At 37.0% G+C, this 72,089-nt stretch overlaps 3 protein-coding genes and 1 non-coding gene across 8 annotated transcripts; 1 reads left to right on the top strand and 3 right to left on the bottom strand.

Annotated features, from left to right (window-relative positions):
• Positions 1–25,448: 25,448 nt before the first annotated feature.
• Positions 25,449–25,520, bottom strand: trnah-gug (transfer RNA histidin (anticodon GUG)). The gene has a single exon. It is a non-coding gene; the product is annotated as a tRNA-His (tRNA).
• A 2,215-nt stretch (positions 25,521–27,735) lies between these two features.
• On the bottom strand, positions 27,736–32,748 carry psmd10 (proteasome 26S subunit, non-ATPase 10). Its single transcript, XM_006632747.3, has 5 exons — positions 32,569–32,748; positions 32,333–32,431; positions 31,071–31,217; positions 28,994–29,160; positions 27,736–28,501 (listed from the first exon to the last, which is right to left on the bottom strand). The coding sequence occupies exons 1-5, from the start codon at positions 32,680–32,682 to the stop codon at positions 28,348–28,350; spliced, it is 681 nt and encodes a 226-aa protein (XP_006632810.1). The 5' UTR covers positions 32,683–32,748; the 3' UTR covers positions 27,736–28,347.
• Positions 32,749–32,890: 142 nt separating this feature from the next.
• nxt2 (nuclear transport factor 2-like export factor 2) lies at positions 32,891–37,037 on the top strand. The gene is made up of 4 exons (XM_006632746.3): positions 32,891–33,084; positions 33,422–33,508; positions 34,980–35,124; positions 35,841–37,037. The coding sequence occupies exons 1-4, from the start codon at positions 33,070–33,072 to the stop codon at positions 36,023–36,025; spliced, it is 432 nt and encodes a 143-aa protein (XP_006632809.1). The 5' UTR covers positions 32,891–33,069; the 3' UTR covers positions 36,026–37,037.
• A 1,877-nt stretch (positions 37,038–38,914) lies between these two features.
• Positions 38,915–70,955, bottom strand: acsl4a (acyl-CoA synthetase long chain family member 4a). Of its 5 annotated transcripts, none has more exons than XM_015351387.2 (16): positions 70,869–70,955; positions 59,214–59,275; positions 56,140–56,728; positions 55,273–55,450; positions 54,726–54,835; positions 53,929–54,067; positions 53,193–53,343; positions 52,378–52,501; positions 50,638–50,709; positions 48,044–48,183; positions 46,905–47,077; positions 44,968–45,042; positions 44,345–44,533; positions 43,326–43,440; positions 42,423–42,580; positions 38,915–41,396 (listed from the first exon to the last, which is right to left on the bottom strand). In XM_015351387.2, the coding sequence occupies exons 3-16, from the start codon at positions 56,488–56,490 to the stop codon at positions 41,239–41,241; spliced, it is 2,133 nt and encodes a 710-aa protein (XP_015206873.2). In that variant the 5' UTR covers positions 56,491–56,728; positions 59,214–59,275; positions 70,869–70,955; the 3' UTR covers positions 38,915–41,238. The 5 variants fall into 5 exon arrangements, with proteins under 5 accessions (XP_015206873.2, XP_015206875.2, XP_015206872.2 ...); XM_015351389.2 differs by having other exon boundaries at positions 56,140–56,376; XM_015351386.2 differs by lacking the exon at positions 70,869–70,955 and adding an exon at positions 61,588–61,903.
• Between the last annotated feature and the right edge of the window lie 1,134 nt (positions 70,956–72,089).

Here is a 72,089-nt window from a genome sequence, read left to right as displayed (position 1 = left end):
TTATTCTTAATCTGCAGGAGTGCACCTTTGTATAATGGTCTTTCACCAGCACAGATGCTGATGGAAAGGTGGTTAACAGGCTCTTATATAAATCTCCCTTGCTCTCTTCTGCCATTCCCCTTACCTCTTCACTGTTTCTAGTGATCTTTCTAAAACACAGTTTAATTCTTGACAAATTCAAGTTTAAACTCCCACTCCATTACAAACTTTTTTTAACTCAGTGTTGGAGAACTGCGGACATCTATCAGTGAAAACTTCTTTAGGAACTCCATGCCAAGTGAGAGTTCATACTGATGATAACAGCTTTACTTGAAGTTGTTCAGAATGAATAATCTGTAAATACAGCTGCAATCCAACACGTCTATACCTACTTTATGGTAGGATATTTCTGTCACTTCCTGAGGACACTGGCTGTTCTTGTTGTCTAGATTTGTAGGCGAGGAGCAAATCACATATTACAGTCATTTGTTGATTCTTGACCAGTACATGATTTCTCTAGCCTTTCTTCAAGACTTTTTCCACTCTTGGGAAAATGTCTTTCATTTATGCTTTTTTAGTTTTTCCTCCCAAATTCCCTTCATGTATGTTTTCTGAAGAAACACTTGTGTGCGCTTGTGTTTCCTTGTGCCACATAAAACTGAAAAAAGCAAAGGTCTCAAATAAAAACAAAAATGTTTGTTGGTGAGAAATGTTACATTGTGACAGCTCCCCACAATCCAGTTGTCACTCTATTTTATAGATACATCAGAGACACACAGCCTGGAAACAGTGCTTTAAACTCTTCTTTCTACAAAACTGGGGCAAAAGGTCAAAGAACATACTCTGATAACAGTCAAAGAGATACAATAAAATTACAAATACATATCATGTGTATGTACAAATTATGAATGTCATTGTTTCCTATCTGCCATATTCAGATGGAAAACCAAAACCAAATGGAGGTGTCTATTTGAAAATACACCTTTTGTACATAACACATAGAAATACTTCACCCCTGGTTACTAAATATATTTTTTTTAACAATGCTAAACAGTTTTGTTTATGTACTCTACTAGGTATTTGAAATTGAATCAGATAGCATTATTTTGAAGAGATCTACAGAATAGTAGAAAAATGTTCTAAGAATTCTTAGTCAGGTATCTGGAGTTCTAATAAAGCCCTTTGTTGTTCTTCAGTTTTACCTTTTCACCTTTATTTCAAGGCCTTTTCTGTTTTTTTTCTGCTTTCTAATCAAAGTGTTTTTTTATTATTTAAGTTCACACACTAAAGTTATCTGAGTTCACATTACAGGTCATTTTATTGTGAATACAGGATTTGCTGACTCGGATAGGATATTTAGTTTTATTGATTTGGTCATGTTATCATTACAAAAAATGCACACTCTATTATTTCCATTTAAAATGATTCTTTAGTTTATTTTTAATTCTGAATAAGAATACTTGTATCTATGAAACCAAACTGGGAACTTGTGCAAAGACATCAGCAGAATATAATACAGAAAGGATGTTATAGGAGCTAAATCAAAACAGTTTACAGAAAGATGAAAAATAAAATACTTCAGACATGGTGAAACTATAGTTCTCCACTAGGTAACACAATGTCATAGGTAGCACAATGTCACCCTAATCGAGTGGTGAGAACTATGAACAGTTAAATACAAAGCTCCTTCTAAAACTTGAAAGCCCAAATTTTACCTTGAGGAGTATGTAGATAATACATACATGAGGGCAAAGACCTTTTTATAAAGAGGATCATTCTACTTTAGTGTTCAGTGTGAGAGTGAAGATCTCAATTTCTGTAGCAATTTGTGTAGGTGGAGTCCTGAGTATACCAAAGCTATGACATCAGCGGTCAGGTGTATAGTCTCAGAGGAAGAGATCAAGAACCTGGCTGCTGCTGTGTCAGGGGAACTACTGGTGATTATCAAAGTGTCCCTGGCCAAACAGGATCAGCTGGTATAGTTAGTACTAAAAAGAGTGAATGGTTTCTTGTAAAGAGCATGCACTAGGGAAAGGTGAGGAATGAAGAGTTGAAAGAGAAAAGCTGATTGAGTTAAAGTGATTAAATTAGCAAAGATAAGGTTCATGAAAAGATCTGAGTGAGTAAAACCTTCCTTAAGAGAGGGTCCAGTGATAAGAGTTAGGAGTCCTGAGTGATTCTGCCTGAGAGTGACACCACTCAAAATGTGGAAACCTTAAAGCTGGATATAGTGTGGTATGTGTGCGCAGTGTTGTTACGTGGACAATATTAGTTCTTACTGTTGCAAAAATAAGAAAATTCAGTTAATAAAAAAGAAAGCAGTGCTTCAGTAGAAAACCTAAAGCATTATCTGTTTTTTGCCTCATTGTAGAAAAGTGCAAAGCCTTTCAAAGTAAAGAAAGGACTCCAATAAAGAGTTAGGTTTTGTTTTGATTCCTTTTTTGTACTTTGGGAAATTTGGCGTCCTGGCCAAATTTCCTATTGGCCCTTACCAATCATGGCCTCCTAATATCCCAATCTATGAACTGGCTTCATTACTCTGCTCTCCTCCCCACTGATAGCTGATGTGTGGTGAGCTGCTGTCACATCATCCAGGTGGATGCCACATTGGTGGTGGTGGAAATGAGTCCCCATTACCTGTAAAGCGCTTTGAGTGGAGTGTTCAGAAAAGCACTATATAAGTGTAAGCAATTATTATTACTTAAAGGGATTTGTAGGTCTGTTGGGAAATAAAGTGATCTGACAGTGAATATGTCCTAGAACAAATGTAAACTTTGTTACTCACTGGCCATCTGACACTCCCATATAGTATAACCTCCCTGGCTGTCCAATAAGTAGGGCATTGTTTAAGAATTTGATGCTGTTGCAGCACTCCTAAGTATTTAATACGCCAAACTCCATCACATTAATATTAATGTCTTTGCCATCAAAGCTTGGTTTTAATCTGTGAATTAAATTACACATTTCTGGTGTACCTTTCAGATTAACAAGGATAAACATCTTCATCTGTCTCTGATTTACAACCTCCAACTATGCAGCTCCTATCATCATTTCCCATGATGAACTGACGTCTGTGAGATGATAGATGAGGCAAAAGCAAATGCTATGAAAGGTTCCATTTGGATGTGTATGAATGCCATCCATGCAGTGGCTCAACTAAAATATTTCATTATGATAATGAATTCTATTTCCCCAAACCAGATCATTATACTTAATCCCTAATCCTTCAAGACAATCTCAAAGAATAAGGAAACATCTTTCAGCTCTAGATAAATTAATAAAAAATGTTTTCTACATACCTATATACAGTGTATATATCTTTCTATCTGTGCTTACATACCCAGCTTGGGTGATCAATTTAGACAGATTGAATGTTGAGGAGCACAACACTTCATTTAATTATGAAAATGAATAAGCAGAGGCTGCTGTGAGATAGAGAAGGCATTCATCAAAATCTTTTACATGGGTTTCAATACAATGTCAACAAAAAGTGTAAAAACTATTGCAACCAGATTCAACAAATTTCTGTTTCTTATCAAACTCCTCATAATTTTCATATTGTACATGGCATATACAGTTGTAAAACTGACCTGAAATAATTTATATTCATCCTTTTAAAACTTAAAAATACATACGTTTACAAGCAGTGCTTTGGAATTCATAACCTTTTATTTACAGTTGTTCTGGACAAAAATAGCCTTCAGGTTTAACCTATTACATTTTTACACATCAGAGATTAATACTACGTGCATGCTTTTTTTCTTGATGTATTGCATTTTAATAAGATGCACATTTTGGCCACTCAAATTAATAGTCAATGTTTGACTACTGTAGATGCCAGTCAATTACCAAACAGTCAGAGGTGATACATGTGTGAACGTGCAGAGTTGGTGTGGACCAGACCTGGAGCAGAGGGACAGAAAGGAAACAAAAATGAGAGAAAGGAAAGGACGCCTAGTAATCTGCTCACAGACATACAGTACTTCTCAAGCAGCCCTGGTTGTTTACGCCTGTTTTATGCCTGTGAATACCTGGATAATCCCATTCCCTGATTCCGAGAATGCCCAGTTCCCACAGAATAGGATTGATTGGCCAAAATGGATGTATAAAGCCTGATCTGTACAGATACTGGGGACTGTCTCTCTATTGCAGATAGCCAGGGCAAGGGAAGGTCTTTCTATGAGACTCCATTAGAAAATAATATTTGGTTCAGGAGAAGCAGGACAAATTAAGGAATTAGTGACACACAAAGGTGCAGTGCTTGGAGAAAATATGACATTGGTGCTTCTAACATTAATGTTAATGTTAATGCTGGCCGCATTATCTTTCTTGAAAAAAACTAGGGTCCTCTGGAAGATTTCCAGATATACCCCTGCCACTGAAGTGAGTGTGCAGAGTTCTTTTATTCTTCTCATTCTGAACAGGGAACTTTGTGCTTTTTCTCACTCTGCTCTTTTTGTGCTTTTTTGTACATTTTTTCTTCTTCTTCCTTTCTTTTTTTTTGACTTGGTATCCCTAAACCTCCATCTAGACCAATTCAGATGGCAAAAGCCACTTACTGTGATGTGAACAGAATTACTTTTATGAGCTGTTTTTTTTTTCTACTGGGGAGGTCTGGGCTTACTGTCCGGGTGATCACGAGGGGAATTCAAACGTAAACCACTAAGGGAAAATGTGTGGCTTGTGTCTGCAGGCTTTCCTTCCTCTCTCCTTCACTTCCTTTCTGTTCCTTTGTTTCAGGTGCTCTCCTCAATGGCTAAACCACACCCCTCACATGTTGCCTCTGTCTGTGAGGTAATTAACAAGCATCTTGTCATTTAATAGCTCAACGATTGCTGTCAGATGTATTGTTTGTGCAAAGGGAGCAAAAATAAGTTCAAAGGAGAGGGAGAGGGAAAGAGAGAAAAAACATATACCCAGCAAAATCACTCAAGTCAACTTAAGGTCCAAACACCTTCCTTATTCCCACTTCTGTAACTGATGTTCAAGTTTATTTGTCATTCCAGCCATATACAAGTATACAGAGGAGCAAGGTTCTCCAGGTCTACTGTGTGAATACAGACAAGTCACTGATCAGACAATGCTATAGATAATGTAGACATAGACATTTCTGACAGGGTGTAGGTACATGAAGATCAATGTGAATAGTGTAATTTACTTTACAGGTTTGAGCAAAGAATTGTGCAAAGCATACATCAGACAGTATGCCTGACATTAGGCAAAAACGAAAGAAAAAGAAAAGTTTCCATATTTGGAGTAAGTGCAGTAGGTACCAGGAGCTTGTTGAGGAGCCTTATGGCCTGTGGAAAAAAGCTGTTACGGAGTCTGTTGGAGCTGGCCCGTATACTGCGTTACGTTTTACCAGATGGTAGGAGGGCAAAGAAGTTGCAGGAGGGGTGGGAGAGATCGTCCACAATACTGGAGGGTTTGTGTATGCAGTGTTTGTGGTAGATGTCCTGAATGGACAGAAGGGAGGCTCCAATGATGTTTCCTGCCGTATTGACAATTCATTGCAGGGACTTGCAGTCTGAAACCAAACAATGATACAGTTTGTCAAGATGCTCGTGATGGTACCTCTATAGAATGTGGATAGTATGGGGGGGAGGTTTGTCCTTCTCAGTCGCCGCAGGAAGTGGAGACGTTGTTGTGCTTTTTTAGCTAGGGAGGTGGTGTTGATGGTCCAAGTGAGGTCATCTGTGATATGCACACCAAGAATGGTAGTACTTCTTGCTGTCTCCACTGGGGAGCCATTAATGTGCCGTGGGTAGTGATCAGTGCGGCCCCTCCTGAAGTCAGTTATCATCTCTTTTGTCTAATCTATACTCAGAGCCAGATTGTTGTTTAAACACCAATCCGCTAATTGCTCCACCTCCTCCCTGTATGGTGCCTCATCGTTGTTACTAATGAGGCCCACTACCGCTGTGTGATCAGCAAACTTGATGATGTAATTTGCACTGTTTAGCAGTGCAGTCATGAGTCATCAGCGTGAACAGGAGCGGGCTGTGTGTCAGTGACACACATGCACATTCGGAACCTCCTTCAGGGGAATCAGCAGCAGAACAATGTGTGGCAATGAAAGACAGCATCAACAACAGCAGAAGGCACTTAATAAACCTAAGAATTTAATGCATTTCAAATTTATAGACATTTGGTGACAAAATGCTGCAAAGAGAAAAATACATTTTGCAAAGATCACATTTTATGTGTTACCCCTTTGTTACTGTAGGGAAATAATTGTGTCTTCTATGTCAGAGTGCTATCATCACAGGCTGATGTGTAGAGAATGAAGTAAGTGGGGGGGATTTTATTATATTGCCTCTGTGTAAACAATCATATTATGAAGATAACAAATGTTCTTTCTCATTTTACGGTTCTGGATAAACCACCTGTCTGCACATGTTTGAACCAGGAGAAAGAGTTATATGACGGTCAAGTCTCTTAAAAATCCATGTGTCACACCTGTATGATTACAATATCGTAAATAACCCAGATATGATCATTCTGTTATTGTAATTCATATTATTGGTTGCACTAATGATGACAAATCCCTTCATCATCATTCATGATTAACATCTTGCTGAGTCACAGTGAATTACTGCTTATGTACGGTAGTGTTATGGTAACAATACATGTATCTCTGAGTCCTGATAACTTTAATATCCTAATACATATGTACAAATTGTAACTCGGAATTTTGAAAATTTTTATGACCCTAATGGCTTTCCATATTTTTAGTTTATTTTAAATAACTGATAGTGGAGTTCATTTAAGAATACTGTCCACTAATGGTTGTATCTGAGAATTTTAAATAGTGAAAATTGTACTTCTTGTGTCACATACATTTTAAAAAATCTACATATTTATATGAATCGTTTTCATAATAGCAGATATTTGTGTTCCTTATGTTTATGTCATTATGATCTTTATATTATGATTATCAAATAAACTATTTTTATTCTACTTTTAAACTATTTGAAGAAGTTAAAAATCCCATTTTCTCATTGATTGTTTTCATTTGGAAAAAAAAATATTTCTGAAAACATCTCTGTGTATTGTTTCCAAATGTCATCTTAATTTTGTTTACTCTAGGTCACCATTCGCCTAAGTGATTGCGCACCTTACAATTTAAGGCCTAATTTATCCATTTACTGCAAAATGCCTCATCATCTTTTCGTGTTTTTGCAGATTTGTTCTCTTTATCACTGTGAGGAGACTATGCAGTTGAGTTGCCCCTAGGATACCTGTAGGAAGCAGACATTTTATCTCTTGTGTGAACCAAGAGTTTGACCTCCAAATGCAGGAGCTGCTTCTGCTTTGTATCCGACTATGCCACCTAGCAATTATAAAAGGGGTGTGGACCTTTTCCCCCACAACAAGACCTTTTTTTATCTTCCATTACTATTAATGGACTATTATGATTATGTGAAGAATATTATCCGACATAATATTCCATTTTATTACAGTCTATCAATCTACCCAATCACACTAAATTATATAACACCACCCAACTCTCCAGAGTCTATTTCTACCTGGATGGATGTGGCCTTAAACATCTTGCATTATCTTGGAAAGTATAGACAGGAGAGGCCTGGGTTAGGGTTTGAATTGAAACTTTGGAATCAAGTCTGAACCTTCAGGCTTTTATATGTCTTATAAAAAATCTACCTTTGAAAGAAATATCCAAAACAAAAACAAAAAGAAAATTTAAGCACACATAGCATGGCAAAATATTTCCCAGACTTCTCCAATATAGTATGTCTACTACCTTGAATACACATTTGAGACTTATTGAACAAATATAAAAACGTATGCAAAAATGTTTATAAAAACATGACCTTGTTTTCTTCATGTCCAAAAAGAATGAAAGAAATAAAAAATCCATTATTATTACTACTGCTGGCCTACAGGAAGTGTTAGAGAGGCTATTTACAGTGTTACTGTATAGTGTTTAGGCTATGGAAAAGGCTCCTTGCTAGCATTCGGGTGTGTAATTTTACAATAAACAATGTGCATGCCACCCCTCCCCCACCCTGTGCAAAGCCCACAATTTAAAAAACCCTGGCTTAAATGTAGGTTTAACTGATGCATAGTTATATGCTTTTATAACTTCATAGAATAATGAGTTTATTTTTAATTTCATGGATGACAGCACTGGATTGATAAATGGATAAAATAACTGTTTTTTCAGAATGGTGTGTACACTGACAGGCTAATAACTGAATCTTTTTAGTCTTGAAAAGAAAATTGTACAGAGGAACTTGATTCAAGTACTCAGAATCGACAAAGCCATTGTTAATATCTACCCATTGGACATCTTAAAATAGACAGTAAAACATGATCCAGGCGAAATTAGTGAAAACTACGCTGAAGTGCATTTAAAGCTGAAAACAGGAGACACTTTTTTCTGTACAAACATCTGCAGGAGTCTTGGACATGCTACTCATCCAGCTAAATTTTCTAACATTTTGAGAAATTAAAATTCTTGACAAGAGATATTTCTAAGATAAATATTTCTCTGAACATAGTAAAATATACAGCATTTGGATTTGGAGTATTTTACGTCTTCAGAAATGCTGTAATTTATATACCAATCAGATAACTGATTTCTAGGCTTGTTATCACCTGTATAATCTTTTTATATCCTTATTTCTTCTTTCGAGATGTAATGCAAATTAAAATAATGGAAAAAACAGTGACTTATCTTGTGTGAGCTTTTGTAATTAACATCTGATGGTGATAATAATATTTAAAGCATTTTAATATAGCTGTTTTGTCTTTAGTATTCTGTTATACATAGTCACCTTGATTTTTTAGTATTGGAGGTTTAGATTGAATTGAATTGAACATTTCTGATTAGCACAATCCTTTTAGATCATTTTTTTTGCAATGTTCTTTTCATACTGTTGACAAGAGATGGCTTATTGTTACTTAGTGTGCTAAATATACAAGCACGCTTACATGATCATTAGTAAGATTTGCACATTTCAAGCTGGGTTAATGATGTTCAGTTTATAAGCTAGGCAATTAGATAGAATTGAGAGTTCAACAAGATTCCTGTGCCTTTTTCAAGCATATTACCTGTAGTCTTTAGAATGAAAACTCCTACACTGAAATAATAAATGACTTAGTGAATTGAATATCACAATAAAAAGTATACATGAGCAGGTAGTAATGACAACTCAGAGAGTTACTGTATATACTATCCATAGCTAACTAATGTGACACAAAAAAGCAACAATAATTATAGTTTAAACAAATACAGTGAGAGGGTTTTGAGAAACCTTGAATAATAATAAAGCTACCCAACTGACAGTTAAGCCTTTGACATACAGTGATCAGAAGTATAAAAACACCTGATAACAATTTAGTGTATTCATTTTAATAATTTTCAATTGTCATACAGGTCTACCTAAAGGATTTAATGCAAGAAGGTCATAGAAAATTGTAGTAGCTTGCTTCCGACAATAACTTTGCAATTTAGCTTATATGTTGCGAAAGAGCAGTGCAACATTTAACTTACCATGAAGTCAAAACAGGTTATAGGTATGTAGTGTACAGAGGCATACACAAAGCACTGACAGAACTGTTTGATAAATCCTAGATTAAAGAGTGATTGTTTTTTCATTAAAAACTTATAGGTGATCAAAAACAACGAGGAAGAATGTGACCATTTTACATGAGGAAAAACAGAACTTTGTGAAATGCTCAAGTGAAATTCAATAAGAAGTTAAATGTTTGTTTTTTATTTTAAGCTAGTTTTAAGTCCAAGGAGCTCAAGAATCGACCTTGCATTATTGTAGCCTTACTCACTTCCCTACAAATAATTAAAATAAGAGGATTATAGATGAAAATCCCAGTAATTAATTCCTCAGGGCTAGAAACTGAGTGCTTAAATAGACATAGACCTATCTACTGTGACTTTTCTCAGGCTGTCACCATCCGTCCAGCTGTATGTCTGAATCTGCATTTTTTTTTTGGCTGAGATGAATGCAATGACAAAGGCTTTTCATTTCTTGACCTTCTGCATTAATTTTCTTCACCTGTCAGTCACCTGGTCATATATGGTCAGTACAAAATCGGATATCTGAACTTGAGTGTTTTAGAAAAACTTATGCTGGGCTCTGGTTAATTTCATTCTGATAACAGGAAAACAGAATTGGACTTCCAGTGTGGACTGATTGATTCTGCTCCTGTTTTCTTTCTTTCTCAAAAAGAGTGCCTTATCTCCTCTTTGAAGATATGAATCAGAGCTCATCCTCGAACTGTGATGTTACCACGTACTTTAACTTTTGCGGCTATATGAGGATTATAATGATAGTTCCAGGCTTGGGTTTAAATGTCTTCATCTTCATCTCGACGATAGCCTGCTTGCTCAAGAAGAACAGGAAAATCAAGAAAAACATTGCAATGTTCATCACTGGCAGCACAATATGCAACATTGTGAACATGACATCGTGGCCTATAATGATTCATTGGCGCATTGGTCGAAAATGGTTATTAAGTTCCATATTTTGTGAGATAATGGTCAGCATAAAGCAAATCTCCAGCACGGTCTCTTTTCATTATGTGTTCAGCATTTCATTCTCCATTTATCTCACCATTGTATTTGGATACAACAGAATCGTTGACCACAATATGTTTCTGGCCTTTGAGCTAATTTTCCCATTTGTCCCAGTGGTCATTAAGGAGCTATCTGAGCACTTTCTTCATCTCAAAAATCCGCATTATGATGCTTCCAACAGAACCTGTTTCACCATCATCAATGACAGACCAATGATGGTGCTAATGCTCATAAAGATTGTTGGCTTTTTACCTCTGACAATATACTTTTATGCCCACATCTTGCATACAGTCTTTAGGAGTGCACAACAAATGCACAGGAGCCAGAAGGCTAACAAAAAACTAGCCACAGTATTTTCTGCCATTTCTCTGATCACATTTGCTGCACACACTCCAGGTAAGAATCTTATTATTTTATTAGGATTATAGAAGTAATTGCTATGCTTCATTCCTGAAGGGTAAAGCTAATGAAATTTGTGTTATACCTGCAACTAGTTTGCCTGCAGCCAGATCCCATCCCATTATCAAAGCCACAGCAAATCTGCTGCAACACCGAGACAGTTGTTTGTGAAGCTATAAAATAGCATTAATCTCATTGATTATATGTTCTGCAGCTGTTTGCCATTTTCTTCCTTTCTGTACGGTTACTACAGATACTAATATTATAACAAGATGTTGTTCCTTGACTAAAAGGACATTGTGTTTCTACCAGAAGTACATTATCTTACATCAATATAAGGTATTTCTCTACAATAGTATCAATAGCATCTAATGATATATACTGATGGAAAAAAGAAACACAACATTTTCTGAAATGAGAATACTATAGTCGAAGCTTATGTACTTTCACAAAATATTGTCAATTTGTTTTAAGCCCTCTGACCAGCAATACAGTTTGTGCAGTGAGGTATTGCAACTTGCCAATCACAAGAAAGCTCGTAAGGTGCACTTTTACTCAACAAGGTCCAGGTGGAACAATGCCTGATCAGGTCACCTTTAAAAAGGTCTTAATTCAAAGCTTAGGTCACTGCAAGAAAAAGGCCACACTTCGTAAGTTTTCTGTACATTCCATAATGCCTCGAATGTCACCAGAAGCAAGGGAGAGGGCCATTGGCATGCTGCAGGCAAGTCATGTGCCAGCGATGTCAGACACTATGGAGTAAGCCGCTCCACTGTGTCTCAGCTACAGAGATGGTTTCAGCAGACCGGCAGGACAGATGATTGTTCAAGATCCGGTCGCCCTCAAGTGACCACACCAGAGCAGGACCGACACATCAGACTGGTCCATCTGAGAGATCGTATGTGATCTGCCACCCATACTGCTGCTGAAACTGCCAGCAGACACAATGCCCGCATCAGTGACAGGACAGTGAGGATCCATGCTGCTGGTTTTAGAGCAAAACGACCTCTCAGAGGCCCTCTGCTCACACCTCCTAGACGTCACACCCAACAGGCTTGAGCCAGACAGAGGCTGTGATGGACTCGTCAGCAGTGGCATCAGGTCCTCTTCATGGATGAGTCACTCTTCAGCCTGTTCCATGAAGACAGGAGGGCCAGAGTGTGGAGGAGGAGGTGTTGTGTTTATTTTTCCATCAGTATATATGCTTGTTTGTAAAAATTGTTATAAAATGGTTTGGTTATAAAAGATATTCTGTCACTATAAAACAAATTGTCGTTTAAGACATTGTTACGACCCCAAGTGTCTAGGGGAAAAGGGGTGTAACATTTAGGATAATTCTTTTGGAAGCAGGTGGGTTTTGGTGAGGGACTAGGAAGCGTGATAACAAGAGTAAGGAACTAGAGTGGTGCCATAGGAAAGAAAATAACAAACAAAAATGGAGCTGGCTAGGACAGTGAGGGAAAGCTAATCTGACTACAAAAGAAAACCCGAAACACAAGGTCTTCGGCGTCTTCAACACCCTAGCTAACCTGCACTGACTACCCAAAACCATACAAAACAAACGGCACTCACCCATACTAAACTAGTGTACTAATACAAAATCAACTAAGTGTACCCAACAACCTAAACTAACCTTATATACAAAAGTTCACACAAAAACACAAGTGAACCAGGAAGACAAATAAGGGAAAACAAGAGTAATAAACAGGAGCAGGGTACAAAAGAACACAAAAGTTGAACATGTAACACTGGGGCAAGGTAATGGCAAAACAAGGATGAACACACAAACAAACAAAAGTACAAAGAAACTAACAAAAAAAACAACAAAACAACAAAGCCGAAGCAATACGAAAATAAGCGATAACCAGAAGCGATAACCAGAAGCGATAACCAGAACCAAACAAGACCAAAGTCAAACAAAAGGCCTCTCCTTGCTGAAAACCTCCATGTTATATAGTGAATAAAATGTGTTCTGATTGGCTGAGGGCTGATTGATGATGACATCATATTGAAACAGTCGTGTGATGGTTGGCCAATGGGGAAGGGAGAACAATCAAGGGTCAGCAGTGTGGACATAACAGAAAAAAACACACACAGAACACACACTGGGACATAACAGGCATTTTCATTGAAATTGTTTAAATTATCTACAGCTACATGCAGATGTGAGGTACTGTACCAATCCTTTTAATTTTGCTTAAACTCTGTTATTTACTGTTACTTATTGGTTATCATCAAAGAGTTTTATCTCATATACCAGTTGGTTTTATCAAAATTATGCTTTCCTTTTGCCTTTTCTCATTATTTCAGGGGGAATTTTGTCCCTTGTTGCAGAACATAACATTTGCTTTGAAACTGCTACCGAATTCCTCTTTGATCTGCCACTCTTTACCAGCCCAATCATACTGTTTTGCATGAACAAAGAGCTGAGAACTCAGTGCTTTAAATTCCTGAAGAGGACGTCCATTGCCTTGGCCGAAAGAAATGAATTAACTAATACCATTGCTGGACAGCATGAGAATTATGCCAGAGGTCTTGGAGATAAAACAAACATAAGTGGACAATGAAAAAATCTTTTTAAAAATCCAGCCATCTTTGAACTGATTCATCCAATAGAATGTAGAACAAGAACCAAGACAGGATACAACCTGGACAAACTGCCAGTCCATCAAAGGACACACACGCAGAGACACAAACACCCATAAACCAATTAACTTACCAGTATGGCTTTGGACTGTGGGAGGAAACCCACACAAACATGGGGAGAACTCCACGCAGGTGTTCCATCTGGATCCAGAGCCCCAGAATTGCAAGCAGCAATGCTAACCACCTTACAACTTTGCCACCCTTTATAAAAATCATAGAAGGAATTTCTCTCAGGCTAAAACTTTGTCTTGATATTGAACAAAACATGACACACTTGGCAGAAGGTTTTGAAATATTCGCAACTTATTCCCATTCTATTTTTCTACTACTTTTGCCTTCACTTGAGATTGTAATGGCACAGAAGTTATGAAATAAATTATAAACAAGCTGTCCATTCTACTGGTCTTTTTTAATAGTATTAAGCTATATAGATTGTTAAAGCCAAGGAAAGTGATTGAATTATGTCTCATGTGCCTCTAATCCTCCACTCAGACTTTATTGAGACCATTCATTTGGTTGGGGATTCAAATCAATCAGCTGAACCCCTGAGTCTTATGCCTCTCCAAATACAATATTTTGGCAAATTAGTTTGTATTTTGGTTGCAAGTGAGCATTTACCTTGAACCATGAAATCAAAATGGTTAATTTGCACAAACCTTTGAGAATAGTAAAATAGTATAAACCTTTTGTGAATGGTGTTACTGTCTGCATTATTGTCACTGTTAGATTGAATGTGTTACCTCAAAAAACAAGATGACACCATTGGCATAATATTACATTTCTCGTGAATTCAGTGAGACCATGGCTATAGTCTCTGAGGAACAGTTACAGCTCTCATGATATGTAAGTTGTAATACTTAACCCCGTTTTTAGAGGTTGGTCTTGTGGTGAAAACTAGGAAGGAACTCACCAGAGGCAGAAGGACTGACCAAGTGATTGTGGAACCAACGAGCAGCACATTTTGACCCAACACCTGGTTCTTTCTACCAAGAAGCTCAAGACTACCTGAAAATGCACATACCAGCATGACCTACATCCACATCAGCAAAGGGATGCTTACCTGCACACAAAATAAATATTGTCAATTGGCCATTTCAATCTGCAGACCTCAATCCAATTGAACATTTGTGATTTGAACTCAAGATGGCAGCTGACCAATGGAAATCAAAGGTTCTGAAGCAAATAGTCATTGAGAAATGTTCAAAAAGTTCCTCTCTGAATTTTCTGAAGCTCATATTACACTATGGGAGGCATCTAGTCAGTGTTATCCCTTCCAGGGAAGGGTTTTACACAATATTAACTACAGGGGTGTGAACAGATGTGACTCTCTTATTTTCTGGCCTTTAATTATTAAAAATATGACTGGCTTTGTGCAAATCTATTCAGGTTACTATACAATATTTATAAAACTTGTTAAGTGAGAAACATTATCCAATATTAAAATATTTTTGTTGTTTGATATTTATTGTTGTTATTGTTCCATCAGGAGTATGACTAAATCTTTAGGGCGCTATACTTGTATGAATTAATACATGTTACTGCGAAAACATACAGGGCTCAATTCAATAATGATGCATACACAGTTTTTCAAATATAAGGTTATTATTATTTTTTGATTGACTCTTGGGGATACTCAGTTGACACAAATACAAGTTAAGACACCATGGCCAGATTTTGATAAATATATTAATGCCTAACAGTCTGCTTGATAACTATAACAGCCGCAGGATTGCATTCTCTTGATACTGATCTGCCATCTGTTTAATTTTAAATGCCGAGCACTAATAGTGGTGATTGGCTGTCAGGGTGGCTGCAGGCTTCCCAGCTTAGTCTCTGGTTCCAGAGGTGCTTATTTCTCCTCCTGAAGCCATATGCTTCTGGTTTCAAAAACAGGACAAACTAGACGCCCTTTTTGTTTTATTGTGAAGGTACACAGTCCAAATTTAATCACAAAGCTTTGATGTAAGTTATTTCAAGAATGTTTCTTGTCCTTTTTCACTTAATTAAAAGAAAACCTGATGGTTATCAGACTACAGCAGTGCAGGGCAAAGCAATCAATATTTTATTGAAGCTTTGTGTAATAAATGAGGTTCATGACAATGTCAGATTCCTCTAATTGGATGTATAGTTTTTGCTCAAAGTCAACTACGATTACCCACTCAATTCCCTTTCCTGATCTACATCATCGTTCAGTTAATGTGGCTACCTGTTACATCAGGCACCTCAATGGCATAGTGTGTAGAGTTATAAAGATAAGATATTTTGAGTCTGATTGCCAAGGATGTACTGTATATACCCTCATAGGACTCCACAAGCTTTGTCTTCATAAAATATGGCTCTTCAGTCCTTAGTAAACAGGGGCATGTTTCTATTTTTGAAGGAGCACCTATAAATTTTATATACAGTGCCTTGCAAAAGAATTCATATCCTTCCCTACGGTGCTCCATTTTGAGGTATCACAAAATGATGCAGACAGATTTTATTTAAATTGATATTTCATTCAAAACCCGAATACCCAGACTGAGATAAATTACAGTAAAAGTCAGAAAAATCTAAAGCCAACTTAAATTGATTGATTGATTGGTTGGTTTTTTGGTTGGTCGGTGGAAGTTACAACCAGAAGTCTTTTTAGTCTCCACCAACATCGGCTCACAGTCCAAAAAAACTCTACCAGCTTTGCCCACCTTTCAAGCTCTCTGAAGTTACAAGGAGATCTCTTATGGCCACTATTTTTCAAGATGTTCCATAGATTCTTCACATATTTTGAGTCAGGAATTTGACTGGGCTACTCCAAGACATTCATTTTCCTCTTGTTGAGCCACATCAGGGTAACTTTGGCCTTGTGATTTGAATTCAGCTTTTTCCTTCTAAAAGGTGAATTTTTAAGTGTTTCCCAGACTAAAACAGGTTTTCCCCCAGTATTTGCCTGTACTTTGTTTATTTTCATTTTTCCATAAATCCTAACAAGCTTTCCAGTACCTGCTGAGGAGAAAAATGCCCATTGCAGGATGCTGTGACCACTATACTTCACTGTGGGGATGGTGGTGACGGGGTGATATATACCATCAGATGAAACACTTCCCATTTAGACCAAAAATTTCCAGCTTTGACTTGTCTGACCCCAGACCCCTTTGCCGTCTGTCTGCAGTATCACTTAAATGCTTTGTTGTAAAGTTCATGCACGATTTGAAATGAATTTCCCACTCTGCCATAGGCATCTCAGCCATTGAACACTATCAACACCATGTCAGCACCTACATATCAACACAAACTCCTCACTATGGCATCCCAAACCATCTCCCCTTTGGAGGGACAGCCTGATCTTGGCAGTGCCTGGGTTCCGTTCACTTCTTGATAATTAACTTACTTAACTGCTGAAAGAGATGTTAAGAGTCTTTGAAACATTTTGATTCCCTTCTCCTGATTTGTGCCTATATATACCTTTATTTTTGGGTTGTGTTGAAGGCTGCATACAGAGAGAGGTCACTCAACTAATTCTGTGGCTTGTTATGATAAGTAGTATGTAACAGATACATTTTGGTTTTCACAGCAAAGGTCAATCCTGACTCTTCCAATTTTATTTCCATTTATTTTTGTTCCTTGATTTAACATATTGTAAATTACTGCTTCCAAAGTCTCAGGACTGCAAGATTAAAGCAACAGAATGTAAAAAGGGTGCAAAGATCTAAATATGTTTGCATTGCACTGTAGGCAGAAGATACCTAAGAAATATCCCTGCTATGACACTTAAAACTTTCTGTGTGGTATATTTTGATATTTCTACCAGTTGTCACTCAAAGCATACAAAGTTAATTAATACAAATATTAATGCAACACTACATTTTCTCTTCATTTCTCTTTTCTCTCTGTTGTAACCTTTAATGTGTACTGCATTAATGTGTGGTATGTTTTTCTCAGCTTTGTTGGGTTTTGTTTGTAAGTACTTGGAGAAAAACAATTGCAATCAGTTTTCTGTCCCACTCAGTTAATGTTCCTGCATGGTAAATATGAGAACTGGGTTCCTCATATTTTTGTGACTGCATCTGTATAGGAGTTATTTGAGTATATGTGTATGCTTCTGCTTTTCTTTAGAAGTAAACTGAATAATCAAAGTCAGGAACAGCAATATGAAAGTAGATGTTCCACATATGAAATTCTTAAACATGTTGAGCCCATCGTTTATATCCTTGATAAATAATTAATAAATAATAATTCACAGATGCTAGTTATTTGTAGATAGGGTGATTTATTGAAGGCTTTTAATTAACTTGCAAATTAATAGGATTCTTTAAGAGGGAAGTAGGGTAAAAGTATCCACACCAAAACTTAACATACAAAAAATCGTGCCAAAATAATGATGAATCCTCTTAAACTGACACGTAAAAAATATTGTTGAGCATTCATTTGAATATATATATCAAGATATTTAGGAATGGCTTGTTTTCAAAGAGTTCTGACTTTGCAGGATGACTATATTGTAGGAAAATATTATCTTTTTTGAAAACCATTTAAAATCATATTTTGTGTAATCACGATGTTTCAGTTTTGACTTGCAGAAGTCATTCTCTGTGGAACCTTTCAGTATCAGTAATCATTACTCAAGCCATTTTTGTGGGGCATTAAAAATTGTCCTTGAGGCCACTCAAAAAGAGACATCTGCACATACCTTGTACAATAGCTGCTTCTACTCTGTAATTGCTTTTCAACAACAAAATTGTCGTTTTGGGCATTGATCATGAGCAATGCCACCTGCTTCCTCTAATTAAGCAATGAATCTTACAACTGAAAAAATTTCAATGAAAAAAATGCTGCAGTTCCTGGCAAATCCTTTCATCCTTTTTGGCAGAAGATACGAGGGAACACAAATACTGGATGAAAATGAGTTCAGCTGGAGTGGAGACAAAAAAAATTGGACATGGTCACCGAGTCTTAAATTTCCCTACAGCAGGCTATAACGATTTTTAATTTCTTAGGAGGAATCTGTAAGCCTTTTCTACTGTTATTTGGAAAGCTACTGAAATTCATTTTTTGTTTCTTGGCTCTGGGGTAATAAACTCACTTAAGGGGGTTATCGCTTGTGAACTGCCCACTGCCAAAAAATGCACAAGAAGATTTTTTTTTAAATGTCTATAGCTCCCAATAAAGTACTTCACGGTTAAAGAAAAGTGGAAAAAATACTTCTTCAGGCATGTTAGTTTAACTATTTTTATGCACAGGGGCCTGAAAAAGCAGAATAAAAACGATAGAGCGAGTAAAATATATTGTATAATAATGCCTCTTATATGCTATAACATGAACGATGTCAAAATATCTTTCATTGGTGAAAAACAGATGGTAATCACAACATTTTCATTACGCTCAAATCAGTTGCCTGATTAAATGAGGGGAAACTGTGAAGTTTTGACATCTAATCAGCCCACTACGTAATATTAGGTGGAGTTTGTGTGAAAAATGTGATGAGCTGTTTTTAATTGTGAGGTAGGATCAGTGCAAAAGGACATCCTACTTGTAATTAATTTTTTCTTTCTTTGCTGTTTCAATAAGTAATCATCTTTATCTTAGTTTGAATGCCTGTTAGTCATTTTCAGGAGCAATAGTGTAACGAACAGTTCTTTCCGGACCCTATGCGGAAGACACAATCCGACGAAGTGGGGGAACACTGGGGAAACGTCATGCAGGAAAACGGGGCTGAAGACAGGGGGGCGTGTCCAAGGTGCGCTGGTGCACGGGGGAGGTGTGGCCGAGGCGAACAATCCAAGAGTAATCCTTAGGGAATATCCAAAAACACACGAGTAAGTCCAAAACCAGAAGATCCATCAGAACAAGATAAAAACCACGAAGACCGGGTCGGAACCGGCGGACAGGGACAAGGAACAGGGGGTTAAAACCTTAACGGGACCAGGCGCTTCCTGGTCCCGGACTCGCACGATATGGAAATCAGATGCAGAGCCCGGAAGAGCGTCAGCGCCTGGCTTTTAAGGTGGGCAGGGAATAGGGAGCAGGTGCATGGAATAAAGTCTTGAGTGATAGGGCTGGAGCACCCTTAAGGAGGGGGAACTAATATCGTGACAAATAGGTGCTATACAGAGAAACAGACAGATTTCATCATGAATTATATGAAGCATAACATAACCATTACAAAGGAAAATGCTTTCTTTGGGCAGAATAACACTTAAATCATTAAACAGAACCACTGAGAATTTTATTTTCCTTCTGATACTGCTCATATTATAGGAAGAGATATAATATTCCTATGACTACTATGGTTTTAAATTATTAAGATTCCATTTAGTCCCATGATCCAATTTTGTGTATACATATGGCTGTCTCTAAATATTATTTTTCAATTTGAAAACATTGCATTATGTAAGTTCAATTAAGTGTGTCAATGATTCTGGTCACTATGGTATGGTCATCGAAACTAAGAAATTGTACAAATATACAAGAGGACATACAAAACTGGGCTCAATTACAAAGTGTATCACATAGGAGAAATATTTGTGGAATTGTTTCCTCAACTAAATCGATTTATTTCAATATGATTTGATAAATAGCTAAATTTAAACAAGCATTACTATATTCAAAAACAAGTGATCTTCCTCAAGGCAAAACCTGTCACATTTTAACAAAATAAAGCAAAATAGTCTTACTGTATATTGTTTTTGGTATTAGGCAATGATTAAGCGTTTAGTCCTTTTTAGCTCAGCCAATTAAAATATATAATTTACTTAACAAAGGCAAACACAAAATATTTTTAAATATTTGGTAAAACGTGGCTAAAGTGAAAATGTTTCTGTGTTAACTGATGTGCCTGTACCTCTCTTGGGTTTCCTTTATACCCCATGAATTTGATAGACTTGCTGGCGTCTTGCACTAGCATTCAGACCCTGAACAGTTCTGCATGTTGTTGCTTTAAAGCTTGCAGTCATGACACTTTGTGGTACAAAATAATATCTGTTACCTGTATATACACAACCTAATCCACACTGGTTCACTTTTTTTCCATTCAAAGGAAAAACAAAACAAAAAATAAAAAGCAGGCAATATGAAAGAATAATTGCATATGTATTCACACCATTGTATCCAAATCTTAATTAATATAGGTGCACAAAACTACCTTAATGACCCACACAGTTAGTTGAATGGTCTCTATGTTCACAAAAACTTGTTCACATCAGAATGGCTTTAGCATTAATATATCTCTTTCTGTAAGATCCCTTTGAAGGTAATTTAAAGTTAAAGGTTCAACCAAGACGAAGGAACTTTGAAACCAAATTAAAGGGTTAAGTTGTATAAACACACAGATGAGGAGAAGGAAGAAGTGTGGCACCCAGCACTGCCTAATGCAGGTTGTCCCTCCACACTGGGCCTTTCTGAAAGGAGGAAAATGGTAAGATATGCCACCATGAGACCAACAGCGACTGTAAAAGAGTTGAAAGACTTCATCGGCTGAGATGGAAAAAATAGGTTCAATAAATAAAGTGGTCCATGGGTCACAGATATTGGGGAGTTTGCAAAAATACATGTACGTGATACCCCAAATAAATGGCAAAGGTTTGTGTGGTCAGACAAGAAAAAATCAGAACTTTTTGGTCTAAATGGGAATTGTTAAATCTAAAGCAAACCCAACAAAGAGCATTGAAAGTCAGCACCATCCATACACTCAAGCCTCCATACACTGGCAGCCTCAGCAGGGACTGGAAAGCTTTTTAGGACTGAAGGAAAAATGGACAGAGCAAAGTACAGGCAGATACTACAGGAAAACCTATTTCTGTCTGCTAAAGACATAAAACTGGCGTAAAAATCACCTTTCAGCAGGACAACGATCTAAAACACAAGGTCAAAGCTACACTGGAATGGGTGAAGTGAGTGTCCCTCAGAAGCCTGATTAAAGTCCTGACATAAATCTTGTTAAGAATCCTTGGAAAAACTTGAAAACCACTGATAAGCGATCCCCAAGCAACCTGAGAGAGCTTGCGTAAATCTGCCAAGAAGAATGGGCATTGCACTAAGCCAGTGTGCCAACTTGGAAGAGACCCAGGAAGACCTATTTCTGTAATTGTAGACAAGGTGCGTCCATCGAATTTTGAGTTCACTTTTCTGAACATGTGTCAGTTTATTTTTTTAGTTTTTGCTGACAATACATACTGTATATTACCTTTAGAACCTTCACTTTGAGCATTCATGTTTTCAATAAAATATTAAGTCTGAAAAATGTGTATGCATCATTTTGTGATTTCAATAAATGAAACAGCATAGGAAAGGGTCTGTATTCTTTTGCAAAGAATTGTATGAGCACATAGTATAGATATAAAGGCTCTCTACAGTATATTCAGTAAAATTCATGGCTTTGTTCGTTAAAAAGAGCTTGTTTTAGCTTCTAGGGTGCAGGTAAACATACAGTCAAGGATTGATTGTTTTAATTTGCCATGCTGTATACACCTCTGGGATGCTCAGTGTGAGCACACTGCCGCTGTTTCATTGCAACATTCTTTCCAACTGCAAATGGTATTGATTACACCATACACTTTAAATAATTTTCCATCTAATGTGATTAATTCTGCTTGAGTGGCGATGCAAAGACTCAAACCTGTATTGGAGACATTATGCATTAAAGGAACAAATTAAAATGAATCTGTTATTCTCACAAGGAACCTCTTTAAGGTATGGTCTGCTTTAGGAGAATTCAGTAAACATGAATAATTAGAATAAACTTTAATCATCTCTTGTTATTTTATACTGGTTTTTGCAATATAAAACCATATTTGGCAGCCAAACAGTTGTTATTAGGGGTGACTTTATATACAGAATTAGATGTCTAGTCTTATCTGCTGAATTAGATTTTTTTTTTTACTTTTAAATATTGTGAAAAAAACAAGAAAACTCATGCACATGCAAAACGCATGTTATATCCACAAACACGGTGGCACACTGTTTAGCATGGCTACCTCACAGCACTGGGATGCTGGGTTCAGTACCTGGGGTGCTATCTGTGTGTAACTCTTATGTTCTCCCTTGGTTTGCATGAGTTACCTCCAGATGTTCTGGGTTTCCTCCTACAGTCCAAAGACATACTACTAGATTAACTGGCATCTGGAAAAAAAATGGCCCCGGTGTGAGTGTGTGCGTGTTTGTATCGGTGTCTGTCTGCTCTGTGATGGACAGGCGTCCTGTCCAGGGTGTACCCTGCCTTGTGCCCACTGCTTGCCATGATAGGCTCCAGCTCCTACACAACCCAGAATTGGATAAGGTGATTATGAATTGGATAATAATAATAATAATAATAATAATTGCTTACACTTATATAGCGCTTTTTCTGGACACTCCACTCAAAGCTCTTTACAGGGAATGGGGACTCCGCATATTTATAAGAAGTGTGTATTACAAATATGTAGTATGTATACATTTGAGAAGTATTCAATATCATACAGACAACTACTCAGTAGAAAATGATACTAAGTTTCTTTTATCAATTGTTGGTGACATGAAAAAAACAAATAAGAAAACTTGTTTTAAATTGCATATGAGCACAAGTTCAGGTATTATTTTGTCCTCTACCATTTACATGTTTCCAATATTGAAATGTTAGTGGGCTATATATTTACTATAGAGAAAAGGTTTCCTAAATGTCAACATATTCCTGAATGCAATTGAATATTCTTTTTCACAGACATATTTTAATTTAAGAAAATAATGATATAGGACTTAAAGCGAGACATCTGGCTATCTCAAGTTTCCAAAACAGTCAGGTAGCAAATTTACACCCCAGGCTATTTGTTTTATTATACAAAAGTGTGAGTTGACATGTACAATAAATGAAATATGAAATGCCTATCAGTTCCTGAAGGTCAACTTCATATAGAATTGCTAGCATTTCTATTTTGATAAATGCATTTATTTAGAAACAAAAAAAAAATTTTTAAAGTATTTTTTACTGCAGGAGGTAACACCTATTAATTCATGCAGCTAATTATTCTGAATTAATCCAAATATACATTACTAAATTGTTAAAAGGATACTGTTTACAAATTGTTTTCCTTAACTACATCTTGATATAATAATGTACATACTGAAATATTTTTGTTTTAAAGAATAAGGCCATAATTTATATACCTTATTGTACTGTACATACTGTACATCATATTCAAAATGCATTATATACATAAAATAACGTGTTATTTACCACGACATATTTCTGATTATGACTATGCAATGCTATTTTTGATACATTCACTCCCATTATCTCAATTTATCTTAAAAAAACAATTATGGAGCAGCTAACTCTTAAGTAACTCTTTTTTTTTATTAAATATACTATATATCTGGTAGCATGTGTTTTCTCAGTGCAGAATGTTTCCACTCATCAAGAAACTGAGTATGGGTTCTGTATCAAATTCAAAGATGATTTTGCTTTGGCTCTTGTGTATTATTTCTGGCAGAGATTAACTTTCCCTCAGTTCTCAATCCATACGCTCCCTGACATGTTTAATGTTATTAATGTCAGGACACTGCAGGAGCTGGAAAAGACACTGCAGCACTTTCTGTTTCACCCAGCTGAACTTTGTGTAGCCTTTTTTACTCCACCTCTCTATTGAACATTTAAAAGAGTCAGAATTACAGCCTGAAAACGACAACAAGTCTCGACATGAAAAAAAAACAAATATGACAGCCATGCTTTTAAAAAAAACTCACAGGTAAGGACTGAAATTGTTAAGAAATTTCTTCTGAAGCACCACATGAAACATGTTTAAACTGGGAGACAGGAAAACTGAAAATTGTTGACTGAAATGAAGTTTGAGTGACTCCTGAATTAATCCTGCACACAGCTAAATAAGCATATTAAAAATAAGGTCTTTAATAATAAGTGTAACCAACCCTTTGCCAACATAAAGAATCACCCCAGTGCTGGTGTCTATGACAGCTCTATTCACTCAAAACTCACAATTCATATTCCATACCCCAAGCAGATTCCTCTGGTATTTATATCCTATACGGCTTTGGAAGATCTGCAAGATATACTGTACCAGAGATACACCCTAAATGGGACACCAGTCCATTACAAGGCACACAAATACAAACACACACCAGGACCAACTTTCCCAGAAGCTGTTTGAACCACCAGTATGTTTTTTGGACTGTGGGAGGTAATCCACATGAACACAAGGAGAACATACTCCACACAGATAGCAACCTAGGTCCCGATTTGAAATTAGGAGTCCCAACTCTCTGATGCAGTAATGCTAAGCACTGCACTACTGTGCTGCCCTAACCTTGGCTCTTTATGGTTTAATTACATAACCAGTTTATACACGACCTCATACGGTTAAGTGTTCTGCACTGAATAAACGTTTCTTTTATTATTTTGCCATCGTGTGGTCATAATTGATAATACAACTAACAAAGGAATTAGGAAAGACTTCCACCACTTAGCGCTGCTCACGGACCACTGTAAAATGGTTTCACTTTCAGTTCTCAAATTTGTAGCTAACAAGGTGATAAAAAAAAATGAAAACAGCTTCAATGAAATTTGCAAATTAATGGTCCATTCCCTCACTGCATGACTGCTTTCAGGTACAAAATTGAGTACAGTAATGTCTACTGTTCAGTATAAAACGTAGTAAAACAAAATGACAATCAGCTTATTAGACAATTCTTTACATAGGGCATTCCCTCATCTGAACAAGACAATGAATGAAACATTGGCAATGTTCCTCAATGCCAATGTTACTGTTTTCTTAGCGGCAAAAACAGCCAATTATATACATTACACGAACGTGAAAGACGTGCAAAACAAAATTAAAATATCCAAAATCGAAAAATAAAAGCATTAGCTCCCTTTGCCGTGATATCGGTGTCAAACCGATGCCGTGACTCGGATTCGAACCGAGGTTGCTGCGGCCACAACGCAGAGTACTAACCACTATACGATCACGGCGAGCTACCCGGGAACTGCGACAGACTGCCTCTCATTCTTTCTATGAAGTCACATTCGATTGTAGTTATATTAACATTAACACGACCAGTATTATTAATAATAGTATTGTAACGCTTACGGCCGACAAGCAGTGTGTGTAAGAGCCGGCGTACCAGAGCGGGTGACGTCACCGCCCTTCCCTGTAATAGCAGGACCACAGCTACTGGGCTGTGGAGAGATCTCTCTTTGGCTCACGGGGCTAGGTCGCTGCAGAGAGACGCGGAAGTCCCGGGTTCGAGCCCCGGACGGTGCAGGGGCCGACCTGATGCGGCAAGGGCGCCCGCCCGAGCCCCCGTTGCGTTACATTGGTGTCAGAAGCGGGGTGGGATAGCCCTTCGCCGGGGACGGCGATTTAAGCGGGGGAGAGTGTAACGCTTACGGCCGACAAGCAGTGTGTGTAAGAGCCGGCGTACCAGAGCGGGTGACGTCACCGCCCTTCCCTGTAATAGCAGGACCACAGCTACTGGGCTGTGGAGAGATCTCTCTTTGGCTCACGGGGCTAGGTCGCTGCAGAGAGACGCGGAAGTCCCGGGTTCGAGCCCCGGACGGTGCAGGGGCCGACCTGATGCGGCAAGGGCGCCCGCCCGAGCCCCCGTTGCGTTACATTATACTATATTTGGTTTGTATACAAACTCATTTCAATGTGAAGTATTTAAAATTTTATTTCTGTTACTTTAGGTGAAATAGTATAAACGTCGAATATGTGGGAATTATTTATTTTCTTGGTTAAGATAGTCACGTTTAATCGTCCTGCCAATACGGGCTCGCAGTGTAATTCTGTATCTCCTTACAAAGGCTTGCTCCTCAAGGAATTGAATACAGTACAATGAATGCAGCATTCACTTCGTCGCCATCTATCGTACAAACCGACGCATCGCAGCTCATAATCACTTCAAAATATTTGACACAGCCGTTAATGCACTACCCAAGATAACGAATAAATGTATGAATTGTATAATTTAGCAGTAACAGTTTGTATCAAAATAATAAGTTAGATAAACCATAAAAAAATGTTATCGGTTCTGCTGGCTCTTGTAAACTTTATTTGATCCATTTAATAAATTATTTGAAAGTATCTTCTCAAAGCACTTTACAAAAAAGTAAAAAAAACAGTTAAAACAAAAATTGAAACAAAGATAAGTGATAAAAAGCACATAGAATTGTTTAGATTGCATCAGAAGTTGCAGACACAGGCATCAATTAAAAGAAGGTTTTGAGTCTGGATTTGGAAGCATTCTGACTAAGTGACTCTTTAATATCCTGGGAAATGGAAATCCAGGCTTTTGAGGCATAGCAAGAGAAGGCCCCATCACCCATAGTCTTGTAAGTAGTCTAGCCTGGGAAACAGACAAGACAGCATAGTCAGAAGGCTATGCGGTGGGGAGTAGGAAGATAATAAGTCAGACAGGTACTGAGGTGCCAAGCAGTGGAGTCTTATAGGCCAGTGCAAAGACTCTTAAGCAGGAGTAATGTGAACACTTGCAGGCCACCTGGTCAGGATTCTGGTTGCCAAATTCGGGACATACTGAATTTTGTTATCCACTCTGAACAAGATAGCCCAGAGAGCAGGACGATGCAGTAATCGGTTCCAGAGAAGACAGATGTGTTAACCAGCTTTTCAGCGACAGTCAGACACAACACAGGGCATACTCTCGAGGTTTCCGAGATGGAAGAATGATGTTTTAACAACATTTTGCACACATGGGTCAAACGTTAAGCCCAGATCAAATACTGTACAGCCCCAAGGTTCTTCAATTTAGATTGAGACTCAAATCCCATTGCCATCCACAGATAGGGTTACTGCATTGGCTTTAATAGCTGAGGGGGGTTGCTGAGAAGCATGACAGCAGTCTTGTTGCATTTTAAATGAATGAAATTGAGTCACTTAGGTTTCTTTGTCAGACATGCAATGGTCATTAGAAAATGGAGCAGACACAGACATCATCTAAAAAGAAACCTTTCTGAAAAGAAAGGTTTTGAGCCCGAATTTAAACGTATCTGAGGTAGGGGCCTCTTTGAAATCATTGGGGATAGACTTCTAGAGCTTTGAAATTGTTTCTGTTTACAAAAAAAGAGAGATGTAGATATATGACTCGATGAACCAATCTACACTTATTTTTTTCCCCAGGATGGGTAAAAAAGTACTCATGAAATAATAGTTTAATTAAAACATCAGTTTCCCAAACAAAATTTTATTCCTCCAATCCAGAACAGATGTATTAAATGACATCAGTGAGCACATATTACCTAACTTGAACCTGGTGTTATTCAACATTCTTGAAGAATATGTGATGACACATTTTTTAAATGTTCTAAATCTTCTAAAATAACTGTTAATATCTGTTTAAAAAGTAAACAAGTCAGGCATATTTCAATGGAATGTTCTAAATAAATGCTAGGCAGTTAAAATACTACAATGTGCAATCATTTACATACACTGCAGTATTAAGTAAAAAAAAAAACATTTCTGAGCTTCACTTTTGTGACATTTAATAATAATAAAACAGAAATTCAAAACTTTCTTGAACATGAAATATCCCCATCTGTCAATATCCTTCTGATCATTACAGAAATGCATTCCTCAAGCCATTGAGACACAAGAAAGCCAATTATGAAGATGAAACACGATGCAACTGAGAATTGGTTTAATAGTTCGTCAAACTCCAAATGCACTTTCAAATGTCTTTAAACACATTGGGAAATGAATGGTGATGCAACAGGGCAGTCCATGTATAGTCTTTTTTTATGTGGTAAAGGATTGCATGTGCTGCTAAAGGAGCAGTCCTAATCATCCCTCCACCATCCGTCTCAGCAGTAATCCCAGGCCTCCTTTGGCAAGCTGAAGCGGGGTCTTCTTCTCTTTGTTTTCGATATAAATGCTGGCTCCATGTTCCACCAGCATCTTGGCTACCTCCACGCGTTCCTCATCACAAGCCAGGTGACTGAAAAAAAAACCTTCGATTTCTGAAACTGATCTTTACATGTTGTAAAGTCACAGTTACGAGACCCTGTGTAGTCATGTCTACTGTCTTTTAATGCAGCTTTATTATTGCAGAAAATGTTTAGATCTCAGCAAAATGTTCTGCATTATGTCCTGCACTGGGATTAAAAAGGGAAAACTGAAGCTGAAAAGTAAAAGCGGTCTCTATAACCATGCAGTCTCCCCAAGCCTTGGTTATGGAGTTAACGTAGAAATAATTAAATTGTTACTAAAAAGCAAGCCTTTTTTTCTCACAAATGCTGAGAATTAAAAGTACTTCTACAGAAAATTGATAGAGGAGCATTACTCTGAACAATCTGCTTATGTAACCTATCTCACATTTACACACAAGTGGATTAAAGTGGTATCTATCTCTGTATAAACTAAAGTTTGAAGACTTCACCATAGTGTCTGGCATGTTCCCTTTTGTGCGTGCCATATCAATAGTACTTACAGTGGCGTATTTCCCTCAGAGTCTTGGATATTAGTAGATGCACTTTGTTTTAGGAGAAGCTGAATCAGTTGGAAGTTTCCTTTTGCCGAAGCTCGGTGCAATGGAGTAGATTCCAGTTTATCGGTGGCATTTGGATCTGCTCCATTTTCTAACAGCATTAGAGCAATCTGGGGGAAAAAAATGAAGTCCAGCAAGGGTCTTAACTGAAGAGCAAACTGGATTTGTATACAACAAGGAAATGTTGAGTTCTTGTAGCTCAAATGACATGCAGGTTTATTTTAAATGCATGTACACAATTAACTTCCACCTGCATTTTTGAGGCATCACATCTGATGCCTGTTTGCTCTTCCTCGACTCTCTCATTATACACAATACTGCAATAAGCACTGACAGCTTGCACAGGACACCTGCAGCTCGCCATGTGGCCCTGTGTCCTTTTCCATTTTCTACACTTCTTGTTTATTAGTAATCTCCTACATGCATTAGGTGGAGAATAAAAACATAAATCATCTACAGTGAAATGCAAAAGTATTCAGAACTTTTCCATAACTTCTTTTCCTGCATAATTTACATCCCAAACTCTTCTTTCAAGCTTCCTGTAGAGATAAGCTCATACTCTAAAATGACGCTGACTGATGTGGATTCCAATTCTTCAGCACAATTTGCAATATATGCTGAAAGTTGATTCAGCTCCCCTCTTGAAGTTCCATGTTTGTATCATAACTTCTTTGCAATTTCATCAGAGGTCTCCTGACGGTCGCTGTAAAATTCCAAAAACACATGCTGGCCTCATATCTCAAATTTATGGAGAAACACTTTGTTGCTCCTTTTTTAAAGACATCAGTCAGCAAAGAACAAGAAAAACAGGCCAATGGCTTTGATGCAATCCAACTGTTTTTGGAGAGAATATGGTGCTCCAATCTTCTCACAAAGCACTTTTGTCTTTGTTTTGCTTCATATCAGATTGTTAGCAATGGTGGAAACAATGTACATTTCTGCATCATCTTTCACACCAAAGTTTACACTTCTACAGGACTGGCATGATATACCTTGACAGTGATAGACTTTGCAAAGTTTGGCAGGGATAGTTCTATCACTTTGCTGCATTAGATAATTTGGAAAACAAAAATGACAAAGACAATGAAACTGGACTTTTGAGTGGTCAGTCTGTGCTTCACGGACAAACGCATTGGTAAAGAGCGCTCTTTCCCTGGGATGCCAATGTCAACATCACAGCAACACAGGGTGAGTTGTTCTCTCTGCTTTTTCTTAGAAATTTGTGTTCTTTGGACCCGAGTCGAAAAAAGTATTTGTCTTAAATTCTGGTATTAGGAAAGTAACACTACCCTAATTAGCAATCTGATAATTATACTAACATTTAGTGGCTGCAATGAAATACTGTCACAGGAAACATGAAAAAAATTATACATTTGCCAATCGCAGGACCAGCGCACACGTGATTAACAAAATGGCTAACATCCGATCCTCAATACACAATTACCTTAATGATCCAGTCAAACCACAAGAGCAAAGAGATCTACAACGTAAGCAGCCTGTCTTATTAACATTAAAATATGTTATGGATATAACACACTGTGGAACCATTATACCTGCTGCTGGTGCACAGCGCTACTATTGCATTAATAAACTGTATGACAATAATGGAAAGGAATTAATGAATAAATTCATTCATTAAATGGTAAATATTTTGTATAGTTGCAGCTAAGTTGTTAAGTTGTAATGGCATGTATCCATGCTATATCGTTGAAAACAAACTAGTGGCAGAAAAGTTGAGAATGTTGCATTAATTATTGCAATTGGATCAGAATATGTCTTGCAAAGAAGCTACTGGTGTAGATTATCAGATTTGTAAGAAAACACTAAATCGAACAGAAGAAATGCTGGAAGTAGTGTGTATTCGGTTTTAGTTTTACTTTAAAAATGTATCTGGCAATAAAATGTTTGTATGAATATAACCAATATTAGTTCAGGTGGGAAGCTGCGTCAGCATGCGTAGGCTGCAAAGGAACAAGTAATAACCAATATTATATACATATATCAATATATACAATAATACCTCATATCTGTTTTTGGAAGCTGCATAGTGCAGAGGGGTGCAGCCATTCTGATTAACAGAGTTCAACTGTGCTCCTTTAGTTATCAGAGCTTTCACAATCTCGTCTCTTCCTGCTGAGGCTGCAATGTGTAGTGGAGTCCAGGATGCCTGAAAACACAGCACAGCAGCAAAATATTATTAATATTAAATTTTACTGACACTTTCATCTAAAACCACTTAAGCGTGTACACCTTATATGCACCTGGATATTATACTGGAGCACTCTGACTGACATACCTTGCTTAAGATCCCAACAGTAGTGACAAATGACCCTACAGTCTTCCAGCTATGAGTGGAAGCGTAACTGATTCTTCACGCTGGTGCCACAGACAAGGACAATAGTTGATGAAGCAAAGAAAAATGTGATTTTATCACATCCAAACATTTCATTTCAGATGCACACAAAGGAACCAATTATTTTCAGTATGTTGTTTTAGGGGCAGGCACCCATGGTTAAAAGGCCCTTATAATGCTATTAAAAAGAGCAGTAGGAGCTCTGAAATTTGACAATTGGGTGGAATTTTGATGCAAAAATGCAGTTAAATATAACTGTCATGGAATGACATTTTCTCTCAGGGAGTAAATGAGGAAGACCTGATAAAACAGCTAACTGTACCAGAGTCTTTTATTATTTTTAATTTATTATTCTTTATCTTTTATTATTATTTAATCAGTAACATTACCTTTTATTTGTGTGTGCATGAGACACATTATTATGATGTGCCTGAAGCACTTTTATTATCATAATTTTATCACAATTCTTTGGAATGATGCACGTCAGTGATATTCATTCCTGGTCCTTGAAGGCGGCACTCCACAAGACCTTATGGATCATTTATAATGCTTAGTAACCTGGAAATAGTTAAGACCTGGAAATTGTGCTTATAGTGACCACGTAAGTTAGCAACTAAAACCGTTTCAAATAAAGCCATTAAGAGTCCAAACTGGAATGGAAAACATAAGAGAAGGGACAAGGAGTGAATTTTAGTGGTGTAAATTATCTTAAAAATATACAGTTAACAGATTGCGGTTATTTTAAGGATCAGAACTCACTGGAATAAACTGTCTTCCAAAAATCATTACAGATTGTTTAACAGTACTTGTCTGTTGAATAATTAATATCTATAATATATATTTGTTAATATATCTTATTTGTTAGTAATTTGTATATATATATTAACCTAAAAAACAGAGCGCACCTCAGCAATATAAATGTCACTCACATCATCTTTTAAATTAACCTCCACTCCAAGATCCAACAAGAATTCCACGATGTCTGTGTGACCGGCTGAGCAAGCCCAGTGCAAAGCTGTTCTGTGATCCTGGACGACAAGAAACATAATGGATTTTAGTCAAATTGATGCTTTATTGACAAACTATATCTACATGCAGTTCTAGTTTAATAGTTTACTCGTTTACTATAGACCAGGAAGATCAATAATCGCTGAACCTTTCTTACCTGGTCTGTTTTGGAAGCCAATGATTTTTCGGATAAAATGCATTGTTTCAGCTGGTCGAACTTCCCAGTGTAAGCAAGATTGCAGACTTCCACATTGGACACAAAACCTTCCATTACTGCTGATTCACGGCACCCAAAACCTGAAATCGCTTTGGGCCAGGAATTACTATTACTCTGACTGACGTCAGTTAAAAATACACCAGTAGCAGCCAATCAAATACATTTTCACCTTCCCACCACCACATTCATATAGCAACAACATAATTTTTAGCCAATCGAAACTCCAAAAGGCATGGAACCTATTTTTACCGACTGTTGTTTCCCTGGGGGTTGTTACAATTGTCGGACTTGAACATGGAGGTGGCTTTAAACATTTTTAATTTATACTCTTTAATTCATTAGTAGAGTTAAACGCATTTTAAACATCAAGTTTAGAACCTGAAGTACTTTTGACGGTCCTCACTTTTTTCCACTATAATTTGCATTTCTTTTTAATGAAAAATGGCTTCAACGATCGTAAGTCGATTACTACTTTTCATTTTAAAATCTGGTTATGGAGCTTGGAAATTAATTACGATACATTTCGAAAAATACAGTTAATTTGCGTATATTAAACTATGTGTAATAAAATCCAAATATTGCCATATAGAATTGTTTGTTGTAAAAAAAATAGTTTTTTTCGGTTAAGATTTGAATATGCATATTGATGTTTTTTTATATAATTTTGTTTATTGTCTTTAACTGACCGTGAAAGTAAAAATAACTTAATTTCAAATAACTGCTGTCCATTTAACTGTTGCCACCCAGACCATTCCAAGGTTTTTACGAAAGGATTGTTGTGACTTAATTCCAGGATTTCAGAACTCATGTGGATCAGGCTTGCCGATACTCAGAAGAATTCGTAAATATCTACTACGATACAATGGACAAAAGAAGAAGGGTGAGTGAATTACTGACATTGATGTATAATTGCGTAGCTTCGTTTATTTAATTTGCTCAAGTGATCATCTGTTTAGACTGTATTTATTTGTTCTATAGAGTCGTAGTTCTCATTGCCCCAAAGCTTCTACGAACATCCCTGAGGTTTTAAGTTAAAAAAATAACCACATGCAACACTGTAGTCTCGTCACATCTTCCTGAAGATTACTACACTCAATAACTGTAAGTACCGTAGTAGTGATACAGTTACATACAATCATTTCATGATCAAATTCACCATCATCCCTGTCAGATGCACCTGATACCTTCAACACATTGTTGCACATTAATGTACGGTACTGCAGTCTGATCACATATTTCTTATGATTTCTACACTCAATAGCTGTAAAAATATTTGATTTTCTTTTTTTATAATATTCCTTTTTATATTAGATAATATATTCTGTCATGCTCTTTTTTGTGGCATATTTCTTTTGATGTACACAGTGTATTAGCTATGCCCATGTTTTATATATGGTATAGGAGAACATTCTACAGCTTTATTATTTATCTGTGGACAGTTTAGGAACACATCCCCTATGAACACAGAGATATGGCTACGTTTTTGCACGTCTATAGTAGAATGTTTTAACATTGGGGAATAATAACAGAGCAATAGTAATCTATGGGAACTGTAGTGCACTGCTGAATAAAGTTGATTGGCGAGTTAGTTTGGAAGCCATATTAAGACCTTTAATTTCTCATCTGTTCATGTGAAAAATTAGCTAATAATGTTATAATGCATCAATACATTCATCTCTGCTGTGGAACCAAAATAGGATCCCTTGTATTCCTTGGATTAAAAAAAAGAACTTGTCCATGAATTTACCAAAGGTAATCTGCAAAATCTTCATTTAACTCCACACGGAGTTCTGTATTGTGGACCACATATAGAAAACCACATGCAGTTTATCCATAATGGCATTCCCTGTACCCTTTGACCTGTTCTAAAGGTCAAAAGCAGAAAGACCTGTTTCATAGCACTTTAACTTGTTCAGAGTTGTTCATGTGTGACATTCTGGAACACATAGGAACCTTTTGTTATGTACAAAAAAGAACCGTGTTTGTAACCTTTCCTTAAGGAGCTATAATTTTTCATCGATCCTAAAGAGCACAGACAGTGTAATGGGTATTCTGACATAGGGCACCATATACTGTATGCTTCTTTAAAACAAATACCCTTTGCTGAAGATGTGATCAGGAAGATTTTAGGTTAGCTGCATATTCTGCTAGTAGGTAGCTCGATCAAAAAAACAGAAATAGTTTTTAAAGAATAAATGAACATCTTCAAGCTCAGAACTAAATCAAGTTGTATTTCTGAACACGAATGTAGGGAATTTGCCTTACTGGCTAATTTGAATTTGGAGTTTACCAAGTAATTTGCTCTGTCTGCATTAATGAACGAATTAATTTTCTGCCTCTTGTTTTCCTAGATGCTCACCAAGCTTTACTTGGAAAAAGCCACACTTGTGTGGAATGGCAATGCTGTTTCAGGTCCAGGTGCTCTCGGGGAATTTTTTGAGTCCTTGCCATCTAGCGAATTCCAGGTGCAAACACTGGATTGCCAGCCGGTTCATGGTAAGGGGTTAGTCACAAATTGAGAGCATGACTTGAAAAGCAAATGCAGATGTTTTGTGAATCACATTACTAAAGGGGTTGTATAGTTTGTTAAAGAGGCAAGGGCAAAGACATTTTTGAAAATGTCAGTCTGGTGAAGTTAAGAATATTTTTGCGCATGAAATTTCCTTTTTAAACTGTTTTTATAAACAGAGATACATCTTAAGACTAGGTCTTGCCTATCAGAGCAAGCTACTCGAGGACAGACAATGTTGCTGCTTTTTAAGTCTTTTAGATAACTATTAGCAGGATGTTAGAACAGACTAGAGAGTTATTCTAAAAGCAAAAATAATTACATTTACTGGGTTAAAAATTTTGTTTGCACACTTAATTCTCAGCAAAATCAAATGGATTGTTCTAAAATGTTATCCATTATTTAGAGAATTTGAATGGTACGTTTGGTTGGCTTGAAAAGGGCATTTTTGGTTGTATTAAACTTTCATTTGTCACCCATAGAGGGAGATGTGAAACCTTTCACTCATAACACTTTATATAATAAACACTAGCCTTGTTTATCCCTCTTGAAATAGAAAATTGGAATTTAACCTTAACTCGGGTAGCTGATGTCTTCTGATAAAAGATTTGACTTCATTTTGGTCTAAAGCATTTTGTATATAGTCATTTGTAATTGCATACTCCTACTTGCTTCTTGATCATTCTATTTGTTTTCCGACCAGAGCAAGCTACTCAAGGACAGACGACGTTGCTGGTGGTTACTGGGGGCATAGTGAAGTTTGATGGGAACAAACAGCGCTATTTCAATCAGAACTTTCTGCTTACCGCACAAGCATCACCCACAAACGACCAGCCTGTCTGGAAAATAGCAAGTGATTGTTTCCGATTCCAAGATTGGGCCAGCTAATGATAGTTCATATTTATTAATACCTGCTGCCGACGAAGACTGGAAATGTTTTAGTATGACATGCAAGTTTGCGTTTAAGATTTCTGTAAGGGGATCGGTGACATAAGCTTTAATTTTGTGTTATGAAACAACATTTTAAGTAACAATGGTGGTCGACAAAGCCAGAAAGAGAGTGAAATTTAAAGTCCACTTGCACTTTTATATGGTCTAATGAAGTGCTCCTGGACCTGGCAGCACCGTAACAAGCTAAAGATCTGTCACTGGGAAAGTTAGCATCATGGATCTTATTCTGTACAAATGATTGATGCTGCCAGACATCTCAGGCAGTCTTTAGCAAAATGACTTCCAGCAAAGTTGAAAAGAAATTTCAAGTCTGTTAGTGCTACGTAAAGGAAAGTAATGTAATTTCCTAAATTCTTTGTTTTGTTTAAAGACATCAAATATTTCTCAAATACGTCTGTTTTTTCAATAATGGCCTTTTGACTTGATGACCTTTAAATGTTAGTTTGGGTGCCTTTGTAGCTCAGCGTGTATATTTTATAACATCATCCCTGTTCTACCAATTAAAACAAGTGTGACTGTGGCAGTTGTCCCACTATCACCAGCTATCTCCATTAAATATTAAATCATTCTGTCTGCCCAAGACATTCTACTAGCATAAGTATTTGGAATTTAGTGAAAATAAACACCTTCTTTTGTAAGAGAAAAAGAAAGAGGCATTTACTTGTTGACTTTTATTACTATGGGCTTATAGTAGTACATTCTGTGTTGTCTCCAAGTTTTAACCGCTTGTGAACTCAGTAAATGACTCAAACATGCAAAAAGGAAAACAAAAGCTTGCGTTCATTTAGGTAAAAGAACAGGCAATTTTGTTTGTCAAATGGTTAATTGCATATTCAAAATTTTGTACTAGATTCTGTCTGTAGAGCCTCCATTGATATTGTATTCATGAACTAGTAATGGAAAATGTCAATGAATCTTGTGAATAAAGGGTCTGTCATTTTTTAAAAAATTGTAGTCTTGTCCTTCCTAGAGATTTTAAATTACAAAAACGCTGTGAAGTTGGATATATTTTAGATATTTATGGTAAATTCAGTTGCACTAGGTACCTGTGAAATCTAGACATTAAGCTTAACCTGCTGAGTGCAGAAGTACTGAATGGTACAATTACAAATTACTCGATTTGTCTGTATACTCCAACATTTAATCAAAGCTGATGGTGATTTTCACATTTCAGATAAAGACTCATCTTTTCATTAAAGCTTTTATGTAATTTAATCTTTATGTATGGAAAGCATTTTATTCTTGTTAAAGTATTCAGAAAAGTTTTAGAAGTACACAAAGAGGCTAAAATACGGATATAAGCTGGTTTGTGAATAAATGTGCTACATTTGTTTAAGGCAGCTGTTGCTTTTTTTAGTGATTTAATATTGATGCAAGAAACATGGATTATCACCAAAACGTACCTTATTCTGTGAAGATGTTTTATAAACAAACTTCACCAAATATATTTTTTAAAAAAAACTTTATTTACAGTTGACATGGGATTTCCAAAACATTCTAACACACTCTTATCCCCTTCAGAATATTAAAGTATTCACATGAATCACATAAAAGCCCACATTTATAATAAATTACAATATTAATTAACCAACAGCATAATGTTAAAATGGTCACATTTAATAGTTCAAACAGTTTTGGAAATGTCTTCTGGGATTTTAACATCTTACTTTTTTTACATCTTAAAACCACATACTGTACTTAAAATTCATGTTGCCTGGAACAAAAGTGGCTCATACTCAAACCCAATTCTAAATCTGCTAAGGCTACATGTACTATTTCCCTCTGGTTTAGAAAACAGGCTGTTCAACAGGCTTTCATAAACAAGGCTGAAAATGACGGTGATGTTAACGTCAGGAATTGCTAGGAAGAGATCCTGCTATTATAACCTTCGTACTTGTCGGAAATAATGAAACCACATTCCCTTTCACTTTGGTCTGCAAAGGCAAGCAAGGACAGCAGATTTTCTTTCAAGCAGCAGGAGAGAATGATTGGAGTGAAGTGGTACTGCTCAGTAAAGACCCTCTATGAGTCTGGTTAAATACTAAGCTGCATAAAGCAAATTGCAAAAGGAAAACACCATCTCTAATATAAGAATGTAGTCTCACATGAGTTGTCCTTAAAATGAATGAAATCCCATTCTCTCTACAGCTTGAAACAGATGCTGTGCAGTGTCTCATTGGATTTTCTCCATTTTCATTATATCACTTAATTTGAAAAAAAAAAACATCAAAGGATGTCTAGGTGTTCTACCTGGAATAAAGAAATAGTTTTCTCAGGTTGTAATGGTCGAAGCTATTCTTTGACCTGTCCTAGGAAATCACAAAGTGTCACAGACCGTAGCCACTTAAGATACTTCACAAAACAGAGCTGAAGTGCAGTAACCACTCTAAAATTGGAGTGAAAAGGACAAAGGGAAACCGATAAACATGAAAAAATTTAAATGCCTACTTTAATGTCTCCAATGATTAAATAAGCTTTGTTCTTATTATAATCATTGAGGTTAAAAAACTACGTAGGATTCATTTCTCCCAGAAAGTTCAATCTAAACGGTTGAGCCTTTCAGAACCAAGGTGTGTAACCAGTAAGATTGTTTCAGTAACAAAACGTATAGTTGTTCCAGTAAATTAAAAAAAATAATAATTAAAAACTTAAAAGTTTCTTCTACCAGTGACATCTTAGATATAGCCGCACAATAAATAACTAATTCAGGCTTAACTGGAATCTAAAAGATTAACCTACAGGCCATAAGAATTTCATAGATGTTTTAATTTCAAGAGGTTATTGCTGCAAACACCTGAAATAAAAGGCCAGAGTAAGCCTTGTAAATGCAGTTTTCAATATGATCTTTTATTCAGTATACAGTATTTCTCTTTGAATCAATAGTGAATGGAGAAGTTTATTTCCCAGGGTGTACATTATTTTGTACGAGGCAGCCAACAGATTGATTAGGAATAACACTCCTCAGTTTCACAGATCAAACAGACATTAAATGAAAGGAATAAAGCACAGGTGAATTATATACAAATTTCAGTTAGTCTGAGTCGGAATAGGAACACAAACCATGCTGCAACAAAAAATATAAAAACTTACTATATTCAGGTCCAAAATGTACCTTACTACATGAAATCGTAAGTGTTTTCAATAGAGTTTTAGAGAGATGTACATCCTAAAGTGTACTGAAGAACAGCTTGTCAAAAGCACTGCATGACATTTCTCAAAGATCTGATTGACTAAACTGAAGAATATAGCCATCGAACATTGATTCAAATTACAGTGAGCACATTTTAACATTTACTGTACAAATTGTCTTTAAAAAAACTCTTAAACTATTACCAAAGATGCTGAATTTGGTAGGTATTACACATCCCCATTTTGCCACAGCTATAAAATGACATTTTGTGAAAATGCTTTAAGTCAAACGTTTCAAGTTTCATCAGTTCCATCGATACTTTTTTCCTGTTTGTAGACACTGAACAATGAAATGTACCCAAAACACAACAGTATGACAGAATAGGTTACCTGATTTGTAAGAATGAATCTCTAGCTATTGTTTCTCTGAATTATTGAAACACTTGAGAGCAAAATCGTTTCAGATAGCACTCGCAGGAAGTTCTATTTTTCTATATTTGTAGATCTAACAAGTTAGCAGTTCCGTTTTCTGACCATTATTTAGTTTAGCAGTCACTACTTCAGGGCATTCCTACCTGCAACCACATTTTAAATTAAAATAGAATGAATTGTACAAAATCATAGTGCTTTTCATAGTTACAAGAAATGCACAGTGTCGTACAGAAACAATGGAAATAAAGATACAAATGTCCTGCTGTACAAAAACCGATAAATAGTAATGATAAACAAAAAAAAATACAGTGTCATAGGCAATAGTGAGAGGACAAGTGCAAACATAAGTAGATTTTCCACAATTTCGATTGTAGAGTCTAGTGCATATTTGGAGGCTTTAAAATAGTCTTAATTTCTATTTATGTAGTACAAGGAGTCTGAAAAAATGTATCATAAATAAAAGCATACTTTGTCACCTAAAATGTAACATTCAGTACCTCAAATGACGTGAAATCTAAACATTTCAAAATGTATAAATATGGGGGATATCCTAACTCTGAGCTATCTTAACTGCCCTATTTATTCACATTGAAATGATTCTGTTTGAGGTTATATTTAAAAGTTTACCTACACTGGCTGGAATTCAGTTAAAAAATTTTCCGGCTACATCAGTATCCCCTAATCCACTGAGAGATGGCATGTCACTTGTATAACGGAAAAATAGTGAATTCAGAAAAGATAAATGCTTTGTGTTGTGCTTGCTAATTTGTGGATTAATTGATTTTATGTATTTTAATGCAAAATGAACTATTACTACATTTCACAAAAATATTTAGGCTATCCAGTAATATCTACAACATTTTATAGAACTTGTACAACATTTCAACATTTCATTTGTACACACATTTCTAATAATCTTGAGTGGAATGTCTTTGGGAGTGTATTTGTTGATGAATATTTTTACAGCAGGCACACTATGCAGCATTACTGCCCTCTAGTGGATATCCTTTGCAGTAAAGTGCCTTAAAATAAACAGGCTCTTCTAGACATCCTGAGCAATAACGTTTCATTGCACCAATCACAAGCATTTAACGTTTTTGGTTATTTAAATATCAGCAATGAATCTATCTTTAATTCAAGCATTATAATACTTACTCCCTTTTTACAGGCACAAAAATATTTATAAATGTACACATAGTTCATATACATTAGAGCTCAGCTACGTGAGATACAAAATATGAATACAAACAAATGGCAGTTTTGTATTTTTGATTCCCTCTCAACATGAACTTGCTCACAAGACAATTTTATCTTTAAAGACCGCAGAATAAGTAAAACGTTATAAGACCTCGTAAAGACAATCTTCCATGAAAAACTGTGAGATTTATTCAGACAAACAAGATTTTGTTGTAACCCTTCAAAGGACGAACTTGTCAGATAGCGGTTGTGTTTACAACAAAGACGAGCATATAAATAATTACATTTACAAATGTGATTAGTAAATCAATAAGTATTTTTTTTAAAAGTCAAAGATGACCCAAACTTTACACACATTCTTCACTTGTTCCCCGGGCCAGTGAAACACAGCCCTATTTACCCCCGTACATTCTCTCGATGTCATTGAGGTAATGGTTCTTCAGTTCCTTGCGCTTGAGTTTGAAAGCGTCTGTCACCAGCCCTGTTTCTGGGGTCCATGGCTCAGGGCTCAAGCGCACTTTGACTGGAATTTCAAAGCGCTGTAATTTGACTGAAGAAGAAAACAAGATGGGGACAAAAGACATTACTTGTACAGCAGAGTTCGCCATTATTTTCATCTATCCATTTTCTAACGGCTTCTTCCAGGGTCGCGAAGGAGCCAGGGTCTATCCCAGCAAGCAACAGGCACAAGACCAGATACACCCTTAGACGGGATGCCAGTCCATTGCAGGGCAGAAATTATTTTCGTACCCTGGTTTATTCCTTATTCTGGGAATCAGCCTTTCAGGTCATCTTTTGATGATCTTGGACTGCTTTTCGACAACATGATTTTCTAAACAAACATCTTTCTTGTGCTAGGAGTGTAGACAAAGCAGGTTCATCTAAATCTATCCGTTACTTCTGAGAAGACTCAGAGTCTCCATATGTTCTAATTGTGGGCAAACGTGCCAATAGTTTCTTTGGGACCTGATAAATTAAATGTTAAAGTTGTGAATTTCTCATTCTGAATCTGAAGCACTCCATAACAAGAAAAAAGGGGCACACAGTAATGAGTGTGAAAAACTTGAATGCCTAGCTGTGATCAATCAACTGATGAATACATTTCAAGAATTCTATATGGCCCATGCAATTATCACAATATAAAATACATTCTAAACTTGCTGTATTTAAGTAAGATACATTTAGAATCATACATTTAGAATCATTAACACTGAGCATTTTCTTTTTAATCTGAAAAAACACGAAAAGCCTCCATTACCTAATCTGACCAATTCACCTGAGTCACATTGAGGTCACTTTTAAGGTACATATGCCTTAAAAGTACTGTAATTATCTTAAGCTTTCCAGCACTGGTCATAAAAAAATCCCCCCCAATTTTCACCTCGTCACAAAAAGCAAGAAGCAGAAGAAAAATAGTTTTAATTGTGAAAATAAAAACCTTCAAATTACGATTCTTAAAATACTCGCAGAGTGTGCTGCAGTTTCAGGGCTGGACTAACTGGACCATTTGACCAGATCAAGCCCACAGTGCAAGAGTTTAAAGACAGCGATAAGCAGGTTAACTTCACTAACGTACTTGATGTAGCAACTTCTTTAATCTCCTTCAGAACCTCAGACTCCATGGCAGGATGGTTGCAGATGTCCTCCCAAGCACCACTGATGCCTTGTTTGTTGGCCAAAGCTGTCAGCCTCTTCTGGTTTGGTACCACAAAGCTTATTACATAGTTCTGGTCACTGAAAATAAATCAAACGTCATTGCAATTAGAAGTGTGAATAGACAATTCAACCTGAAATCATGCTTAAAACAGTTTCTTGCTCTTTTTCTCCATCAGCACAATATTGATACATTTTAAAGTATTGTGAAAAAGTCTCAGGCCATCAGTGTTTCTGGAGGATTTTTAATAAAGTGTTCATTACTAAAATATCATTTCCAGTAGGTTAACAGACATGAAATAAACATTGACACGACACTTCATTTTAACACCCAGCACATTCATACACAAAATGGTAAAATGGGGCAAATGTATTACTGTGTGGTATCAGCTAATATTTTGTTAGGAATTGTCCCACTTTCTTATTTCCTAATTTAAGTTTAATTTGCATTCAATCAATTTAATTTTATTAGAAATGCATGAAACCTGACAGCACTTTATATATGAGAACTTTACAATATACTGTATAACAACTCCTTTCTTCACTGACATCGCCTCATTTAAAAAAACATTTAGACAAATATAGGATATTGTTACACTTTGTACTGCACTTTTTTCAAAGGTTTGGGGAGTTTGAATTTTTCTGTATCAGAGCATTCTTGTTTTTTCCAAGATGACTGACTATATGCGATTGAAATTCAAAGCAAATCAGTGAAGTAACTCCAAATAAAAATGACTCATGCCACTCTCTCCCAGTCTCTACAATGAAGCTAACTATTCTGTATTTCAGCATTGTTCACACATTATTAAAAAGAGCGTTTACATACCTGTTTGCATATGCACAGATATTGTCAATCAAGGAACAGTTCTTCAGAGCGGATTCAACTTTGCCCAGAGATACGTACTCTCCTGCTTGGAGTTTAACTAGGTCCTTTTTACGATCTGCACACAAGACCACAAGTTTTAAAAAAAAGTTAGTCATCTTAGGACATTTTTTTCAATAAATAAGCAACATTTGCACGAATGGACTTTGTAATTGCTTTATAGCGTTTAAAACTGTGATAAGAGGCAATACTATGGTGCTGTTTTACGCAATTCAAAGCAGATGAGAAACTTCTGGAAGCAGTTATCTTAACACTTGCTTTATCGAGGCAAATAAAAAGATATTTAAGTACTTGGCTGAACATCTATCCATCCATCCATTTTCTAACCACTTTATCCAATTCAGGGTTGCAGAGGAGTTGAAGCCTGTCTCACCAAGCAACAGGCACAAGGCAGGGTACACACTGGACGGGGTGCCAGTCCATCACAGGGCACACACGGACACACACACAACCTCCATGAAGATAGCACCCCTGGTCCGGAACTCTAAAAAAGGTCCCCAGCACTGCAAGGCAGCAATGCTAACCCACTGTGCCACCCATTTTGTTCCGTTTTTAACTGCATATTTAAAAGTATTTCCTAAACTATAATACTATAAAAGTATTATTTAACTGCATATTTAAAAGTAGTTCCAGGGAAATAAGTTCCTTCTCATCTTTGTAATGTTAATTAATTGTTCAATAATGAAACATGCTTTTAACGAACAGCTATCTTCTGCAGGTCATTTATTTCACATTTGCGCAACTACTGTATGTTTTTAAACGATCAGTCGTGTCGTAATAGTGTCTTAAAGCAACCTGCTATTCTACACACAACTAACAATACTAATGGATTTACGTTGCATTGTTATATATCATCACAGTCTTTATGACTACAAATAAACCAGCTAGTAAGCAGTCACAAGCTGCAGACCACAACCAAATCCAAAGCCTAGTGAACCACGAGCACCTGACGAATTACTGACCAACAATCTGTAGGCAACCGTCAGCGTGAATTTCACCAATGTCTCCAGTGCAGAACCATCTCTGTCCATTTTCATCCACAAAAAAGTCCTCATTAATTTGGCCATTCTTGTAGTAGCCCATTGTGACGTTGGGTCCACCGATCAGAATCTCTCCCCGGGGGTGGGGCACGTCCTGGTTCGTGTAACCACCTGAAACACGTTTGTTTTTTCAGGCAGATTAGCACTGCAGCCAAAGCACCGAGTTAGAACCGAAAGCACAAAGTGAATTAAAAGGTGGGCCGTCCGTTTTCAAACACTCATTTTATTGAAGTGAGCAGTGCTTATACTGAGTGTGAGTGAACAGTGACGAAAAATGTTGTGGAGAAAGAATTCAGGCCCATCAGCATTCACACCATAGTGTGAATAGTGATAGTGATCCATTTCTCCATTTCAGTAGAAAGCAGTGGTTAGTAAATCTTTAAAAGTACAAGAATAGTTTTCTTTACATCAGCAATATTGCACAGAAGGTATAGTTATCTACATGATCCTTTCTCAGAATTCCAGATCAATGTAAGAGATGTATTACCAGATTAGACAACAGTAGGCTCTGTAAAGTGTTTCAGTATTAAAAGTGCAATGCTTACCCTCTGCCCAGTCTCGTAATTTGATTTCACAGCAGATGAGAGGTGCCCCAACTCTCCCAGTGCTGTAATCCGCCACTGTAGAGGAGAAGAATGACCATTTAAGATTTTGTTTCATAGTAAAAGGTCCTTATGGATTTGCACCTCATTTCCAGCTACTTTTTTTTTTAGGTGGACTCATCATTACCCATCACTGACATCTTGAAACTGAGAAAGAGCTGTTTACTAAACCAACCCAGTACACAAGAAGCCCACCATCCTTAGCTGAGTAAGCCTGTGCTAATAAATAAGGAAGAATACTGGTAAATATCCATGTCAAGTCATTGAAAGAGGCTGGTTATATCTACTTGCAGTAATATCCCATATGTTTAATACTGTTTATTGTGTTTGTAAAGGGGGGTACTATGTATCAAGAATTTCTAGCTTTGACCTTATATAAAATTACATGGAAACTTAAAGCCAAAACAACAAACTTACTTAATTGAGATGTTTCTTCAGCAGCCAGTAAATGCCACAGAGTGTCCCAACCCCCTTAAGAGTGGACTATTGTGCAACAATTCAGGAAATCCTAGTTTAGCTTCCAAACACTCACAGACAAGTGGTAACTTGTCAGCAACATTTTTACAGTGTCCACCTACTATAAAAAGTGCTGCAACACTAAAAACAAAAACAGGGAGTGTCTCATCTCTGCAGTGACAGTTTATCCTACTCTTGACTGCACGCTTTTAGATTAGATTGACGGGCCTGTAGCAGTTTGTAGTGCCAGTGGTGAAGCAAATTGGCAAATTCTGTTATGCTTTTCATGCATAACTTTAGAGGCATAGTAAAATGAATCACAAACGTATTATATGGACATGCTGTTAAAAAGGAACCTTCATTTTACTAATGTTTAGGCTGTTGTCAGCGCAATTTGGTAGATTTGAGTTATGGAGCACAAGGTGATAGCAGATTTTAGATAAAGATAGCAGTACAATTTAGATGCGAGGACATTAGATGGTAAGAAATGTTGCAGGATGGCAGGATCGTCTCTCATCTGAGCTACATTCTATGTCCTACCACCTTCTCCTGACCATTTGGTGAAAAACAATTGGTCAAGTGATGACTGAAAGACTAGACACTGTAGGCTTCCAGGGTTCACCATGTCTGTCTTGAGACAGAGGGCAGATCCACTGTAGTGCGTGACACCAGTGGGTAAATTAGGTCAGATCCACTGTAGTGCGTGACACCAGTGGGTAAATGAGGGCAGATCCACTGTAGTGCGTGACACCAGTGGAAGAAGGAACTGAGAGAACAGTGACCGAGAGAAAGGCCAGCTCAGAGTTCACTGGACATGTGAGTTTTCTAGAGAGTCCTGAGAGCAGCCGAGTGTTTTGAAAGAGAAGCCTTTCTAGAAATGATTGTTGAATAGACACATTTTAGAGACAGTAAGCAGCTTTGCTGTCTGGCTTTTATTAGCCAAGCATTTTGAAGTACTAAGGAGCTCAAAGAGTACTACAAGGAGCTCAAAGAGGTTTTTTGTTTCTGTGGTTTTTGTTTAATATGCACCTCACAATAAAAATAAGAGCGCAATTACCTTTACAGCTGTGTTCCTGTCCCTGTTCCCCTGGGGTCAGCCTAATTAAAGATTTTGTTACAGCACCCTGCTCCCCAGGTATATCACAGTAGTTATAATGCAACTAGTCAGCTGTTCATGTTGCAGCTACAAAAATATTCCCATCAACACAAAGATGGTTCAGCTGAGCTGTCATTGCTAACTTATTGTCCCACTGCGTTCTTATTGAAAGAAACAGCGGGGTACTCATCCTTTGCAGTAAGGTAGATAAATTCAGCCATTTGTATTTATTTTTTTTGTTTGTCATCTAACAGGATAGTTATGATTTTAAATTGGGGAAATAACAGTTAAACATCCCTTTTGCAGGGAGGTAAGTGTTTTCACGTACCTTCTGTGATTGTGCCAGCTCCACATGTCTCTGTCAACCCGTATCCTTGACCCACAGGACAGCAAAAGCAGATATTCATAAATCTCTGGGTCGCGGAGGAGAGGGGAGCCCCGCCACAAAGCATCATTCGCACACTGCCTCCCAGCAGAGCCTTCACTTTCTTAAACAGCAGCCTATACCAAAAGAAAACAGAAAGGTAAGCACATCCTATACTCCCAAGGATATCAATTGGCAGATGTAATTATCCATGTGCAAACACATTCATATAACTCAGATTTATATTAACTATATCTATCATTCATAAGGAAAGTGTTCCATTCCCGAGTAAAGCATGGATACTAGAACTGAAGGGGCAGCATGGTGGTCCAGTGATTTGCATTGCGGTCTCACAGCCCTGGGGGTCTGGCATCAATTCCCAGTGTTATTTGCATGGCGTTTGTTTGTTCTCCCTGTGTTTGTACGAATTTCCTCCAGGTGCTCTGGTCTCCTCCCACAGTACAAAGACATACTGCTAGGTTAACTGTTCCAGGTGTACGTGTGTCTGTGTGCGTGTCCTGCAACGGACTGGCATCCCATCCAGGGTGTATTCTGCCTTGCGCCCGTTGCTTGCCAACTTCCGACTTCCCCCATGACTCTCAATTGGATAAAGCAGTTAGAAAATAGATGGATAAATGGACCAGAATTAATGTTTAATTTTTGTTTTTTTGTATTCAGTCATATCCTATCCTAAAGTAATGAACCAGACATGGAGAGTCCTTTTGTCCTGGGTTTAACCCACTCATTACAATTCTATGAAGTTTCATCTAAGCTGTTCACCATCTAACTGTGTGAAGGCCTGTCAGTTGTGGGTCTTCTGTCTCTTAGTGGCATACCTTGTCATCTCTGAGGTGATCTTACTGATATGGGGTTGCCTAGCTAGTGTTTACAAAGAATATATTTGTGTTTCAGGCAGCTGCATTATGAATATTAAACAGGCTATATAACTTTAGAAATTCTATGGAAGTCAGCTTTTTTCTTTTGATGTTGTTTAGTATTCTGAGGAAAAAAATGAGAAGGAGTCCGTCTCCATTAAAAGTTCACTACATTTTTTTGATGGTATGAATCTAAATATTGCTCCTGGTGAAAGAAAATTAACTTACACATTACAGAGCGGTGCATCATATCCCATTTTGATCTGCTCCAGCTTGTAGTTATAGCCCAGTTTAAAGAGCGTCCTCTGTACATAGCTCATCTCCTGCACCTTACTCATTACGTTCTTATAGATGCGGTCCATTATTTCCTACAAGAAAGAAGGAATAATGTAGAAAAAACAAGTGCAAAAAGCACAATGTTATTTACCTTTCTATACCCATTTAAACACATAGGGTACATCTAAACTTAAAAGGTCTAATTACACTATACATTTTTATCACATTTACAATATTTTTTGGTGCACTGAGGAAATGAGTGATACATTTGCCCCAAGACCTTTTCTCCTTGATAAGCCAGACTTCCTTTTGGCAGGATGCTGTTATCAATTTGAGAGGAAGAGAAGAGTCAAGGTGCAGTTTTAAATTAAACCCTACTGAAAAGGTAAGAGGCACTTTAGTCCACCCTACAGTACCTTGCAGAAGTTTTGACCCCTTTCGATGATGTTGCATTTCATAGAGACATGTCTTAAAACGTGAATGGCCAAACTGAACACTTTTCTGAATGAAGCAGGTTAAATGTCAGCACAAAATACCAAACAACTAAAAGGCAAAAATATGCTGATTGCACAAGCATTCACCCCCCTGAGTCAATACTTGGTGAAAAGACCTTTAGCAGCAATTACAGCTGTGGGTCTGCTAACTTTTCACCCATTCTTCTTTGCAAACGTCAGCTTTAGTTATTTGGGGATCACTGATAGCCTTGCAGTAAACTTTCTAGTGGTGTCAAGTCAGAACGTTGACTCTGCCACTCAAGGATATTCACTTTCTTATTGTTAAGCCACTCCAGTGTAGTCTGGCCTTGAGCATTGAGATTCTGGTTTTTGATCTTCAGAATACTGAAACAGTATTGCAGTTTTTGCTGACATTTAACATCTTTCACCCGTAAATGTGTTCAATTTCAGTATGAGCAAGTTTTGAGTTTTAAGTATTAGAAGGGGGTACTTTTGCAAGGATCTATAGATCACAAGGCTAAGCCCTTATTGAATATTTCAAGATTTCTACAAAATTAGTGAGTAACCTGTTCATTCTGGATCTTTCCTTAAATGAAATTAGTTGTTATTTTTTTAGAAATTGTATATCATTTGGCCTACAAGGTTATAGGAAAGATAAAACTGCCCTGGAATCAGTCCAGAGAAAAGCACACAGATACTTTCTGGGGCTAAAAGGAATACTCTATACAGACAGGAGGAAAAACTGAATCTTTTTTATCTATTGTAATCAGGATTTATTTTAAATACTTGTATCAGGTTTCCTCATCAGGATATTTAAAGAAAGGACCTGACAAGTATTGAAAATCCACAAAGACATTGTCATAGTTAATTCTGCAGGCATCTACATAAAGAACTCAAACATGAAATAGAGGACAAATAAAAACGATGTAGAAGTGCATTTAAAATGGAGAAGAGGAGGCATGTCTTTTCCAAAAAGGGTGGTGTGTGTGTGTGTGTGGAATAAGTTACCCAGTCTTATTGTGAAAGATGATACCCTGACCTCTTTCAAAAACAGCAGAATTCATTACCCACTAACTGCCAAAAGAGCTAGATGAGCAAAATGGTGTTCTTGTGTTTGTAACTTGTAACATTTTAATCCTACTTATATTACAACATATTTGGATGTAGGTAACTGTATTCCCATGCTACATAAATGTAACTCCTAGTGAATAACTGATATCCAATAGTGTTTAGAATTGGGTTGAGTTTTTTTAAACATATACATCAGACCTTATTCATTCATCTTCATCTAGAGACTAGATAATCATTTTCAATCATATCACAGTCATACAGGAATTCACATTTTAAACTATAAATATGCTATAAGAACCCAGAACTGAAATGAATTCATCTGGAGCATATCCTATAGTGCTTTATATAGAGTTTTTTGTAGCTCACATTCGTATCCTTGTTGGACAATTAGGGGAAAAAAATGAAACATACAGTATTTGCTTATTGTGTGGTCTCAAGAACAGGAAAACAGAGCAAGACAGAGAGGGAGTACAGTTACAAAACTTGACAGGTGTTAAAGGGGAAACGCAGTCCCAAATTCTCAGACCAGCTATTAAAGTTTGGTTATAAAATAAATTCAATGACCGTAAAGAAAAATTCTACAAATTTCGACTTAAACACAAAATTGTGAACTTTGTGAAAGCACGGTAAGTCACCATGCCGTCACAAACCCCTGATCTCGCGAGAGCGAGAGTTCCCACGAATTGTGACGTGAAGCGGCCGTTCCTGCTCTCTAGTCACTGTATTGGATTAAAAGAGATGTATTCACAAGCCTGCTTGTTCACAATGTAAAAGGGCCACTTCATTCAATCTCAGAATATGGTGTTGAACGTACCTGGAAGCTTGGTCTATTTAGTGAAGTAAATTGGAGGTTTTACAAGTTACTTTGTACACTTTACTTTTATTGTGGTTTGAAATGCACTCCTCAATGTTGATTCTTATTAACCCCAAAATATAAAAAGAGTTGCAATTCCCCTTTAAACATCCTACGTTGGAAGAAAAACTTCCAAAGAACTGCATACAGGAAACCTGTATCCCTACCGGAACAGCGGCCATCAACGTTGGCTTCAGCACACTGCAGTCTCCCTTACTACCCTTCTTGATCTTAGTTGACTGCAGGACAAACCAAAAAAGAAAAATCCATGTTAATCACGTTGTCAAAATAAAAACCGATTTTGGTTGCATGTCATTGTTACCAAGTAAAAAGCTTCAGGGGGTGATTTACAGAAAAAAAATTATCTGTTAACCACGGACCTTCCTTTTCCAGAAGATTAAGTTCACAGGGACAAAGATAGTACTGCACAATGACAAAATTTCACAATGTTTTCTACGGTAAAAAAGAAAAGATATCTTCTTCCATTTGGTTCCTGAGTTCCTGTTTGGTATCAAAGCATTACTAATTCTTTCCCCATTACAAAAATGCATACTTTTAAGTCCTCTTAAATAAAACATCGTGCTATACTAACACGGGATATATTCACAGTAGTTACAGAAACAAAAATCATCTGATAAAAGAAAGAAAGCAAGAACTGTTTAATTCATTTCTGTGACATCTGTGAAATTATGTTGGAGATCCATGCCAAATGCATTATTATTAAGTTTTAATGTGTGCTGTAGATCCTGCCATTAGTGGAAACGCGTTCACAGAACTAACTGAAGGAACGTTTTGGTCACCAACAGTTTTGTTCACAGTTAGGTCATAAATATTCCATAGAAGCCGTTTTCCCTTAATGGGCTCCACCTTAAAAATGAGCAGAGTCAAACTTAAAATGTCCACATTTCTTATGATGCTTCCGGGATTTACATTTGCCATCATTCCGTCATTAACCAGTAACGTTTATCAAGGCCCCAGGCCAAGTATTTAAATGATTCAGTTTTTTTAATCATTAACAAAATTGGGCAATATTTGTTAATTTTGTGTTTCACAAAAGAGACCTAAGTGTGCCAGGTACTAAAATCACTCATGATAAACAAACCTCCAGGGTCTAATGGCATCAGGATTTTATCGATACATCATAAGCAAAACTATTCAAACACTTAATCATGACAGACTCATGTTCAAATATATCACCTACCCATAAAAGACACTAAACTGAACCAAGTAATTATAGACCAATAACACTGAGCTTGAAGAAGCTACCATATTGATGAAAATGGCATCTGTTGACACCAGTTTTGTGCCCTGTGAATTGTGGGGAAACTATAAAATGTAAACAGTATGTAGTTACAATACGTAGTTAAAAGTGTAGATTTTAAATCAAGGGATATGGTGTTAAAACTGTACAATGCACTTTTTTCACCTCATTTTAAATATTGTGTACAGCATTAGTTATAGCATCACAAAAAAAGATATTGCTGGTTTTGAATCAATCCAGACACGAGGGACCAGATACATTCCTGGGCTTAAAGGAATGATCCTCCTCTGATCGACTAAAAAAAATGAACTTTTTTAGTCTTTTAGTCTTTTTTAGTTCCTCTGAAACAGAAACCAAAGGACACATGTGGGATTGCATTTACAATCAGAACAAGGGGTACTATATTAACACAAAGGGTTGTGGGAATCTGGAACTTGCTATCCATCCATGTTGTTGAAGTCAATAATTAATCAGCTACGAATAACCGAATAAGATGGTCCAACTGGTCCCCTCTCATTTCCAACTTTTATGTCCTCTTGTTTATTCCTCGCTGTGTGTGGCTATTTGTTCAAAGCTCCAAAGGAATCCAACATTTAATAATGAATAAAAAGAATAAACTTTGGATAAGAAATAAACATCCTTTTACCTGATCAGACAGTGTTTGCGGAGAAGAGTAACCTATCCTGCAGCCATATGTGACACAGGAAATCTCAGCTGTCATTTCCAGAACATGTGCAAGAGGCAAGTAGCCAATATAAGTGTCTTTTGGGCTGTGAAATGAAACAAGAAAAACATATTTTTATATAATGTATGGGAAATTGTAGGCATCTTACAAAGCAATCTTTGGAAAGGCAGCAGTATGGACAGGATGTTAGTGCTCTAGGCTTTGGATGGCTGTGTGTAGCAGGTGGGACACTGCTGTGGTCCCTTTGATCAAGATACTTCACTCAGATAATTCCAGTAAAATGTCCTGGATTAGAAATCAACCACTCTCCACGGATGCCACAACTTCTCTGGTTCAATAAAAACTTTCATTCTTTTTTTTAGCCCTTTCAAATCCAAAGCTCTCTATTTTTAAGAGTCACATTACTTTTTTCAGGAAAGGTCCATAGATCCTGGTTTCAAACTATTGTGGTCGTATGTATCCATGGGTTACCTCTTGTACAATCGAAAAGAACAAGTGCAAACAATCCACATTGGCCCTGAACGATCTGGCACTGTTTGCTCTGACTTGACTGTAATTAAGTGTTCACCAAAAAGACAAATACATCATAGTGTAAGAGTATAAGCACCTCTTCTAAGAACTAATCAAGACAGCCAAGAGCTATTGTTAGTGTGATTTCAACAGTAGTCAAGTGTTTGGAGCAGACTAACATACAAATAAACTATAACGAGCACAACACATGTTCTTATACATCATGTGTCTGTTTTTTGACCTTTCCTTAAGTCATGTGCTCTTACCCCAGTCCTGGTATTCTCTCACACTGTCCTGTCATGCCTGCAATCAGGTTGCTGTGAATGATCATGACTCCTTTGGGGCGTCCAGTGGAACCACTAGTGTACATGACCACAGCAAGGTCTGTGGGCTGAGGGTGACACGGGGTCACGCTCACTATGGAGAGAAAATGTTACAGAACAGTTATAAAATCAAACCAGTTAACCCGCATATGCCTAACCTGTCCAATTTACATTTTCAAATGCTTAGTAACAAAATGGTTTAACACAACCAAACTATTGTAAGTAATAACTAAACTAATGACTAGAACTGGAACTAAAACAGGCTGGAAGGGGACTGACGACAACTGTTGGGCGTTTTCTCACATTCTTTAGACTGCCACGGAAACACAATGAAAGCTCAGTTTGTTTCATTTAACTACTTCAATGCAGGTTCAAGCCCAGAACCAAGTACTGCATGTGTAATTTGAGTTCAGTAACAAAGAAGATAGGAGTCCAGAATGTGTTGTTAATCTGTAAAAAACTAGCCAGTTACAGTATGTTGTGAAAGATCACACCCTTTGCCATCAGTTTTTCAAACCAGAGAGACGTTTCACATAATGGCAGGAAAAGTTATGCAAAGGAAAAAAATAACTGTACACATTACTTGAGATATTTTATTATGTTTTGAGATTTCAGCTCCAAGTTAACAGCTCAATGCCGAGACCAACCACCCTTCTTAAAATTCAATACTTGAACTCACAGTTCTCGGGCTTGCCTCCCAGCTCCTGAACTGACTCCATGCTATGAATATGCAGCCCTTCTGGGTATCCAGTTTTGCTTGCATTCTTCTTATCCACACAAATAATGTGTTTTAGGTTCTTAATTTCTGACAGAACCTTCTGTTTGGAGAGATCAGCAAGGGGTATGATTATAAAATTATTTTCTTAAAGTTCAAACATATTCAAAGCTTTTGAGAAACCAATTAAAACTTATTTCTAGAGTTTTCACATCTCAGAAACACTATCAAAAACATGCCTTTCTTAAGTCACATAATTAAGAGCAACCCCTACAAAAATGTAGCAGTTTAATAAAGCACTGCAAATTCATCTAAAGTTTAATTCAAGCTTGTTCTTCCTTTTACATTTTGACTTATCACATGGCCTTCAACAACAAATACTAATTTCTGTTAACTGTGACATTTCTTTCTTTGCATTATACTTTTGTTTTGTAACTCAATCCTGCCATTTGTGTGCACTACCAAATTAAATATCAAGACACAGGCACAAAAGGCAGCTGAATGAGAAGACCCCACCATTGGTTCCAAGACCTGAAACTGAAGCTGAAGGCAATTAAACAACTTTCTGCAATTTCTACATCATAAGTTTGTGAATGTGCTCTAAACCCTACCTGTTCTAAAACTGATTCCTGGTCCACTTTTGGTACATTTGAAAAATTAATTATAAATACCACAGGATTCTTTTCATGTTTATTTCTAATGAAGACATGTGTGAGGGACATACTAACTAAAACCGAATACACACATTTAGACGGACTCACCTTAAGTTTAGTTTCAAGAAGTTCAACACTAGTAATAAGATGAGTGACACCAGATTCATTCAGGCCATAGGCCACAGCATCCTCTCCCAAAGTGGCGTACAGGGTAACCACTATAAAAAGAAGATTAACACAGAATTTCAAAATCCCGTTCTTTAACAAAAATATACAAAAGCAGCCAAAGACAGTTCTAAATAACACCGTGTATGCAAAATGCATTAACATCAGCTCCTCAACTTTAAACTTGCCTGTGTTTCTAGTTATCGACAGTTGTTCCAGCTAAATGTATTGCACAGAAACCCACAGGAAAGAAATTAGATTAATCAAATATTGAGATAGAAACTGAAGAGTATTGCTCTATTTGTACTGTGTACAACTACGGACAAATACTAAAGGAGATACCAGTTAAACTGTACAAAACTTCATTAGAAAACAAGAATGGTCTTGCACAATTATACACAGGGTCAAGAGGAAAATATAAAATGCCTCTTCTCAATAGTGGCACTTATAGATCTCTTGATTTTCTGTGGCAGAGAAATGCACCTCTTACCTGGGAAATTGCGCCTAAAGCAGGCCTGTGCTGCAATCATCCACTCGGCCCTGGTCTCACAGAAAATGGCTATGGTATTCTTTGGTTGCTGTCCCAAAGCTGCTATCCCACTGCCAAAAAGAGTGACTTGACGGTTTACGTCTTCATAAGTGAGCCATTTGTATTCTCCAAGAATTAACTAGAAAAAAAAAATCTTTGTTAAACATCTTTTCTCACACGGGTTTTTCCTGGACACACTCAATGTTACAGGTCTTAGGAAATCTTTAAACCACCACCTCAGGGAGGTTTATAATATCATTTACATGCTCACATTTCTTATAGAGTATCTTCCCACAGGTTCAATGAAAATCATGACCACAGCCGTTGACATTACTGCAATTCTACAGGAAGGGACGTCCAAAAACACTTTTGAGGTGTTTACTGTATCTGATATTTTGGGGACAAGAGCTTCAATAGATAATTAAATTACCCCAAACAAAAGCAGTGAAGAAGGTTTACCATAGTACCTACCTTTCAAGTGGTACAAGTTGAGTTTTTAACTTTAGTTCGTAACTGTAGTCTCATGAAGGCTGTATAGATTTGTTTATATTTAAGTTAACACCCACAGTAACGCCCGCCTTCTGGCACTACTGGCATAACAGCTATAATTTAAACAAATAATTTGAAGGCGGCAACTGCATCTAGCATTGAAGTTGCAGCAGAATTTCAGGCAGCAACTCGGGAAGAGGCTATCATCAGATTCTTCTGTTCCTACCTTTAAAAAAATGGGAATAGTTTCCCTCACAATTTTACAAAAAACACATTTTCACGGGTAACCACGGGGACCGTGGATAAGAGTGCAAATGCAGAAAACCGTACTGCTCTTACCTTTTTAAATACTTTCCCGGTGGGCTGCGTTTCATTTTCTTCCGTCAGTACCTCCCTGGTTCCCAGGCAGTCTGCTTTGCCAAACCTCTGGACGGCATGGTCAAACAACTTGTCCAGAGTATCCTTCCCCTCAAAGTCCATTGTGGCCAGAGATTGAAAATGATCCACCGAACGATAGGGACCTTCAGCCTTGCCGGTGGTGGATTTGGCTTTAATCCGCTTGGCCATAGTCTTTTTCTTTCGGGTGTCAGTAAGGAAATACCATGGGATAAAGGTAAGGAGTGTGTACAGCCACATAAACAGATGGACAGGGAGCAACAAAATGGAATGTACTTCTGCTCTGAAATTCATTGTGCAACGGGATTGTAAGTTAAACAGCACCAGCGTTTTAAAAACCAAAAAGGACAGAGAAAGCTAAAAATGACGTATGGCTCTTTGCAAGGGTTTAGACTACAAGGCTTTGAGGCGGTTAGCAGCAAGATGTGGTGCCAGGGCAGATGAAAAAATAATAAAAAACGAAAGCAGCTGTAGCAGCAACTGAAGTCTATGTCATGTATTCAGTACAACCCAAACATCAGGAGATCTAAGTCTAAAAGCAGCAGACAGGTCGGACGGGTTCAGGAGAGCAGATGGAAAGAAAAAAAAAGAGAAAAGGAATGTTAGTTACACGATAATAACTGCAACTTGATACGCGGCACACTTTAAAGCTGAAGTTGGAGCATGCACGTGTCTGCGATTTCACTTTAAAATTGTGGTAAAATGAGGTCAATTCACAACGTTAAAGGAACTGGAAGGATTCATTTGCTTCTCGCATATGATTAGAACAAAAAAAAAAACAACCGGCTATACTTCTACCAGCCATAATTTGTAGTTTGCTGTAAAAAAACAAAACCACAGAGCTGCTTTTAAGTGTTGCACTTCATGTACTATGGCTTATTGTTCAAAGTTCCTCCAATAACTTCCACACACAACTGCTTAAGCAGTAGGCCTGATCAGTGATAAGTGACAGAATACACTCTGATTTGTTCTCTCGTCTTAAACATTAATGTTTTAAACTGGATCTACACCCCACATGAAATAAAACATATAACGCCTATATAAGTAAAAAACAATTTAAAAAATTCCACAGATATAAATCACCCAAAATTAAGGACAAAATGAACTTATTACGCCTCCAGATCTCAAAAGGTACAAAGAATTAAATATTGTACCAGATGCATCCAGGGGGCAAGAGTACAGGGGGCAAAATGGTTTCAGACAAGATCTGAAAAAAGCTCAGCCCGCAACAGTGAATACTGTATTGGGTTTTGTTTCATAAATAAGCTTTTTACTTATTTATGAAACAAAAAAAAGAGAAAAGCTTTTAAATTTTAAGTTCGATATTTTGAAAGGTACTGGACTACTACGCTACTGGAATACTGCTTTTAAAATATGTTCATCAATTTCTTTAATGAAAGTCTGAAGTCAAGCATTTTTTACGCTGTAGTTGTCCTTGTAAGGAGGATGCACACAAATATATTTATTAATGTTATATTTGGATACATGCCATAACCTTTCAACAAATGAGCTTGGAATTAATTTAAATTGGATTTCCAGAGTATTCCAAAATGTTGATTTATACCTCAAAGCGTTCCTTACAGTTGCAGTGGAGGATTAATTGGTAATTATAATTGTGTTGATAAAGATTTCAAACAATGCGCAGACAAAGTGATCATAGCATGCAGTCTTTATTTAAAAGTAGCATTAAACAGTCCCCTCCAAAGTATTGGTACAGAAACAAAACTTTTTCTTGCATTACAGTCAACCAGTTGTATTTGCTAATGACATGAATATTAATTCTATGTATAATGTAATGTACATTTTGGGGTTATGCTGTGTATAACTATATTGTGGTATTAGATCAAAAATAAATTCTGCTCAAACTAGTTATTTCAAGTGACCATAAATAAAATCATAAGAAATATTACTAATAAGAGATGGCTGTCCAGCCCAACTATCTCATGTGGATGTTATACCACATATACTCATCATATTAGAAAAAAAACATACTAAGAAGTACGTGATAATTTATGTACGCAAATATCTCAGAACAAAATATTGTAGTTATCATTCATTATCTCATTATCACAAACATTGCTTGGCTATAAAGCAAAAAAATAACAGTTCTGACTTTATAGTCCCAAAACTTTGGAGTGCATTGAAAAAATGGCACACAAGCACAGCAAAAAGCTTAACAAAAAGACACAGCCAACATGCAGCAAAAGATCAGCTTTAGAATGTCAATCCACAATACCCCCCAGCAGTGAAAAAAAGATTACAATTTAGATTCATACACCATTCCCTTGCATTAATGGGCATCTCAAACAATTTCCATTTAAAACATTACAGCATTCAGTAATATTGCATCTCATGCACTTCAATGTATTTAGCACTGTACTGATTTATCTGTTTTTATGGTCGACAGAGGCTTGTCCCCTTAGACGGATCAAAATGCTAAAAAATGTAACATTTGCAAAAAGAGAAAACTGAACTAAATTTCATGTGGCCGATTCCCACTCAGACTAAAGTTACCTGTACATTTATCACAGGTTTCTCTAGAGGAAAGGAGCTCTTTTCTAAAAAGAGGAGTAAAGAACCTTTGTAAACATGGTTTACATTACAATTAAATAAGCTAAAGAATTGTCAGGGATGTGTGACAGTGCTACATGGTGATCAAGATAACTTAAAAGTATAAAATTACAAGCGATTATTCGTGACAACTCTGTGAACAGCATGATAAACAAGCAGAGCAAAGTCACTTCCTATCTACATTTTTATCTTTGATCACTAATCTTGCATATCTGATGTACTCACAGAAGGGTTCAGTGAGGCAAAAGAACGAAGTTGAAGGCACACGAAATAGTATTTTAAAAATACTGAAATACTGTAGAGGACGGGGGTAAATTTTCAGTGATCTATTTAACTTTTTTTTTTTAATCCTTGTCCCTGGTCTCCAATTCCAATGTTTAACTTTTTTATTCAGCAAAAGAATCTTTAAAAAATAAAATGATTTCCTAAACCAATTCAGTACTTACAGAAATTTCACCAGCAAATTCTTCAAATTGAGGTTCTTATCCCTTTATGGACTGACATAAGCCTGAAACAAGAAAAACAACCCAGTAATGTAATTTCAGCTCTTTACAGCACTCCAGTACATAACAGGACTGAACATCATGGACTGTGACACTTTTGATTACTGGTTGTAAATGCAATAATCCAACACCGAATTAATGAGTTTATCACCAACAGACAGTATCTGATTTGGACTTAAAGAAAAAGTGCACGAGATTCATATTCATATTCGGTATGATTCCTGGAGTCTGTGTATACTTAAGTATAAACACCTCAGTCCTAAAGCAGTAAGATGACAACTTTCATGTATTTATAAATAAAAACCTTAGTTTATAAGGTCTGAAACAAAGTTCATATTACAGCACAACAATATTTAAGAACACAATTAAAGTACCAGTGCTCCTAAATTCATTTTTAAACACATATATAGCACAAAATGGTTGTTACCCAATAGCTGCTTCTCTGCTTACACATAACCTCAAAAATCCACAAAAACAGGCTGTTTATAAATATTTACTGAAGAAGTTGTGGTGTTTCCTGCACGTGATAAATATGCCAGTTCAGTTAGTAAAACCCCGTTATCAAATGACCGATGTGTCATTCCTTGACTTAATATTGGGTGGTCTCTGTATTTTATTTGGGGAAATCTAGAAGTTCATACAAACAAAAAGTAACATGAAAAGTTGTGCAACGCAGTGAGACCAACACCAGCACTGGGTAAATTACCCAGATAATCTACTCTCGCTTAAAAAGCAGGACATCAGTCTGTATTTACTGTAGGTCTCAGTTCTGTTGCCATTAATAAGAAATTTTTTCAATGAACGCATGGGAATCCTCCTGACATTTTCTCTGTTTTCAGATGTTTTTCAGAATTCTCGTATGACATGCCTTTTCTGGCTTACTCAATACTCAGACCTTAAACCATCAGACAGTGGAAGGCAGATAAACAGTTGTGGTTATTGCTCAACTCCTTATATCATGCAAACTACTGTTTCTCAACACACAGGATTAAAGATTTATTGGCATTCCTGAGTCACTTTGTACACTCAGATTAATACTTTTCCAATTATTGTATTTCCAATTTTGATAAGCACTGCTGTCCTTTGTACTGTTTTGTACTTATGCTTAACATTTAACTAGGGCTTTGCCATGACCCTCAACAGGATAAGCAGCTTTCTGGTAATTGATGGTTATATTATATATGCGTGTTGGTATATTGTTCTAAACACCCTTTAGCAAACCGTTTGCTTTGCGCCAAGTCTAGTATCTATGGAAATCAAACGTAAACATTGCACTACAATGGAAAAAATTTCACCCTCACATACTGTGTGTGGACTCAGTAGGTGGATACAGGTCTTCTCGGGTGAGAAAACTGGAAAGTACTGTATACTACACTGAAAACTGTTATTGAAGTAAACATACACCTTACTAACCTGACCTCTTTCAATAAGATGATTGAAACTTCATAATGATATCTTAAACAAACTGAAATGAACATTTTCATTACCAATAATGAGCTGAGAAGACAGTTTATCTTTTAAAAGTATTATACATCAATCGGATATCCTCCTTCTCAATAAGGCATAAAAGGCAAAAGATGCTTAGACTAAGTAAAAGTAGTTTTCTACACAGTTAACTTCTTTCTCTATTAATTTAAAATGACCCTAATAGGTTTGCATTAAAGGTAAAGTTGAACAAACCCTGTAGTTGTTTTATTTCCTATATATTTTACAATTACAAACGTTCCGAGTCCTAGCGTGGCTATTAAAAGAAAGGTCTGAAAGAAAACTTGCAATCTGAGGTTTAGTACCGAGAGTCAGCAAAAGCCATAGAATTTCCATCATTTTGGTACAAAATGTCCCTTCCAGATTATATCAAGTACGTGCCTTTTCATTACTGAAAAACTGAACAAATACTAAATCACTCCTGGAAAGGAATATTCCTTTGGTTTATGGCTTGGCTAATACGTTTTTACCAGTGGTGGACTTAATAAATTGACATTTAAGTCATTAAATCCGTACAAAATAAGTCAAGAAAATCTTTACTTAAACAGAATTCAGAAGATCACATACAACTGTTCAGAAAAATTGTACTTATGTACTAAGGTTTGGGATACATTATACAAATTGGATACATTCTGTGCCTCACTACACTCCCTTGTTACCTTGTTAGGAACTATTCAGACTTTTTAAAGGACTAAACCTCCCGTCCCAGCCCCTCTCCTCCAACAGCTAACTTCAACGACTTAAGAATTCTTATCATCATTTCAACTATTTTTCAACAAGTATTGTCATGCAGCGCAAAAACTTTTAAGAACAATTCAACAGGAAACCTCACCTCGTGACTCCCGCAAGGATCAAGCTTTTACAGCAGAAGTTTCTGCTTTGAGAAGATTAAATAGTCAGCCCCACTACGCAGATTCTAAACATTATATCTCCGGTATCGACAGAGTAAGTGCTCCTCAATCTTTGAAGTCCGTTTTCCTTCAAGGCGACCCTTTTGACTTTTGCCTCTTCTCTGTCACAACCTGTTACCCAATCATATGTACGGCCTTGGAAGGAAATGATACAGTCCCCATCGCCGTCATTCCATGACTCAGAGAAGTGGTAGACAAGAGTGCAGCTGTGAGTCAGCCCCTCTCTGAAAGCTCAAAACCACACACACACACACCCCCCTTGCAAAGTGTTCTGGAACACTATCATTTTTAACAACTTATTGCGTCGTGGTATTTTTTTTTATTACATAAGCTGATAAGAAACAAGAAAGACACGTTTAAAATGAAGTTCTCCAAGTCAGGGATGAAAAAAAATGAGAGGGCTTGTCTATGCGGAAAGCGTTGGGACTTCAGAAGCGCACAAGGCATGCTAATTGAAAACAGAGCCATCACTGAAGCACGAATCACAAGATTTGCTTTACGGCCAATAAAACCTGTCTGTGTAAAGATATGGATTTTTTTTTTTAAATAACTTGATGTGAAGGGTCAACCTATAATCACGGACGAGTTTAAAGCAAATTGCTAAATACTGTAACGCTTCGGGGTTCACGTGGGCGCCCTCGCCTCTGCCGCCTCAGGTCGGCCCCCCCACTGTCGGGGACTCGAACCCGGGCCTCCGGCGTCACTCAACAGGGACCGCAGCCGCCGGGCTGACGGGAGATTTCCCTTTGGTTCAAGTGGCTGGGTTCCTGTTGAGTGACACCGGAGGTCCGGGTTCGAGTCCCCAACGGCAGAGGCGAAGGCGCCCACGTGAACCCCGAAGCGTTACAATACATTTTCACCAACTAAGGTAACAAAATATTCCATATACACAAAATGTGCTCTGTTGTTAGTTCACATGTATGCCAGTAAGATCTGATGAGTTAACTTTGTTTTTCAGTCTCATACATTTAATTTCCTCATAATTCTATTTTAGATATAGGCTAGAGTTCAGACAAAGAAAAACTGATGTATTTTGCAGGTACTTCAGTAAGCTGTGAAATTACTTCAGTTAGTGCTGTCTTTGCAACATATGAATACGTATGAATTAGCCAACTTTCATTTTCTTTACATCATCACATGTAGAAATGCTATGTGAGGAAATATTTTCCTCGGCATAAAATTTACCTTTGGCATAGTTTAAAAGCCAGTGATGCAACAATGACTACAATATATAGTCTAGTTTCTGCGTTGCCAGGCAATCCCTAGCTAGGCTGTTGTGTTTACCTCATCTTTTAAATTACAACATAAAACCAAGAATTTTGACCTTTATACACAGTTACCTTGGCGATCAAGCTTAACCTACTCCAAAAAATGAAGACCTGACCACAGTAACATGAACTGGCATCAAATTAAAACTCTTACATTTTTCTATTCAATACTATAGTACTTGCAATGACAGAAAAGTTTCTTTTGCAGGATTTATAATCTGAAAAGGTACATTATTGTAAAGATATCCAATGTCACACTTTTTTAAGTCGTCTTCTGATTTTCCAGAAGTGGACTTTGGTACAAGGTGCAACCATTACAAGTAATATTTTATGTTTTAAAGTTTCTGAAAGGAACAGATTGAAAACAAAGAATTGTTTTTATCTTATAAAAAAAAACAATCCAGAGACACTTTATTGTTTTGTTAAGAACAGTTGCATTATCATTGGACTAACTACCAAAAATATTGGAATTATAGTAAATAATATTAATAACAAATACAAATATTATAGTTTAAACATACCCCAAAACATTATTCAGATTCTTGTTTTGAATTAAAAATATCACCACTGTGAAAATCTCAATGCATAATTCACTTTTCCAGATTTTGTGCCTACTCTCTCAGCTTTTCTCCATTCTTGCTTTTTTCAGACGTCATTAAATTGCCTCTCCATATAGAAATCTGTGCATTTCTTTAAAATAAACATAAAGGCCAATTGGAAATGAAAAAAAACATTTCTTATCTCCACAACATAGATGCTGTCCAAACGCAAGAGCCTTGAAAGATATCTTTACTCAGATAAAGGCAAGACCACAGAAACAGAAAGGCTGGCCCAAAGGTGGACATCTTGCACAACTGTTTGATAAATACTGCATACATTGTTTAACTTGGAAATACAATTTAAACAGATTACAAAAAATAATAAATGAAGACTCGTGGACTTGTGAAATATGGACACTAATGTTAGTAGTTTTTTTTCCCCCCATGTGCGTTTTAAAACAAAAAGCTTTTTTTAAAAAAAATAACGAAAGCACAACTTCAGATATTTTTAATAATCGGATCCTAACAACACAAATCTTAGCAAATAGATGCACGAAAAACCTACATAAACACAGTGAGTAACTGAATGCCACACACACACATTCTAATCTGTTGAAGTATCCTTTGGTATTTTCCTATGTATGTGACATAATACAGTAATATGCAACAGAGTTAACAGAGATTCTTGATGTAAAAGAGGTAGGCGGGTACATAATGTCTTACCTATTAGGCCAAGTAGGTAAAAGGTTACTGGCAAGTTAAATACTGATGTTTATGGTCTGGAATTCTGTTAATGCAAACCAGTTATTACAAATCCCACAAACTCTGCCCCTTAACACTTAACCACTTATATCATTATAAAAATATGACATGAAAAACTTCAAATAATGAATTAAATCTATAAACCTATATTTCATTCACCACTTTGAAATGTTTTCTCTCCTTTAGCTGGAACCGAAAAGCTCTTAAGTTTATTTTTTGGTAAAAATAACCAATGGAAATTATAATGTTTTTTTTATTTATTTTCCAGGACATCTTTTTAATGACACTAAAACAGTTAAAAATATTATTAAGCCCACATTTTCTTGTCCCATTTCCAGGCTCATATATTTCTTTCAATTTGAAAAGATTCTTTCTGACATAATGTTGCTAAGATACTTTCTTGACAAGAAAATAAATACATTGGAATTAAAAAAAACTGTTGTAAAGGGCACACTATGCAAGTATATACAGAGGGATATAAACTTGTATATTGATATTGTTTTCCTTGGTTGTTAGTTGTTAGTCTAGTTAGTAAACAAGAAATAGGTAGTTCCTCAAAACGAATAGTGTACTACTGGTGAAATATGAAAGAAAACATCCGGATCGGACTACATCATCATGACTGAACAGATGTTGAACAATAAGCATTTTGCTCCTTATTTTACACATTTGCTTGTCTCTTCAGACAAGGTTATTACAGTTGTTTTGCAAAGCCGGGTTATCAGATGCATCACAGCATTCAGCATTTGATCAGAAGTGAACTCCACTGCAACTCAAGGCCTTAACCTCAAAAATAAATTAAACAGCACCATATCAACAGCAATCCACAATTGTAACTGTGCTCACAAAGAATCATGGCACAATCAGGACATCTTTCTATAAAGAAATCGCACAAGCAAAAGGGTTAGTAGATGTACGTTAGTCAAAATTATTTTTTCCTCAATCATTACTTGTGGAGCAGCAGAAAAAAATAGTGGTTGGGGGCTGTATACTTGGAACAGGAAGACTGTGGGTTCCAGTCTCAGGATTACTCAACAATATAAAAGTATTATCCAGATACTAAGCATTCAAAGCTGAAAGTGAACAGTATATGATGCAAGGTGACGTACTAAAATTAGTTGTAGAAATTTTTTAAATTACACTAAATGATCAAAAATGGTGAAGCTGTGAAGCCCATAGTAGTCACTTGAAATCTTGTTTCAGTATAGATGGACATTAAAGAGCATCACACCAAAGGTGACACAGTATGTGTGATAGATTTGTTTGAGCAAAGGTAGCCTAAAATTAATTTAGTCAGATAAAATAATAATACAATAATATGTATATACTGCATACACACACACACAAGTATGAAGTTATTTAACTTCAACTTTTATTAAAATACAAGAGCATACACTAGATTCCGTGACTCAACAAGAACACTATAAGTCACAGAATTAGTGACACATCAAGAACAAATAAAGATGCAAGAATTATTTCCTCACTGACCCTTCACTTACTTGGCCCTACACAAAAACAGAATTCATTCTCTATCCATTTAAATCCCCAACATCTATTTGAAGACCATTGCCCTGATAAAAATACCTTTAAGCTGTCATCATTTGCAGGAAACAGCCTTACTATCAAAAGGAAGTAAGAGGTTATGGAAATAAAAAAAACAAGTCAGCACTAATTTTCTTTCTTTGGGTGGAGGAGGAGGATGTTGGTGGCTTATGATTTCTGTTGAAGAACAGCATATTCTTATCTTGAATCTGAAGAGTGGTAAAATCTTATTTAACACTGAAAGGAGTCAATGGTAAAGGCTACACATCCTACAGCACAGCAATCCCCCTTAATGCTTATAAAGCCTCAACTACACTAACACAACGCAAACATGGTGGTCATATTACTGTATTTAATCCTGGTAACAGAACAATACTGAGACAAACTGGGAAACAATTTACGTGGAACTAATTTAAAGGTCCCACACTACTGCATTTTAACTAACAGACGTATGAACCATATTTTCCACAACTCCACCTTACTTCGTGTCTAAAAGCTCATGTTTTCCAGATCTCCAAGGTACAAACTAAAATACAGAATTATCAGAATGTTGTAAATAAGGACTGATAATTCTTCTTAAACAGGAAAGTGGGCTCTAGCTCTGTAAAGTTCTATAAACACAACATCAGCAACAAAGTACAATCTATCGACAAATCTTAATGTAGAAAATAAGTAATTCTACATATAGGCCTACAAAATTTGCATTTCCCAAAGTTTCGCTGTAATTATCCGATTACTGTAAATCCGATTTATTTATATCCGTTTACAATGAAATGCATCTTAAGGGAAAACAAGCCTTATTTGTTTGTGTTTTGTAAATACACTTAGGCAATATGTTTTTTGCATTTTCAGTTATGTATATACCCTACAAAAAAACACTCTGTGATGGTACCTACCAATTACTTGCCAAAAATTCAAATTTTTTCCCAATATTCCTTTGTGCTAAATACCACAAACAAATCTCAATGTCAAACACAAGCACAGTTCAAAGACAGCATGCAAATTGAAACAACCATTTACCTTTCACGGAAGAATCCACAGAGGCATTTAGTAGTCTTGCCATGCTAATTTACTATTTCACCAAACATGTCAACTGAAAACTTGAAAATATCAGGTTGTCTGTACTACACACCTACTCCAATTTGTTTTTTTTTGCAAAAGTCCTAATTTAGACTTACATTTCCAATGATTATGTATTTAATGCTTAAATGTAAGGGTTAGGCTTTTAAAGTAAATTATAGTGGGATTCCTTACAACCCCTTTCCCAGCCACCTCTTCTAAACCCAACTTTAAGTATTCAGCCCTTTGTAGGATAAAACTGAAATTACACTTTCAAACGCATTCAAGGATAGCTATTTGTCTGTGCATGACATTACTTTTATATAGGCTATAGCCGAAAGCTGCATTTCACATCAACTCCCTCGAAAACACAAATATGACACAAGTAACAATGTTAAGGGAACAAAGAACGACTGAAGAAATATTTGGTTTTGATTTTGTTTGAATTTGTGTTGCTCCAGGGACTGTGAAACATTCTCACTTAACAATTTAATCATGCACATCATTTAACGTGTACGATTAAGTCAAATAGGAACAGCACCACGCTTGCCAAATAAAGCTTGAATATGTGTTTGTAGGATGTATGTCTTGAATAGAGAAACAAAATCAATCGAGGGTTTGGAGTCTGGTATTACTGTAACGGGCTCTGAGAGGACGCATAAGGACTTCCAAACTGTCTCGGAACTGCATCAGCATGATTGTGTCAACGAAATGTAATAGTATTTTGGGGCTGACTACAGTAAACACGGTAACCCACACTTTTGCCCAAGTTAAATAATTAGGACCCATCCAGCAATCACAAATTCACAAATCCAGTTTCTGTTTGGTAGAAAGAAAAAACGTCTCAGGTAAACCAAGCCCATCATCAAGCCTATGTTTTGTCATTTGAGAGTGCTGGACAAGTTAAAGATATGATTTAATTCAGGCATTGGGTCCTAAATATATGTGGAAAAGCACAGCAAGGGCATAACTGTGCCTTTAGAGTTTAAGCAGGGATCTTTTTATCTCCCTTAGCCAGAACGAGCAATAAAACAGCCAATGTACTGCAACTCCATCACCTCCAAGAACAGATCCCTATGTCTGAAAATATATCCCATCCTATTTCAATATAAGGTCTCATATGTAATCTGAGTAATCAATAGCACACCATCTCTTATTTCTCTGCAGCACTGTACTATCTGAAGTAGCCAATTATATTGGAGCTCGTGGCTCACACCACTCTGAGCAGCTGCTGTGTCACAACAGGTGGAAATAAGGAGACAGCTCCAGAAACGTTAGGCAGATTATCAATGCTAGTCTTTCTAGACCGAAAAGCAACCCTCTTTTCCCCCGCAGCTCTCTTATCAGGAAACATCCACAGAAATTATTTAATTGTTGATTTATATGGTCAACAATAACATTACTAGCTAGTTTACAACTGATTGCACTAAGTCTGCATCCATGCTGTTCAATGATGCCTGAATCTCACTACACACTAAAAGGCTGATTGTTCAAAACATTACCAGCAAAGGTTTTACTACCATGCAAAAGAAACATATTTAGATCACCCTAAATTTCCTACAAATAAAGTGCTACAGATAATGAAGGAGGTTTATGTACCTGTATAGCAACTCCCTGTCTGCATTATTTTTTATTAAAAACATGCCTATTTTCTACTACATATATTCAATTAAAATAATTACATTTGTTTTACTATAATGATGTAAGTGGCATTGGTCTATCATGAATGTTATTATTTTAATATAGTTATGAGTTGGAAATTATTTCTGTTCCCATGAACAGACCAGAACCCTCATAGTTACTGTCCTGGTCTTAAAGCAAATGGGTTTAATTGGGAAAATTTGTAAAATCAGCAGAAAGGAGATTATATTAGCATAGATTAGCGTGTATACTGAGAAAGCTCGTACCCTCCTAAGAATTAAAGAATCTAGGAAGTCCACGACAAAAAAACAACAACAACAAAACAACGTGATGAAAAAGTCACAAGATATTTGAAAAGCTATTTGATAACCCACTGTTACAACAATAGAAGATGTTGGCCTAATAAATAAAATCCAAAAGGAAGATGAGGTCTTGCCGCTGACGTCAGCAATGTCACCGCCGAACACACCATACACCCAGAACCAACCAGCCGAAAGCGTGCATGACGTCACAGGTCCCTCCCTCCCTCCCTTTTTACACGCAACCCTTAACCGAAAGTAACCTCAGCTCGTTGTGGGGGTGGGTGGCTAGGGGGAATGAACTCGTTGACTCCCGACTCAGAAAAGCAAGAAACAGTAGTAAAACGCTTCCAATAAACGCCAGTCGTAAGGGACTATACATTGTATACAAACTGACGGATATATGATTTTTGTTTCTTATCGAGTATAGTATATCAAAGGTCCGCTGACATTTGGAAAAGCATTAACGAAAACAATGTCAAAAATCTGAAAAAAGAACAGGGTTTTAACTACCGCTCGTTAAACATATTTCCGAGCCATCTGTTCTATTTTTAATAAGGTAACCCCACATGCGCCCCATCGTCACTATAGAAACGACATCGTCGGATGTCTTCGTTCTATTACTGTGCTGCTGGATTCAGCTAACAACTAACAACTGATAGGGTAGCTCTGTCTGACAGCAACTGTCATTCGTAAATTGATCTGCTTTTAATTTAAACGTAGGGGGTGGGTTTGTGACAAGGAGAGCTGTCTCATACGTCTCGAAATTAATGGCGCTTGATCAGGCCGCCGTAGTACTTGTCTTTTTTTAAAAAAAACTCTTACAGTTTATCTTAGAGTTTGCATGGTCTTTGAAAGGCTTTTCTGTCTTTAGTCATTAGTTTCCCCTTTATATGAAGTCGAACTAGATCTAAAACAAGAGCATTGCCAAACTGTACCATGATAGACCTTCACATGACGTGTGTTTTCCGAGATCTAAGGGCAAAGTATTAACTTCACGCAGGAGATTAATTTTTAATCGAAAGCGTTATAAAACAAATTCCAATCAACTAATTTTAAGGGTTCTTTTTACAGGAAAACGGTGTTTACCGACAGGAAAGCGACGTTTCTTGACTCAATATTCCTAATCCGACTATATTATAGAACACAAAAAAAGGGATTCAAATATGGCTATCACCTACATCGCAGACTGGACCCGGTGTCACTTGATGCACGCAAGATAAAGGGTAAAACTATCTGGTAACACTGTCTTTACAGATCGTCTTCGCTCATTAACATACCAAAGATTTCATTTAAAATCAACAATGGTCACCTTTTTCCCCAAGAAAAACCCGTAAAAAATTCGAATCAAGCTACCGATTCCTTACAATTCTCGATAAAATCTATTTCCTTTTCATCACGACCGTTTAGATGAATAAAACATTATAGGGCAAACACTATCACTTCTGTTGGGTACCGTATTCTGATCCCCTAGAGCTATCTACAGCTATGAGCGTTAGAAAACAATGCGTGGACAACAATCACCTGTCTAACTATTAATTTCAGACTACTGCGCGGACAGCATTGATTATTTTGAAACTGTCACGCTTCTCTTGCCAGAGGCGAGGTCCTGATCATGCTTCCGGTATGTTATTCTTAACGTGGCGCTTTTTCTTCTTGCAGCGGCTAATGATGGAAATACATCACGGAAGCGAAAATCACATTAAGAGAGACGCATACAACTAGTTTTGGTAAATCGGGTTTAACTAAGTGCTCCCATCACTTTCGTTTTATTTATTTCACAAAGCCAGTCAAGATATGACCTACCTGTCTAATCGCTAAAACACGTTAGTTCTCGCTGTAGACACGTCCCAGCACACAAGAGGAACTAGTACAGTTACGGACACGTTTTGCTTCCTCATGAGGCAAGCACGTTAGGACTACTGGATGTTTTTAATGTAAAGGCGTGAGATAACTTTCGCTTAGCTTTTCGGATATATTAAATATTGTTGACAGTTAGGTATATTAGGCTAATACAGCAAATACACAGTAACTAGCCATGACAGTAGTAAAACTAACGAGAGCGTTAGTGACAGCCGGCTTTAATTCTTACCTGTGACACGCCGGCCAAGAGCTGCTTCTTTCTCTGAACGAAGAAATGTTTGACCGAAAGTAACCTCTCACCTTCCGGAGAAAACCCGGAAATAGGACGTCATCTGACTCCATCCTTTTGTAGCCAATAGCCGCTGACATAATGGCCACACCTTCAACGAGCCTCGCTAACCTTTTTTTTAAAGCATTGCAGGAGGCGGTAACGTGAAATGCAGAATAAATGCGTTTTGGAGGAGCTTTCTTTCATGAAAAGAGCTCTCGGATTTTTGCACCTCATTTTTCATCTCTCACTAAACTGTTTCTCTTCACGCGCTTATAAAATATAAAACGACGTTAAAAGATTAACGAAAATCTCTTTATTTCTGCAAGTGACCCAGATCCATGAAAGGCAGAGAAACTTGGTACAAACGCACAGTTAACCGTATGTTTGCCAGAATGCAGCAGACAAGAGCTCCCATAAAATCAGACGAAGCTCATTTTTGTATGAAGCGTAAACTCGATTTCTTCCTCCATTATGTAATTCACATAAGGAGCTTAAGTTTAGCCAGCAGCCTTAACACTCTGCAACTCACAACTAGTAACCCACTGAAGCTCAGCAGTGTGAGCCTGGTCAGTACGTGGATGGGAGACCTCCTGGGAAAAACTACGGCTGCTGCTGGAAGAGGTGTTAGTGGGGCCAGCAGGGGGTGCTCACCCTGTGGTCCATGTGGGTCCTAATGCCCCAGTATAGTGACGGGGACACTATACTGTAAACAGACACCGTCCTTCGGCTGAGATGTAAAACCGAGGTCCTGACTCTTTGTGGTCATTAAAAATCCCAGGGGTTTCTTGAAAAGAGTAGGGGTGTAACCCTGTTCAAATTTCCAATTGGATTTATCAATCATGGCCTCCTAATAATCCACATCTTTGACTCTGCTCTCCTCCCCACTGATAGCTGGTGTGTGGTGAGCGTTCTGGTGCACTATGGCTGCCATCGCATCATCCAGGTGGATGCTGCACATTGGTGGTGGTGGTGGTGGAGGGGAGTCTCCATTACCTGTAAAGCGCTTTGAGTGGAGTGTCCAGAAAAAGCACTATATAAGTGTAAGCAATTATTAATTATGTTAGACACATCTGCTTTCCCTTTTATCTTTATGAATACGTACCTCCATAGTATGCACGTCGCATAAGTAGTATGTAGTAAAACAAAAACTATTTAATAGCCTCTCTTTAATGCACAATA

Source organism: Lepisosteus oculatus, chromosome 8, assembly GCF_040954835.1.
Source record: "Lepisosteus oculatus isolate fLepOcu1 chromosome 8, fLepOcu1.hap2, whole genome shotgun sequence".
Classification (NCBI taxonomy): Eukaryota; Metazoa; Chordata; class Actinopteri; order Semionotiformes; family Lepisosteidae; genus Lepisosteus; species Lepisosteus oculatus.
Note: the sequence above shows the minus strand (reverse complement) of the source record. Positions and strands in the feature narration are given on the sequence as shown.

What these genes read in the sequence shown, in the direction of transcription:
- nxt2 (XM_006632746.3), top strand. An exon ending in CAATGGACAAAAGAAGAAGG is followed by an intron (nt 33,509 to 34,979) that starts GTGAGTGAATTA and finishes TTGTTTTCCTAG; the next exon opens with ATGCTCACCAAGCTTTACTT. An exon ending in GGATTGCCAGCCGGTTCATG is followed by an intron (nt 35,125 to 35,840) that starts GTAAGGGGTTAG and finishes TTTTCCGACCAG; the next exon opens with AGCAAGCTACTCAAGGACAG.
- acsl4a (XM_015351387.2), bottom strand. Translation starts at nt 56,490, where the DNA reads ATGAATTTCAGAGCAGAAGTACATTCCATTTTGTTGCTCCCTGTCCAT. An exon ending in CGCAAACACTGTCTGATCAG is followed by an intron (nt 50,710 to 52,377) that starts GTAAAAGGATGT and finishes TTTGTCCTGCAG; the next exon opens with TCAACTAAGATCAAGAAGGG. An exon ending in CGTTGATGGCCGCTGTTCCG is followed by an intron (nt 48,184 to 50,637) that starts GTAGGGATACAG and finishes TCTTTCTTGTAG; the next exon opens with GAAATAATGGACCGCATCTA.
- psmd10 (XM_006632747.3), bottom strand. Translation starts at nt 32,682, where the DNA reads ATGGAAGGTTTTGTGTCCAATGTGGAAGTCTGCAATCTTGCTTACACT. An exon ending in CTTCCAAAAACAGATATGAG is followed by an intron (nt 29,161 to 31,070) that starts GTATTATTGTAT and finishes TTTTTCCCCCAG; the next exon opens with ATTGCTCTAATGCTGTTAGA. An exon ending in TCTGAGGGAAATACGCCACT is followed by an intron (nt 28,502 to 28,993) that starts GTAAGTACTATT and finishes TTTTTTTTTCAG; the next exon opens with TCACCTGGCTTGTGATGAGG.